Source organism: Triticum urartu, chromosome 1A, assembly GCF_056163025.1.
Source record: "Triticum urartu cultivar PI428250 chromosome 1A, HENAU_Tu73, whole genome shotgun sequence".
In the NCBI taxonomy this organism is placed as follows: domain Eukaryota; kingdom Viridiplantae; phylum Streptophyta; class Magnoliopsida; order Poales; family Poaceae; genus Triticum; species Triticum urartu.
In genome coordinates this window covers 592,917,391-592,978,338 of record NC_141873.1, presented here as the reverse complement: position 1 = coordinate 592,978,338, position 60,948 = coordinate 592,917,391, and the positions used below count along the sequence as shown (strand labels likewise).

The following is a 60,948-nucleotide window of genomic DNA, read 5'->3' as shown; positions in this document are numbered from 1 at the left end:
GTGTATTGAAGTCGATTTAATCAATGTCATGGTTGACACTAATTTTCTTGTTATTGGCCATGGATTGAAACAGAAATCGATCAATTATCCCTATGCATTGAAGTCGATTTAATCAAATGCATAGTTGACACTACTTTTAACTTGTTATTCACCATGGATTGAATGTGATAGTAATCAGATTATCTCTATGCACATAAGCATAGTTGGTGCTTGTCTCCCGTGGGATAGTAATCAGATTACCTCTATAAACAAGCAATAAATCAGAGCTCACGAGAGCAACAAAGCAACAAGAGAGTATACCTGTGTGGATGTGTCGTGTCTGCCGTGGAGGTAGAGCTGAATATCCTTCCGAACGGACAAACGAACGGCCGGAGCACTCCATCGCGAGCCGGAGGAGCTTCCAGCATCCAGGTCTGCCGCCTCCGGCTGACCTGCAGCACGCTCAAGGCAGCGGCTGCGCCACCCGGGATCCACCGCCTCCATGTACGGGTACGGGTTGCCACGCTCGAGCTAATTGAGGCAGCTGCGCCACCCAGGATCCACCTCCTCCCGGTCCCGGGCTGGAGCGCTCGAGCTGGTCAGGCGCGTCGCGGAGCTCAGCTCCCAGGATCCAGCTCCTCCATGTCCGGGACGGAGCGCTCGAGCTGGTGATCCACTGCGCGTCCGGCGAGACAAGGATGAGGCCACCGGCGGGGGGAATTGCCATCCGGTGAGAGGGAAAGGGGCGCAGCTGCAGGGGGAGGACATCCGACGGCTTCATCCTCTCCGTCCTCCATGCTTGTTCCATGTCTGAGTTCTCGAGGGGAAAGAAGGCAGTAGTACTACAGTAGCATTTTTTCTACGGGAAGTGAAAGAGGTGAGGAATACGACGGGGCAGCGGTGTACTAGTCGATGGGTATTTCGGGGTTTTTTTCTGCGGCTAAAAAGGGCCACGAGAGGGGGAGGCATGGATGGGTGACGCGTGTCAGCGGCGCACAGATGGGCGCACGCCGGGGCGCAGGCAAGCCCCGTCCCCACTCCACAATGCATGCATGCATGCATGCGTTTTGTAGATTGTAATGATCCGGCGGTCACCCTGCCGTGTGCTGTGCTGTGCAGTGCAGTGCAGGTCAGGTGTGTATGCAATGCATGCGTTTCGTGCGTGATGATCCGGCTGGCCGGCCGGTTGGGCGGCAGCATGAACATCGTCGTAGAGCTTTTTTTTTTTTGAGGGGAACATCGTCGTAGAGCTGCTGGGCTTGAGTTGCATGGACGACCACCGCGTGCGCGACATCGACCCGACACCACACGTACGCGTGCATGCATGCACATGTCTGGGCCAGCTGACGTCCCGTCTCCGTCACATCCATCCATCGCATTCCACAGACACATACGAACATATGTCTAACTGGGGTAGTACGTAGTACGTACATCTCTTGCCTCTTTCGGTCTTGTCTTTCTACGTAGTACGTCACGACGGCTCATCTGGTATATGATCTATTAGTTCATCAACACACTTTCTGTTGGAAATCTCCAAGTGTCTCACTGAATATATATATATATATATACATATATATATATATATATATATATATATATATATATATATATATAGATATGTGCATACATATATACGGAGATGGCGAGATGCAGATACAGATGGACAAAGTTTGCATCTACTCCCTCCGTTCCAAAATTGATGGAAAAGTAGCCATGCAAGCATCCGTACTGTAGGAGTCATGCATGTGTCCAACGACATCTAGTCTAATCTAACTGAGATTAATTTGGCATTCATGCATGGCTGTCGATCGTGAGAGCGCTCATCGACACCCACCCGACACGTACGTTCGATACAGGGTGCATACATGCAGATGGCCGGAGTTGGTCCAGGCCGACCGGCGAGGTGACGTCCCGTCTCCATCACAGCTCCTGCGCTGCGATTCATTCATTCATCGGCCTTCACATTCACTGTCCGATCCCCCTACCTACGGCAGCTGGACGACGTGGACATGAGCAGCAGCAGCAGCAGGAGGAGGAGGCGGCTTAGGCATGGCGCCGCGTGGAGAAGCGTGCAGGTGCAGGGATGGAGGCGGCAGCTTGGCCTGCTGGAGCATGTGGACGTACGACCTCGCGCATGGACATGGTGATGGTGGGCCGCCGCGCTCCACTCTCTGCTCCTGCACCAACAGCGCCTGCGCCGCCTCCCGCACCGGCACGTCGCTGCCCTGCCCGGCCGAGGATCCACCACCGCCTCCACTCCTCCTTGGTCGCCAGCGTCCACCCGTCACGCCGACGGCGAGTCTGGCTTGCATTAGCCCCGCCATCGCAGGACGTAGGGGGGCCAAACCCATCATTTTTAGAGGAAAAAGGGCTAAAACGCCCCGGTTCCATTGCAAATAACGAAACCACCGAAACCGTTTTGTTAGAGCATCTTCAACAGAAGCGTTATACGAGCGCCGTGCGATATAAAAGCTGCTTTTAGCGCGCGCGGACCTGGTTTGAAATCTCCAGAAGCCGCACAAAAAACGCGTGCACGCTATAACTAATGCAGCGCACGCATCAAAAAGGCATCGCGCGCAGCATATTTAGTGCGCCCGGTCGCGCGCGCTGCAAACTCTGTGCTGCTGCAGATGGGACCGCTTGATTGGGACCGTTGGACTCGCGCGCGCAGCATATTTTGCAGCGCTTGTTGGAGTAAACGTCTTCTAGCGCCCTAAAAAAATTTACTTGCGCGCTGTAAACCTGTTTTTTGGGCGCCGCGCATTGGGCGGCTGTTGGAGATGCTCTTAAGAGCTACAAAGCACGCCGGGGGGAAGGGGCAGCACAAAGGAAAAAACACCACACAGTCTACACTCCCTGAAGGAGCACACGGAAACACATAGCGGGAAAGACCCTCCTATTACAGGCTACAACCAGCATAGTTTTCCAGAGAAGAAGGATCACTCCCATGTCTTCAGAGCGAAAAGCCACCTCAGCAGCAAGGGGTTCTTTCACCGCATTGGTTCAGACCTAGCCAGGGTCTGACCAGAGGAGAAGAGGTGGTGCTCGCGCCAAATGCTCCATCTTTTGTACCAGGAGTCAAACTCTCCTCTTGACTGCATCCGCACACCTTATCTCCCACAAGGTTAAAAAGGAAGCTGTTTTTTGCCACAAAACCTGCATACCAAGCCATGGCACAGCATTAAAGCAAATATCGTTGCGACACCTCTAGAGAGCCCATAATGCAGCTGCATGAAGCATAATATCTGCAGATTTGTTGTCATTTCTCGCCCACCACTCAAGGAGCACATTCGAGTTAAGCTCAACGGTGCATCCCAAGGGGCTAAAAATCTCTCTCCAGATTTCTCTCGCAACAATACAATCAAAAAAAGATGATAAACTGATTCTGCTTCATTACAAAACAGGCAGGTAGGGTCATCCACACGTTGTCTCTTCAGAAGATTGTCTCTGGTGAGTAGTTTGTTTCTCACAACCAACCAGAGAAAGATCTGGATCCTCTGAGGAACATTAGCTTTCCAGATCAACATGATGTTGTCTTGAGCCACTCCTCTAAAATTCACAAAATTATAATAAGATTTAACAGTGTAAATGCCCTTAGGCTCCAAATCCCAAATAATAGTGTCCTCACTATCATTAAAGTTTAGATCCTTGACTACACCAAAAAGCTCATTCCATGCAGTAAGCATGTCTGGCGAGAAACATCTCCTAAAGTTAATTTTCAGAGACACACCATCCCACACTTCACTGATGGAGACATTGGTAGTATTGGCAATATTATACAACTTCCAATAGCTAGTAGCAAGTGTAGCATTGCCAGTCCACCTATCTTCCCAGAACCTAACACTCTTGCCATTACCCACCTTCCAGGAAAAGCCAATTTTTGAAGCTTTAATAGCCCAAAGAATGCCTTTCCAAAGGGGGGAAGCACCATTATCAGGGCAAGCAAAAATGTTAGGTTTGCAAGTTTTATATTTAGCGTCAATGATTTGTTTCCAAATTTTACCATCATCGTTGAAATATCTCTTAGCCCACAAAGCTAACAGGCTGAGGTTCATATCGGCTATATTAGGAATGCCCAAACCACCATACTGTTTTTTCAAGGCAATATTGCCCCAAGCAGCTAGGTGGTATTTATGATGGCCCTCATAATCATCCCAAAAGCAGTGAGCAAGTTGAGAGTTGATCATGTTAATAGCCCACTTAGGGAATTTAATAATTCCCATAAGATAGCGGGGGACACTAGAAAGACAAGACTGGACAAGGGTAAGACGTTTACCAGAAGAAAGTAATCTCCCTCTCCAGCCGGCTCCTTTCTTAATAATTTTATCTACAGTGGGTTGTAAATCCTCTTTTCTAAGCTTATTATAGTGAAGAGGGGCTCCTAAATATTTAATAGGAAAATCTCCAAGCTTGCAACCCAGGACCTGAGCAAATAAATTTGCTTCCTCACGGTCAATGTTAATGGGGACTAGGTCACACTTATGAAAGTTGATCCTCATCCCAGACAACTGTTCGAAACAACAAAGTAACCACTTAAGGTTTTTAGCAAAAGAAAGGTTTTTGCCCCAAAAAAGCAGAGTGTCGTCTGCATACTGCATACTAATGATGCCCGCGGGATTTGAAACAGGGAAAAGACCTTCAACTTTGTTATTGACAGAGGCCTTAATTAAAAACCTAGTAAATACATCAGCAACTAGGTTGAATAGGAGAGGGGGAAAGGGATCTCCCTGTCTGGCACCTTTGACAGGAACAAAGAACTCACTGTTGCTGTCATTTATCCTGATACCAACACAGCCTTTGAAGATAAGAGATTCTACTTTATCCAACCACTTCTTACTAAAACCCCTCCTCTTCATCATATCCATAAGGAATTCTCTATTTATCATGTCATAAGCTTTCTCATAGTCCAACTTAAAAACAAAGCCAGACTGCTTGCTAGAGTGCACAGAATGGATAATTTCATGTGCAGCAATAATACTTTCACCAATGAAACGCCCTTTAATAAAGGTTGTCTGGTTAGGAGCTATTAAATCATTGCAAATGGGGCCAAATTTTGTTGTGGCACATTTTGCAAAGATTTTAAAGCTACAATTAATCATGGCAAGAGGCCTGAATTTCTCCATTCTAACTGCCTCAGCCTCTTTAGGGACCAGGGTTAGGAGGGAGAAATTAAGTCTATACAGGTCTAAATCTCCCTTCTCCCAATCCTGGAATAAAGCAAATAGGTTACCTTTAATAAGGTCCCAGAATTGCTGATAAAATAAAAAAAGGGAACCCATCCGGGCCAGGTGCTCCTTCAGCATATGAGATGAAAACAGCAGCCTTAATTTCTTTCTTAGTAAAAGCAGCATCTAAGATATTGTTATGAGCTTCTGAAACTAATTCTCCCTCACTCCAAAAGTCATCTTTCAGAGTGATATCTATTTTATCTACAAAGCCAAATGACTTTTTATAGTAATTAACATCAGTATTCATAATGCCTTCTGGGTCAATGACAATACCTTCATCATTTTCCAGTAACAGGATCTATTTCTTCCTCCTTTTTGGCTTGCCGCAGCTTTAAAATAACCAGTGTTGAGATCACCTTCCAGGATCTCCCTCTCCCTGGACCTCTGTCTGGCTTTAATCTCTTCTTTTTTCCAGATATCATTCAGCTCACCTGCAATGTTTTTAATCCTCAGCTTAGAATTAGGTGATAGAGGTTGAGACTCAACAAGAATATCAAGGCAGTTATATTCAGCCACCAGGGCCTGTTTCTGCCTTTTTTGCTCTGCCTCATAATTAGCACACCAGCCTTTAATGGCTTTCCTGGTATTTCTAATATTAAACTGCCAAATATCAATAGCTTTAGTAAAGTAACATTTAGTGTTCCAGGCCTTATGAACTACCTCCCTAGAGCCATCTACTTCCAGGAACCATTTCTCAAATCTAAAAGCTTTCTCTTTAGGGGGGGAGAAAGCACAAGTGTTCAACACCAGAGGGGTGTGATCACTACCAACCCTAGGAAGAGCTTTGAGCTGAACGTCAGGGAAGGAAGTGGCCCAATTAGTGGACATGAAAACCCTATCTATAGTGGCCATAACCAAAGAGTCTTGGTTATTGCCCCATGTGTATTTCCTTCCATTAATCTTCAGCTCAAGAAGACCAAATCTATTGATCCAGTCATTAAACAAGTCTTCCAGTGTTAGTTGATCAGACCAGTGTTTTTCTCACTGGCCTCCCTAATCAAATTAAAATCCCCACCTACTAGAGTTTGACCAGTCCACCCAGTAAGCAAGTTGTGCAATTCATTAATAAAATCTAGTTTGTACTGGTCATAAGCAGGACCATAGATGGAGATCAGTCTCCAGGTAGACCCATCTTGCTTTTTTTTAGTAAGCAAGAAACACTATAAGTGTAAATATCACAGCAAAAAATGTCAAAGAGATCTTCCTAATTCCTATCAGGATGCCTCCAGCAGTGTTATTAGCAGGAAGCCAATTCCAAGTATAACAGGATCTAGTGTCAAAAGCTTCTAATTGAAGAGGACTAAAATCTTCTTTTTTTAGACTCAGAAATACTAATAAAATCAGGCTTATGAGCTATAATGAGCTCTTTCAGTTTATTGCATTTGATGGACCCATTCATGCCTCTAATGTTCCAAAATAGGCCAATCATTTAACTATAAAATCAAGTTTTCTCCTACTACTAGCATTTGAATAGTTGACCTCAATCCAGGGGAAATCTAGGTCTGTTTCCACATTCATATGTGGGTCAGCACCAGTTCCAGACCGGGTCTCTGAATTAGTGGAAAACAAATTATACTCTTCTCCAGAAACATCAATGTTTACTAGAAGAAAAACTTCAGGATTATCCTGGTTAAACTTATCAAGTCTCTTAAGCTCAATGTTCTTGATCACAACAATATTATCACTAATATTGCACCCACTCACTAGTAGAAAAAGGGTCAAACGTGAAGCACATTAGTGCCGGTTTGAATTAGAGCCGGCACTAATGTGTACATTAGTGCCGGTTCGTGGCGGCGATCAATAGTACCGGTTCATGCCACGAACCGGTACTAAAGAGGCTGTGTCAGCCTGCGGTCAGGCTATGGCCCCATCATCACCATTTAGTGCCGGTTCATACCACGAACCGGTACTAATGAGGTTATGTCAAGCTGTTTTTAGTCCCACCTCGCCAAGAGAGAGGCAGTATGAGCGGTTTATAAGCCGTGAGTGCACAGACAATGACGAAGAGTTGCAATGCTCACCTACATGTTGATTAGCTTCAAGCCTTGCGGAATAGCATAGATTGCACTGAGCTATGTACAGTGCAGTCTACACTATTCCGAATGGCTTGAAGCAAATTAACCAGCATTGCACCTCTTTTTTATTTTTAGTAACTTATTTAAACTCCGGATTTCTTTTGTGTTCAGTATGCAGCATTTAAAGCGACGTCATCAATTTCCAACATGTTCTGACATCATTTGTTATTTTTCGGTCATTTACCTAATTGTTTAGAGAGATAAATGACCGTGAAATTGAAAATCACTACAAAATGAATCCTGAAAATGTTGAAACTTGGCATGGTATCATCATATCACCCGCATAGCATGCGCGAAAGAGTAGAGAGGGTCACGGCAAAAACTGGACGTACTTCGTGTACAAACTGAACATACTCTTTCCGAGTATCAGGGTTTCGGACGAGAACTCATCTGCTACATGGCCACTTCAATGTTTTTTAAACTTATTTGAACTCCGGACTTTTTTGTGTTCAGTATCGAGCATTTAAAGCGATGTCATCAATTTCCAACATGTTCTGACATCATTTGTTGTTTTTCGGTCATTTACCTAATTGTTCAGTATGCAGCATTCAATTTCCAGAAGAAAATAAATAGAAGAAAATAAATAATACAGAAAATAAAAAAACTATACAAAAAAATTACTCAAAAATAAATGGAAGAAAATAAATAATGCAGAAAAGAAAAAACTATATAAAAAACTACTCAAAAATAAATAGAAGAAAATAAGTAATGCAGAAAAGAAAAAACTATATAAAAAATTTGTTGGCGCGCTGCCCAGTGGGCCTGCCAGACCTAGGGTGTGCAAATGCAGGCCCAGAAGGGCCAGCAGACTCACAGGGCAGCGCGCCCTAATTAATTAGGCCGAGAAGCCTGCTATATAGAGGAGTTCGAAGAGGTAGCCGCGGCTGGGTTTATAAACCAGTGCGGCTGCCCTTCGCCGGGCCCTGTGGGCCTGCCGGGCGAGGTGGGACTAAACTTTGGGGTGGCAGCGGAAGGCCTTTAGTACCGGTTGGTGGCTCCAACCGGTACTAAAGGCCCCCCCTTTAGTACCGGTTGGTGGCTCCAACCGGTACTAAAAGCCTTCGTTTCCCGCCGCTTGGCCTGGCGAAAATAGGCCTTTAGTACCGGTTGGAGCCACGAACCGGTACTAAAGGCCCATCCTATATATATAGCACTTACGAAAATTTCAGTTTCATCTCCCCACTTCGTCTCCAACCTCTCGCGAGACATCGCCGCGCGCCGCTCGATCCCGTCGTCACCGCCCGTCGCCCGTCGTCCGTCGTCATCGTCGCTGTCCCCGCCGCCGCCCGTCGTCGTCGTCGTCTCGCGCTGCCGCCCCGAACGCCGCCGTCGTCCGTCGTCATCGCCGCGGCCGTACGTCTCTCTCGCACCCGCGCCGCGCGCACCGGCCCGTACGTACGCCGCCGCCCCCGCCCCGTACGCCGGCGTCCCCGCTCGTAAGTACGGGGCGGCACTGGAGTATACACACACACATACACACACATACACACACATACATACACACACATACACACACACACACACACATTTTTTTACATATTTTCTGTTTTCTGTTTTTTAGAAAAGTTAATTAGATGATCGAATATTAGATTAATGTCGAATGTTAGATGAATTAGATAGAAAAGTTAAATATATATTAATGTCAATTGTTAGAGATGAATATAGCTAGATATTAATTAGGTATATGAGATTTGAACTAGTTGAATAATTAATATAACTAGTTTATTTTTAGTAAGAAAATTGTCGAACTAGTTTATTTAGGTATATGAGATTTGAAATAGTTGAATAATTAATATAACTAGTTTATTTTTAGTAAGAAAATTTAGGTATCTGAGATTTGATGATCTAATTAAAATATTATTTGTTAATGAGTTTTTCTGTTTATTTAATTTTTTATATATTTTTAGTTTATATAAATGTTACATTAATGTCGAATGTTAGATGAATTCGATAGAAAAGTTAAATATATAGTAATGTCAATTGTTAGAGATGAATATAGTTAGATATATTAATGTCAAATGTTAGATGAATATATATTTGGCTAGATATAGGTGTTTAATGTTTCACCTATATGAACATAGGAAATGTCATCTGACAACGAAAAAGATTTCATTATGTGCGAACACTGTGAAGACCAGCGCGGCCTATGCGACCAAAATTTCCTTGTTGATGGTAGGCGCTTCAGCATCAAGCTGGATGAGACATTCGAAGTTGATACAGTAAGTCACTTTGTCAATTATTATTTGAATGCAAAACTTATGCTTCATTTGCTTCAACTTATAATTTTAAATTTTCACTATTCTACTAGCGCATCCCCTGCCATGCAAGAATTTTTGTCTTGGATAAGATAGGTTTTAGTGCTATAGATGATATGGAGGTAAAGAGAGTTTACTTGAAGACGGAGCATGGGTATACTTTCAACGTCAAATTATATAATGGAGACACATACACCCATTTTGAATGCAAAACTTGGCAAGTACTATGCAAGGCTTATGCATTTGAGCCTGATATGGTTATCACCTTTGATATTCGTCCGGAAGATGATATTGAAAGTAATATAGACATCTGGGTCGATATGCAAACGCCTCCAGTTCTACCATTTGGTGAGTTTTTCTCAACCATGCATGCATATGTTTATGTCTTTGATACAGTTTATTCAAAAATAGTTGACAACTAATTTGTATTGTCAGCTTATTTCGGTTCAAGCAAACATGTCCGGCGCTTGGTAGACAGGACCTACTACTGCCCCGGGGCTCAACTAAACTGCGAGGAGATAAGTCATTATGTTTCATGGCTTGAGGATCTTAATACTGTCAAGACAATTTTTTTTCCTGAACTTAGAAATGTTAGTACTCAAAACGTGCGACCAATGGTGATCGTATTGAACTACGGTCACATCTATAATCGAAAGATGGTAAGATTTTAAATATTTGTCCTTAATTAGTGCATCTTTTGCATACATTATTTTTGAAGCTAAACTTTCATTGCTTAGTATATTAATTACTATACGATGTTCTTCAACAGGGACTTCCGATGACAGTTGTGCCTCAGTGGATCGAGACAAAAGGTCGCATGTCAATGGTTAGCTTACGACCAAGATTTCCTACATTGCACATGAGTGCATTCAGGATTTCTGAAAGCGAAGAATGCTTAATAGTGAAAGATTGGAGCAAAATTGTTAACGATCGCAGAGAAGTACTAGGGTGGCAGCAAGGAGAAGCGCAACCCAAGATTAGGAGACAGATTCATCTGCATGCTCCAGTATGATGAATCAGGAGAGCTATACATGTTCTATGCTATTCTACCTGAGAGGGAGCAGCAGGATCAGTAGCTACTAGTTCATGCTCTTAATTAGTACTTGTCTCATGTCCGTGTCCTGAACTTCGATGTTGGTGATGATTATGTTGAACTTGATGATATCTTTGCTTCTGTTACAAAGTGAATGTTTCCTCTTGAAGCTAGCCAGCGTTGATGATGATTAGATAGCTAGCGGTAATGACTATGATGATTAAATAGTGGTAATTAGACGACTATGATGATTTTTAGCTAGCTAGAGTTTATTTATTTATTAATATGCGATGATGATGATGATGATGATGATGATGACTACAACTCATTATAACGTAAAACAATCCTAAATTAAATTGATAACACAAATTTAATTGAAAAATACAAAATAAAACAAAAACCCACAACCATTTAGTACCGGTTGGTGTTACCAACCGGTACTAAAGGGCTCCCGGCCCCGGAGCTGGCTCGTGCCACGTGGTTTCCCTTTAGCACCGGTTCGTGCTGAACCGGTACTAAAGGGGGGGGCTTTAGTGCCGAAACGTTAGTGCCGGTTCCTAAACCGGCACTAAAGGGCCTTACGAACTGGTGCTATTGCCCGGTTCTGCACTAGTGACTAGAGCTCAAATTAATACCTGAGCATTCAGCAGTGGAGATAAGAACATCATCATCTAGACAAGCAAAAGAGTTATGAAAGCTTTTTTACCTTTGTTAGGCACCTCCAGATTTCTGATCCGTTTCAGGTCCTGAGCTTTTTGCATAGTAGGCCTCCCATCATTTCTGTTACGAGTGCTGGCTCTAGTAGCAACCACAGGACCCCACTGCTTGTTTTTGTCAACAATGTTCTGAGGAAGAATGTGAGCTTGAGTGAAAGCAGCATCAAACTTCTCCAGAAGGGCACCTCCCAAATTTTCAATCTGCTTTTTTTTACAACCTCCAGATAACTCTTGGTCATGGGGGCCCCTTGAACTTTGGAGAAGACAGTATCTTCAACATTGTTCTCAGGGACAGGGGTGCAGTATTGTTTTGCAACTCTTGAACCAGAAGCACCTTTTGAGCCAGCAGCAAACTTAGGGATGTTGTTGCTAGTACCAGTGTCCATCTCCTCCCCCCAGAAGGTCATCATTACTAGAGTCAAAATCCTCTTCTGTCTGCTTCTTATTGTTTGGATCTTCAGAATTATCATCAGGTCCAGATGGCTTGTCAGAAGTGTTTCCAGCATCAGCATCCCTCTCCACAGAAAATTTCAGCAGATATAGCTCATGATTGATTTCTACAACCCTACTCTGGGGATCTTGACTGGGTCTCTGACAGCAACCAGGATCCTGACTTTCTCATAAAAACTTCTGAAAATAGTGTGCCAGTCAATATTAACAAGCACTCCAAGTGTTGTGCCCACTTGAGAAATAGATGACCAAGATAGCCATTTAGGTGGAAAACCCTCAATAGAAATCCAAGTTTTAGTCAGGCTGTCATAGACAGGGTGTTCTCCATTCCAATCAGCAAAAGATATAGTAACTCCTTCCTTCTTTAGATTAACTGAGGGAATTTCCACCAGGTCCTTGATCTTTTTGTTGGGAGGAAATCTAACAATATACTTGTTTTTGTCGTGAGGTCTAATCTGCCAGGGACAGTTGGTCTTCCACATCTCAGAGAAGTGCTGACCTAGCTCTGTTCTAGAAATCTCACCCTTTTTAACAATAACAAGACCTACATTGGCAAAATTAAGTCACTCACAGTCTTCAGACCCATTAGTTTCAATGTGAAAAAACCCCAGTCCAGGACTATCACTTCCCCAATAGGTGGCTGCAGGATAAGCTTTGTACCAAGAAGGGCAAGCATCCATATGGTGTCCAGGGATCTTGCACATGAAACACACTTTAGGGACTACGCACATGCCAACAAAATGTCCAGGCAGCCCGCAGTTATAGCAGATGGCACCAATAAACTTCGGGTCTACAGTGAAAGGGAGATCATCTTCTCGCATAGCACTCTGAGTCTGACTAGTGGTACCCTGATTCTTGTTCTTTTTTTTCTTGCTCTTGTTGTGACCATCTTGAGATTGATCACCACCACTCACCGAAGAACTCCCACCACTGAATTGAACTGACTGAACTGGTTGCATATTCTGATTGGCTGGATTGAATTGCTGTTGAAATCCTGCTGCAGGTGGCATATACTGAAACTGGAAGTTGGGTTGTTGAGGCCACTGCGGAATCTGCTGCATATGGGGATTCCACCCCCCTGATATCCGAACATGGGGTTAGTCTGCATCATAGGAGGAGCTGCTCCCACCGGAAACAGCGGGGGTTTTGCAAAAATGGACATGGGAGGGGGCTGAGCTTGAGTAGCTTGCGGAGCTTGAGAGATCTGGGGCGGGGGCACAGCAGTAGCCGCTTGAAGGCCATCAGTAGTGGGGGCAGGGGGACGACCAGAGTTACGCCCCCTCCCACCATCGTATCTCCCCCACCTCTGTTACCTGCATCTCTGCCGCCGCCAGCCATGGATTTGGCCACTGCAACAAAGGGGATCTGACCCGACCTCCTCGACCAGTAATCTCTAGAAAAACTGAAAGACTTTGGAACAGGGAGGTGCTTGGAATCATGATCTACGACTGGGAAACAATCTGCAGCAGAGAAATCCCCCGAAACAAACTTATCCTTCCTTATCCAGACTAGGTTGGAACTAGATCTCAGGCGAACCCTAGCAGGGTCTCTCCCCGGAGCCCCAGCCCACAGGACAGATGGAGCACTGGAAGGCAGGTTTTGGGAAACCGCCACCACTTTATCATAGCAGCTATCCACCTCTCTCCCTGCGTGCCGCCCAGCTGGCTGATTTTCTGCTTTTCTGACATAGCCACTGACCTGTGGGACAATCCACCTCGTCTTCTCCCTTGGACCTGAGTCGACGCAACTATGCAAACCGAAGATCCCCGGCGGCGGCGAAATCAACCTTCTCGAACTCGACCTGCTACTCGAGCGCGTCGAAAAATTCGAGGAGAATCTATCACCTGAGATGGAAGAACAAGGGGAGATCACGTAGTCCCTCCTTAATCTCGATTGGCCGCCGCAATTCAGGCTGAGAGCTGCATAGGGGCACCGGATGGAATCACTCCCAGCAGGCACTTCCACCTCAGAGCTCTTCGTGGATCTCCAGATTTTGCCTCCGTCCTCGCCCACAGAACGAATTCGGCCAGTGGCGAGTGGGGGAAAGCAGGCATCCTCACCCTTTCCTCCAGAGTGGCCTCCTCGAAGATCCGACGCGCCAGAGTCCGCTGCTCCAGCCCGGCACGCCTCTGACAGCTCTCTGCATGCTTCATAGCCACTTCTCTGGTGCTCAGATCTCTCGCTGCCGCCACCGCCATGTTTGCCGCCTTCCAATCTCGCACAGCCCGAATCCACACCGCAGCAGCGTCGCGGATCCTAGTCGCTCTCTTCGTCCAGCCCCGCGCCCCAATCTCCAGGAGCACTCCCTGCGGGATTGGTGAGATTATCCTCACCATCTCCGAGAAGGCCTCGAGGATGTGCGGAGGCAAACGGGAAGGTGAAGGGGGAGCAGGCCGGTGCGGGCGTGCCAGACGACGCCCGCAGCCCTCGTCGGCGAGGTGGCATGCCTAGCAGCTGGGGCGACTAGATCTACGGCGGCGATGGTGGATGCGGCTTGCGGGAGGCGTGGGGTCGCCGTGGTTTGGAGCGGGGGAGGAGCGGGGGGAGCGGGACGTATATTTGTCGTCGTGGCCAAACCCATCATCCATCGAGGATTTCCTTTTTGACCTCCAACTCGAGGTCATGGCGTGTGAATACTTCTGTACGTACTTATGTCCGTAGCAGGGGCAGAGTAGAGGTGCAATGGGGAAGGCGGATCGTCGGAGGAGGAGCATATGCGGAGGAGTTGTGCCATGGATAAGCAGCTGAGATGAGGGTCCAACTCTATCTCTGGCCACCTTAGGGTATCTCTAGCCGATCCTCTAATAACGGTTAGAAGAGTAAAATTTCCGGTTTACTTCTATAACCTCTACCTAGCAGAAGTCCTAAAACCGGTAGGGATGTAATATTTTTACTCCTAGGTCGTGCGGACGCCTAAAAATACTTGACCTCCGGGCAGCTCGAATAAAAGTCGCTGCCACTTTTCGACCCCCACCCCACCCCCCTTCCCACTACTCCATCGCTAGCGCAACTGTCAATGACTACCCACTGCCTCCACCGCTACCTCGCCGACTCCATAGGCCCTCTCTGCCCTTCACCCGTAGTCTGAGCCGGTCGCCGACTGTCGCCATTGCCGGAGTCGAGCTGAAACGTCGCTGACATTGCCACATCGACGATTCGACGGAAACCGCCTCGAATCTTCTTCCTCCTTGGCTAACCGGCATCTCACCGTGCTTATGCACCTTTGCGGGTCATCTCCATGCCTCGTTGCCCGCAAGTTTCAGCTCAACACGTTGTCGGCCGACCGTTAAACCTCCACGTCCTTGCAAGTGTTTGACGGTTTGCTTAGGTAAGCTTTTTTGTTTCATTTTGTTTGGGCCAATTGAGTTCGACCGAATTGTTTCTTAAAGATGAAAAGACGAAGAGAGATGATCTTCGAGGACTCATCATCATCCAAGGAGGAGGAAGAAGATGATGACCTAGAAATTGTGGTTGGCATGATTTTCAACGATGATATTTGGCGGCCGAGGAGGAGATCGCAGTTTGTCCGCTGTATACAACTCAACCGTGATAGAGCGGAGGGCCATGCTAAGATTATGAGAGATTATTTTGACCCCAATCCGTCCTATCCGAAGAAGTATTTTTGACGCCGCTTTTGGATGCACACAAGTCTCTTTCTCACCATTGCAAAATTTGTGGAAAAGCACGATGATTGGTTCAATCTTAGAAGGGATGCATGCAGAGAGATAACTTCGAGCCCTTTGATTAAGTGTATTGCGGTTGTTTGAGTTGTGGCATATGGATGCTTGGGCGATGCAATTGACGACTATGTCCGCATTGAGAAGGTACAATCTTGGAGACTGTTCGAAGGTTCACAAAAGCCATGATTGATACCTTTGGGCCGGAGTACTTGAGGGCACCCAACAAGGAAGACACCGAGAGGCTTATGGCAGCGAATGAAGAAAGAGGATGGTCGATGCTTAGATTAGTTGACTACATGCACTGGACCTGGAAGAACTGTCCTGCAAGGTGTAAAGTTCAGTACAAAGGCCACTGCATCGATCCAACAATCATTCTTGAGGCTGTTGCATCAGAGGATCTATGGATCCGACATTCACTCTTTGGATTGCCTGGCTCTCACAATTACCTAAATGTGTTGTCGAGATCACCATTGTTTGCTAGGCTTGTCGAGATCACCATTGTTTGCTAGGCTTGTTGCTAGAGATGTTCCTCCTTGCAACTATATTGTCAATGGTTGTGAGTACATGATGGGTTACTACCTTGTGAATGACATCTATCCTTCATGGGCCACATTTGTCAAAAAAATCGCGTCCAAAAGGTAAGAAAAGATCTCAGTTTGCAACATGTCAAGAGCCAACTAGGAAGGATGTTTTTCAACAAAGGGTGGATTTTATTTGCTCAAAAAACGAGCACACATCTGTTCTTTGCATATCTAAGATGCACACAACTAAAACCAGCTCACGCACACGCTAAAACACGCCGGCAATTAGCCAAGTCATATAAGATCAAAAATATGCGTAGACGAGAAAAGACTAGGAAGGATGTGGAGAGAGCTTTCATTGTGCTTTAGAAGCGCTTTGCTATTATTTGTGGCCTTGCCGAGTATTGGAACTCCAAGGATCTATGGGAAATCATAACTTGTTTCATCATCTTGCGTAACATGATCATTGAAGATGAGAGAGACATGCCTGAGAACTTTTGATACATCACCAATGGGAATCTTGTTGAGCCAGAGCACGATGCAAATAGGATCCAAAGATTCCTCGAAGCGCATCACAAAAGATCGAGCACCAAGAAGTTCATACCCAACTCCAAGATGATCTTGTTGAGGGTCAGTGGCATCTCCATAGCACTTCGTAGTTGTGCTTTTATCATTCTGTTTACTTAATTTGAACCCTGCGATGTGTTTGAATTTGAATAATTTGGTTTGTAAACTATAAGTTTGTAATATTCGTGAATTGTGTGAACCTTAATTATTATCTCTGATTTTTATATGTGTGCTAATATTTGCAATGTAACTAGAATTGGAACAATTTGGCAAAACCAAAAAAATTATATGTGTCGGCTAGAAATGACCGAAACTTAGAGGAATAAAAATACTTTACTAAGGTTTACTCAGCCGTTTACTCCTCTAAGGTCTTTGGCGGTATTGCGGTCGTAAATTTCGGCGACCCATGTGCCACACTTGCACTGCCGCATAAGATGTATTTCACACAATTGCAATTTTCTCTGGATGGGTACATATAAAAGTGTTCTACATGTCTATAAATAATCTTAGGCTCCGGCTCTATGTAGCTTGGAATTGTGTACCGCTGGCCCGCAGCTATAGTACTAGGAGAAGCTAGGATAGGCTGGTGACCTGTCGGGCCAGAAGCAAAGCGTGGCGCTGCATGCATGCGGCTGTTTTCGTTGGTCGACTTGTCGCTCTACTTGCCAAAACTGACAAAACTATATGTTCATACTGTATGTAAAAGAACAAGCTTTACTATTTGGATTTTTTGTTTGACCGGTACCATGCCACTTCGCTAGTCATCCTGCCCGCTGCCATGCACAACATCAACAAAATTGAGCAGAGTTCTTTGGTCCCGAATAGATAAAAGTGCAAGCGCAGAATGTAAAATTATTTGGAAGGCCATGTGCCGCCCAACAAACAAACAACCTCAACCTTGGGGGATTATGTGTGCTTCACCTTCACAAGTTTGTTCGGGCTCCTCAATTGCATTAGCCGTGTTATGAATGTAAGACGTTATTCAAAATGTGGGTTGGGATGGAAAACCCATGCGACGGTGAGGACGCGGTTTTTTTTTCTATGCATCAACCATCATCACTATCAGTAACGGGGCTCTTGCCCCTTTTAGGAATTCTCGTGGTTGTGGCTGCAAAGGAGATAACCCCAGAACATTTCCCCTCTTATTTTTTGATGCCTCCAAAAGAAATACTCCCTCCATAAAGAAATATAAGAGCGTTTAAACGCAAACGCTCTTATATTTCTTTACGGAGGGAGTATTTCACAATGTGGGTAGCCTGACCCTTTTCCCCAATATCATCCACCTCCAGTGTTTCCCACAAACAATGGGTGGATTGCTCCTTCCCAACAACAACATCCAATGCAGAATCAGTAGGGGTGCAAGGGAAGTTCTGGGATTTGTATTTTTTTAGTAAATGAGAAGAATAAAACTGCCTCTGATCTATGGGATGGAGAACAAATTATGTGTACTTTTAGGAGGAGTTTTTCTCCTGACCTTATGGAATAATGGTATGATCTGGAGTCGCAAAACAAAAAGCTAACTCTAGTGTTAAAGATCAAGAAGATTATTTGATTTGGCAATTTGAGTATATATTCTTCTAAATATTTATTTGCTATAGTGAATTTTAGGGGAGTTCAACCCATTTTTTGAGGGATAGGGGTGTTGGGAGAGAGAGAGAGAGGAAGAAAACCGACCTTACATGTGGGTCCTATGTCCACCTCAGCGCAGCATATGCAGACGAATTGCCAACTGAACAAAGATGGATAGCCCCCACCTATTTGAAATGTGCTCAAAACGCTCAAATCCGCCCATTAGTATTTTATGTCAAAAGTTTACAATAGATGCGGTGTTTTGCCAAAAAAAACCATAGAACCCGTTTTCTGATGACTATGCCTTTAATGTGGTGGTTTTATTCATTTAACTCCCACAATTTATGTATGAAACATAGGTATCAACACACACTATTGTTAATACATCAGAGGTGTGGCCAGAATTTGGTTCATTTAGGGCATCTCCAATGCAGGGGCACCTGCATGGACGCTCAGACTATTTTTTTGAGAGAGAGAATGCTGCATTATATTAATTAGTATACATCAGTATAAAGAGTTTGCCTGATACATTCTGGAGTAGAATAGTACACAACTTTTGAACTAGCAAACTCACAGGCCCTAGCTAGTATGTGAGCAGCAGCATTCAACGACCTCTTGACATGGCAGAAGGAAACAGAAGAAAAACAAGCAACCAAACGCTTAATATCTGACACTACTACACCCACTTCAGACCTGTCTATGGATGAAGAGTTCACTCGTTGTACTAAGGAGAGGCAATCAGAAGCGAAAATGACAGAGGTCAGTCCCTCATCACGGGCGAGAATCACAGCTTGACGGAGCGCCCAGCTTTCAGCAAGTTTTGGTTGTACCATCCCTTTAAGTGGCTCGGTGCAGGCGACCAAGCATTCACCTTTGTGGTTCCGAATCAGGATGCCAATTCCCAGTTTGTGCAGGTTTGAGAAGATAGCTGCGTCGACGTTAATAAGGACTGATCCGGGCGGCGGCGGAGACCATTTAACCGATGAACTTGATGGTGTCTCATGACTGTGCCCCGCAACAGTCTTAAAGAGATGCAGCAGAACCAAATCAACATAAGCATGGATCTTTGAGGCAACACGGTGTGGATGGATATTACCTTCACCATTCCTTACCGCATTCCTCGCTTCCCAAATATGCCATACAGTGATTGCGAAAACAGTGGACTGCTCCGGTGATGCTCTGTCAATGAAATCGAATAGCCACTGTTTTGTTGAGTGGAAGTTCTTGCGACATAGGTGGATGTCGAACCGTTTTTTGACCTTGTTCCAAACCTCGGAAGCAAACTGACAGAACAACAAACAATGCTCAATACTCTCGTCTCTCCCACAATGCACACAAGCAGGATTTGTGGGGATATTCCGATGGCGTAACTGAAGTCCAGATGGGAGACAGTTGTGTGCGAACCTCCAGAGCACTATGTTCATTTTGTTTGGGGCCTTGATTGCCCAGATTGCCTTCCAATATTTCTCCTCAACTTCCTTACTTGACGAGAGTCCGCGGCCATTCTTACTGTGCGATAAAAAGAAATCCGAAGATCGAGCAAGATTGTATGCTGAACGGACAATATATAGTCCAAAGCGAGTATGAGGCCAATACACAAAATCCTCTCCTCCATGGCTGCTAATCTGTGTTTGTAATATGAGTTCAACAGTTTCCTCCGGGAAGAAAGCTCTGACATTTTCTTCGTTCCAATGACCATGTCCATCCATGAGAGAACACACTTTAGCATATTCTGGAATTGGAAATAGAGTTTGCAACATATGCAGTGGTCGTCCGGGAATCCAGTGATCTGTCATGATTTTAACCTTTTGGCCATTAGCAATTCCCCAACGAACACCAGCCTTAACAAGCTCTCGGCCATAGAGAATACTTCTCCAAGTATAGGATGACGATCTAGGCTTGGGCGCATCCCAAAAATCACAGGAAGGAAAATAGCATCCTTTGAGAACCCGAGCACAAAGAGAATCTGGGTCAGTAAGAAGCCTCCAACATTGTCTACCAAGCTATTGGTTGAAGAGCGGAAAATCACAGAAACCTAGTCCACCAAGCTTTTTTGGTGTGGATAACCAATCCCATGAACGCCAGTGAAGTTTCCTCTTACCATCTTCTCTACCCCACCAATAATCAGCAACAACTTGTCTCATCCCTTCACATATAGAAATGGGTATTAGGAAATAGCTCATAATATATGTCGGAATAGCTTGAACCACGGATTTCAGCAAAACTTCTTTTCCTGCTCGAGAAGGGGGTCGATCTGACAAACTAATGATGCGCTGCCAAACTTTGTCATTTAGGAACTTGAATGTCTTGGCTGGCGACCTTCCCACATGAGTAGGCATTCCAAGATATGTATCGTGGAATGGTTCATTTGTGACCCCCAAAATTCTCATTACCTTTTGCTTAGTATCGTCGGAGCAATGAGTACCAAAGAAGATTGATGATTTTTGAAGGTTAACTTTCTGGCCTGAACCATCACAATATAAATGCAAAGCCTCCTTCAGGGAGAGGACACTACGCTGATCACTTCTAGCAAAGAAGATGCTATCGTCGGCAAAAAGGAGGGCGAGATAGGAGGCCTTGATGACCATTTCGAATACCTTGTAGCTCACCACGCGACTCCTTGTGCAAAAGCACACTGGACAAGCCTTCGATGCATAGAAGGAACAGGTAAGGGCTGATTGGGTCTCCTTGTCGAATGCCCCTTGTAGGAATCACAGCATTAGTGAGTTCTTCGTTAACTCGGACAGCATAACGAACAGAGGTTACACATCTCATCACCGTGCCAATCCACTCCGGCGCAAAACCCAATCTGCTAAGGCATCCCTGTAAATAGGACCACTCCACGCGATCATACGCTTTAGTCATGTCGATCTTGAGGGCAAAGTATGGTCTCTTCGATCTTTGTTGTCGAATTGTATGAAGACATTCAAAGGCAATCAGGGCGTTGTCAGTGATTAGCCTTACCGGAACAAAAGCACTTTGATGCTCAGAGATGATTGCTGGCAAGATAATCTTGAGCCTATTAGCCAATACTTTTGAAGCTATCTTGTAGAGGACATTGCATAGGCTTATTGGTCTGAAGTTGTTTAGGTGTTTTGGCCTTGCAACTTTTGGAATTAGGACAATCACAGAGTCTGAAAAACCATCAGGAATTGGCATTCCATTCAAAAAGCATCTGACAGCATGACAAATATCTTCCCTTAAGAAATCCCAGTGAGTTTGGTAGAAAAGTGCAGGAAAACCATCAGGTCCTGGTGCCTTTGTTGGCCCCATTTGAAACAAGGCAAATTTTATTTCGTCGTTCGTATAAGGCTTGCAAAGCTCAGCATTCATGGAGTCATCCACTTTGCACGGAATAGACTGAAGAACTGCATCCAGCGAAGCAGACTATTCAGTAGTAAAAAGATTATCATAAAAACTGTGCACCATACCTTTTATCTCCTCCTGGTCCTCAGTAATTGAGCCATCAGTATGAGTGAGAGAATTAATTCTATTCGTACGTCGACGTGCCGATGCCCGAGCATGAAAAAATGCAGTATTCCGGTCACCTTCCTGGAGCCAGTCCACCCGAGAACGTTGCCTAGCCATGATTTCTTCTCGCTCAAAAAATATCTCTCCAATATCTCTCCAATGAGCGTTCCTCCATAATCGATGCATCAGAGACAGGGGTCGACCTTAGACATTTAAGACGCCTTTCCAACTTCCGGATATTGGATCTCACAGAGCCAAAAGATTCTCTATCCCATTGTTTAAGGGAAGCTGCCACTCGATTCAGATTGGACCAGGTTGATTGCAGTGATAAAGGCAGATTACCCCTACCTTCTGCCCAAGCCTTCTTTAAGACCTCCCGGTAGTCAGGAGCTCTCAGCCACATAGCTTCGAATTTGAAACCTTGCTGCACAGGACAATGATCATTAGAAGTCTTTCCCCTGTCATAAGGAATCTTCCCCTTATTAAGAGCAATATGGACAGCATGGTGATCCGAGGTAGTAGTGATGACATTCTCAACCAAAAAATCCTCAAAAATATTAGAGAACTCAATGTTAGCTACAGCTCTGTCTAGTCGGGCTTTGACATGGCGGTGAGAGTCCTGGCGATTAGACCAAGTATATTTAGGACCGGAATAACCCAAGTCGATGAGGCCACAATCAGCTAAGCACTGTTGGAAGTCATTGATTTGCCTATCTGTTCTATCTCGAAGGCCTTGATGTTCGTCGTGGCTTAACACCTCGTTGAAATCCCCACAGCAGATCCATGGACCATCCCACTGCGCTCGCATAAAACGGATAAAATCCCAAAATTGGCATCTATTTTCTCTTCTTGATTCTCCATACACAAAAGTCGCCCTCCAGACTGGTCCCTGGTCAGGCTTGACATGAACATCTATGCATCTATTGTTAAACGCCTTCAAAGAAACATCGACTGATGATAGCCAAAACAAACATAAGCCTCCACTTTGGCCCTCACTACTTACTACATAAGAATTTGAAAATCCCAGTGACCACATGAAGTTTCTCACCCTTTTCTCTGCCATCTTTGTCTCACACAAGAAAAGGAGAGATGGGCGATAGGTCTGCACCAACCAGCGCAGCTCGCCAACTGTGGAATCTGTTCCCAATCCTCGACAATTCCAACACAAAATCACAAAACCTGCCATAGTCTGAAGGAGGTGCCGTTCCATATTGCTAATCTCGCCCTCCTATCACCAGATTGTTGGCACCAACTTGATATGAGGAGTATACCACAGGAGACAAACCGGGAGGACCTCCGATGATCCCAGCAGGATAAGGTTGGCGAGAGGGACTTGGGGCGGCAAGGAGTAGGAAGGTAAAGGGCGACTTCTTGGCTGTCGCAACAGATCCACAAAATGGGGATGGGTAGCCCTGACCAGAACTGAAAGTGATGGTAGATGGAGTATGATGCAGCAGAGGATGAAGAATGTGGTGTCGATTTGATGGTAGCGAGGCAAGATCGCCGCCGGCGGCGGTAAAGCGGTAGAGAAAATGACTTGCGTATCTGATTTGACCTCAGGCTTCCAGGAGTTTCTGAACCTAAAAATGGGGATTTTTCGTGGAGAAGAATCAGGGAAGAAGGGATCTGGCGAAACTAGAGCAGTCAAGGCGGAGTGAGAAGGAATCGGGCGAGGTCAGAACGGCATCACGCCAGTCACCGGCAAATCGCCAAAGTCGCCATATTCTCAGACTATTTAAATTAATAATTACACAATTAGCATTGGTGGAAGAGTCGCTAGCTACAGCGCGGGGCGCCTGTATGAGCGCTCACTAAAAAAAGATACGCCTAGCGCTCGTTCTGTCCAAGGCAGCCAACCCAATCGCGACGCTAAAAATCAGCTAAATTCGTTGAGTTCATGGGATTTGTTGGGCATCTGCTAGCGCCCGCTGCCAAAAAAAAAGGCTCGTGAAAAAAGAAGCACCGAAGCGCTCGACGACTCGATTGGCATCGATGCCAGCCTAAATCCTGGGGTCGGGCTCCGTCTAGATGAATAAGTCATTTGCGTAGTTCTAGGTTGACGATTTAACTATCTAAATATGTATTATATGTGACAAAAAATATGTATTTAGAAACTATATCATTATAGAAATCTAGTGATATACTTTTCATGATATATAACACATTATTATAGAAACTACGCGAATGACTTATTCACCAGAGGTAGTACCAGGAATGGAATCCTAGCGCCTGTTTTAAGCGTATGCATTGTAGATGCCCTTAGGACCGAGTTTAGATTTGCTTTTGTGTGTATCAATGGCAGAACTGCTAAAACTATGCGCAAAACCTTATGGACTCAATACTGCGGACTTGAAAATTAATTGTTTGCTCTGATGACATCGAACCAACTTACACCATACCACATGGTAATCACAAATCCATTATAAGAAATCCGTAGGTGTAGCATTACTGGTATACTAGAGATAACCCGTGCGTTGCGGCGGTAATTGGACGTAGTTATTTCTGTACTCCCTCCGGTTCTTTTTAGTTCGAATATAAGATTTCTCTCAAGTCAAACCTCGTGAAGTTTGACCAATTTTATAGAAAAAATTAGAAACATTCACAATGTGAAATCATTATCATTAGATGCGCCGTGACTTAAATTTTTATATTGTATAACTTTAACATTGTAGACGTTGATATTTTTTAATATAAATATGGTCAAACTTTACAAAGTTTGACTTCAGATAACTCTTATATGCAGAGTAAAAAGGACTGGAGGGAGTAAGTTTTAGCAGCATGAAACTTTAGTATTTGGATTAGCAATATGGGAACAAAAACTAAAATACATATAATTTATTATACTTGACTATTATATAGTTGAAGAATATTTTATTGAATATGAGTAGCATGCATGGTGCATCTTAAGGTGGATTTTTTCCGTGCATGATTGCATGGTGAGTTGTCATAGTTGGGTGTTGGGTGAATTTGAAATTAATGGAGCACGCCTGGTGGCATGGTGACTTGGCATAATTGCATGTTAATAACTTAATATAATTGGGTTAGTGATGATGAACTATTTAGAAACACGATGGAGCTACGGACAACAAGTTGGGCGGACTAGATTGGCTAAGCTAGTGGAGGCCGAAAATGTTACCTTCTTGGGCTAAATTTACCGTCATTCCTAGTGTTTTTGTCATGGCCTGGACATGTCATTTTTCTTTTGCATGGTAATATATGCCTTATTTATATCATAAGGATCATAGTACAATTCACGTACAGACGATCTGGCAAAACTGAAAAGATAGCAAAATGCTAGCCTTCGCATAAAGAAAGACCAGCCAAGAAGTAAAATTACAAATAATACTGAAAAATCCTCTGAGCTTGACACTGATGCCCATCACCTGTCTCTCGCACCACCACAACAGCCACCAAAGAAAAAAAATGACATATCACCTTAACACCTGAGCTCGACGCAGCTCCATCGCTGATATGCAGCTTTACGGACCTCCAAGGTGGCTCGTCAAAGATGAAACCATTACTGTTGAAGAATCATACTTGAGCAACACCCCGGACACATCATCGAACTCCAGATCTGCCACCCCCACACAACTAAGACGTCAAAGGAGAAAGCCTTACCTGCCATCCATGAACCACGAACGCAGCACACAATCCACCATATTCTAGTTGCCGCCGATGCAGAGCACAATTTGCATCCGCTCCCGGACTACCTCCCAATCTCCGTGTCGGCGCTGGAGCAAACATCGTCGCAATGGCGAAGCTCGAGTACATAGGTCCACCATGAGCATGCCGCCGTCACGCCAACATTGTTTGAACAGACTGGTTTCCAAATCTATGCCTGGCCATAGGACCGGTCGCCTCATCGGAGTAGAATCTGGAGAATCTTTATTCAGCGCAGCCATTGCCGCCGCCGAAGCCACGATGATGCAACCTATAAACCTAAACTACAAGAGTCTAAAAATGATCCACATGCGTGGATCCGACGACCCCCCTCAGTATCGACGACCGAGGTCGCCGCCGAAGGGCAGCGGTGGCGAGTTGCACTTTCTTTCTTCGAAGGAAAGAAAAAAGTGAACCCCGTGTTTTCATTGCTAGCACAGTTTTGTTTGCGCATAGCTCCGCCATGATTCAGGTATATAAGATATGGAGAGTATTCGTTAAATAAAAATTAGAGGGAAAATAATGAACTACGTTTTAGAAAAGTCGTAAGCATTCCCTAGAAAAGATGTAAGATCTGGTGAGAAAAAGGGATCACATATCCCACATTTGTTAGCTTTTTTGCTCCTTAAAGTTGTGCCAATTTTTTGGGGCGCTGGAATTTCATCCAAGGACCATGTTGACGTGACTAATCGCTTGCCAAAGTATATGTGTTTCAACCATGTTTACAAAAGAAATTATATATTTTTATAAAGAAAGAAGGAGTAGAAAACACTCGTAAAAAGCACATCCATCTTTTGTCAAAAAAAAGAAGAAAAGGTATGGCTAGGTCAAAGTCGACTGAGATTTAACCAAGTCTCAATCAAATGACATAACATGGTAGAGAGAAAAAGAAAAATTAAAAAGAAAATTTTACACAGATCTCAACATAAGATCTTACGGATATAGTATCGGCTTACACTTAACAGTTAAGTCTACCAAGACTTAGCAAAGGCTGAAAAAGAAAATTCGTTGTTGATTTTTGAGCAACTAACTAATTCTTGTAGCACGAAATCCAGTGCTGCTGCTGCTGCTGCTGACCAAGACTGAGCTGAAACATTCCCAGAGCAGAGAGTGAGGGGGTGAGGACAGAGCACTCGATGGCTTTCGGTTGCTTTTGCTTTCGCCTCCAAAAGAAGAGAAAGCAACGTTGCACTGCATGAAAGCCCAAAGCCCAAACCCCATCGCCATTGCCATTTCCACAGCCACAGGGAAAGCAAAAGCATCCATCCATCCATCCATCCATGGAGGCCTGAGCTGCCACCCAGTCGTCTTCATCATTACGCACACAACCTCCCGCTCCCTCCCAAGAGCAGAGCAGAGCAACCATCATTCCATCCATCCATCCATCCATCGCATGGCGGCATCCGTCCTCCCACTGCTGCCACTAGTGCTTGTCTTGCTCTGCCGCCTCGATCACCTCGCCGTCGCCACGGCCTCCACCCCCAACCCCGACCCCGACTCCGACTGGACGCAGCAGCAGGCCGCCGCCCTGGTCGCCATCAAGGGCTCCTTCACCTCCTCGCCGCCGGCGCTGCACGCCTCCTGGACGCTCGCCAACCACGCCGCCCTGTGCCGCTCCTGGCCGGCCGTCGCCTGCGACGCCCGCGGCACCACCGTCGTCTCGCTCGACCTCTCCGCGCACAACCTCTCCGGCGCGCTCTCCCCGGCCGTCGCCAACCTCACCGGCCTCCGCTTCCTCTCCCTCTCCAACAACGCGCTCGCCGGCGACCTGCCCCCCGCCCTCGCCGCGCTAACGGACCTCCGCCATCTCAACCTCTCCAACAACCAGTTCAACGGCACCCTGCAGCGCCTCGACCTCTCCGCGATGCCCGCGCTCCAGGTGCTCGACCTCTACGACAACGACCTCGCCGGCCCGCTCCCGGACGCCAGTAAGCTGCCGGCCAGGGCGCTCGTGCACCTCGACCTCGGCGGCAACTTCTTCTCCGCCACCATCCCGCGCAGCTTCGGATCGCTGGAGGCCGTCCAGTTCCTCTCTGTAGCCGGCAACAGCCTCACCGGCGCCATCCCTCCCGAGCTCGGCAACCTCACCGCGCTCCGCCAGCTCTTCCTCGGCTACTTCAACCAGTTCGACGGCGGCATCCCCGCCGAGCTCGGCCGGCTATCCAGCCTCGTCCACCTCGACCTCGCCAGCTGCGGCCTGCAGGGCGCCATCCCGCCGTCGCTCGGCGCGCTCACCAGGCTCGACACGCTCTACCTCCAGACCAACCAGCTCAACGGCACCATCCCGCCGGAGCTCGGCAACCTCACCGCCCTCCGCTTCCTCGACGTCTCCAACAACGCGCTCACGGGCGAGGTCCCGCCGCAGCTCGCCGCGCTCCGGGAGCTCAGGCTCGTCAACATGTTCATCAACCGTTTCCGCGGCGGCGTCCCGGAGTTCCTCGGCGACCTGGAGCACCTCCAGGTGCTCAAGCTGTGGCAGAACAACTTCACGGGCTCCATCCCGGCGGCGCTCGGCCGCGCGGCGCCGCTCCAGGAGGTGGACCTGTCGACGAACCGGCTGACCGGGGAGGTGCCGCGGTGGCTGTGCGCGCGCGGCCAGCTCCAGATCCTCATCCTCCTCAACAACTTCCTCTTCGGCCCGGTGCCGGAGGGGCTCGGCGACTGCCCGACGCTCACGCGGGTGCGCATCAGCAACAACTACCTCACCGGCGAGCTCCCGCGCGGCTTCCTCTACCTGCCGGCGCTCACCACAGTCGAGCTGCAGAGCAACTACCTCACCGGCCATCTTCCAGAGGACGACGGCATCCCGGCCAAGGAGAGGAAGATGCTGTCGCTGCTGAACCTGTCGAGCAACAGGTTCAACGGCTCGCTGCCGTCGTCCATCGGCAGCTTCTCGTCGCTGCAGACGCTTCTCCTCAGCGGCAACCAGCTCGCCGGCGGGATCCCGCCGGAGGTCGGTCGGCTGAAGCGGCTGCTGAAGCTGGACCTGAGCGGCAACAACCTGACCGGCGAGGTGCCCGGCGAGATCGGCGAGTGCACGTCGCTGACGTTCCTGGACCTGAGCGTGAACCAGCTGACGGGCGCGATCCCGGGGGCGCGGCTGGCGGAGATCAAGGTGCTCAACTACCTGAACGTGTCGTGGAACAAGCTGGACGGCGGCGTCCCGGCGGAGATGGGCGGGATGAAGAGCCTGACCGCGGCCGACTTGTCCCACAACGACCTGTCGGGCGTGGTGCCGCAGAGCGGGCAGTTCGCCTACTTGAACGCGACGTCGTTCGCCGGCAACCCGCGGCTGTGCGGGACGACGATCGCGTCGTCCAACCCGTGCAACCTGACGTCCATGTCCGGGCCGCGGGTCTGGCCGGACGGCGGGGGCGACAAGCAGCCCGCGTCGACGTCGTCGGTGGGGCGGCTGAAGCTGGCGGCGGCGCTGGGGCTGCTGGCGTGCTCGGTGGCGTTCGCAGCAGCGGCGGTGGCGACGACACGGTCGGCGATGCAGCGGAGGCGGCGGCAGCGGGGCAGCGGCGGGTGGCGGATGACGGCGTTCCAGCAGAAGGTGTCGTTCGGGTGGTCGGACGTGGTGCAGTGCGTGAAGGAGAACCACGTGGTGGGGCGGGGCGGGGCCGGCACGGTGTACCGCGGCACGATGCCCGGCGGGGAGGCGGTGGCGGTGAAGCGCATCGCGGCGGCTGGTGGGCCCGGGGACGACGGCGGGTTCTCGGCGGAGGTGCGGACGCTGGGGCGGATCCGGCACCGGCACATCGTGCGGCTGCTGGCCATCTGCTCGTCGGGCGACGGGAGGAGCAACCTGCTGGTGTACGAGTACATGGCTGAGGGGAGCCTGGGGGACGTGCTGCATGGGGAAGGTGGCGACGGGAACGTGATGGCGTGGGCGACGCGGCTGCGGGTGGCGACGGAGGCGGCGATGGGGCTGTGCTACCTGCACCACGACTGCTCGCCGGCGATCCTGCACCGGGACGTCAAGTCCAACAACATCCTGCTGGATGAAGGGATGGAGGCCCACGTGGCGGACTTCGGGCTGGCCAAGTACCTCCGGCATGGGCATGGCGCCGCGTCCGAGTGCATGTCCGCCATCGCCGGATCCTACGGCTACATCGCGCCAGGTACGTGCCACACGTTCTACTGCTACCACTGTTTGAATTTGAATGCTCACTTGTCGATCAAATTCGCATGGTGAAGGTGCCTCGATTCTACTCTAGTCTAGTCCTACGTTCGGTACGCGTCGTGTCCATGGGTGCTGCATGTTGGTCGAGTCCGTTGGGCATGCGTGCAACACAAGCTGGTGACGTGACGGTCACATAGATAGATTCATAGATAGATGCTGCAACCTGGAGGCCAATCATTCTTTTTCTTTCTTTGTCTGCTGTGGCTCGGCTCTGTTGAGTTGGTCGAAATTCTTTTGATGCATCGCTTCATGGACCATGGACCATGGATGGATGTTGGAGAGCGAGTGATGAAAGAAAGAAAGGAAGAAAGAAAGAGACAAGGAAAGAAAGATCTGATGATGACTAGACGTACCCCTTGCTGCCTCAAACGAAGAGCTCCTGCATCACAACCCACATGCATGCTTGCCAGTAGAATACTCTAGACTTATTAGCGAGCGAGGCGAGGGATTCCCTCTCTCTTTGACCACTCTAATCATGAGTACAACAAACACGTGCATGTGCATTACTACTTTACAAAGTTTATATCGCGTCTACTTATGCATGGTCGGCCAACGCAGCAAGGGTCAAGACAAGCATCATGCATGCGGGTCGATCCTCATCTGACAATGACATGCATGCATGCATATCTCTCTCTAGTATCTCTCTATCTACAGCAGCTACTAGGAAATTACCAGCCAGCTCCGGCATCGATCATCCGGCCGGGTCTAGCTGCTTTACTCTTTTTTCTGTCATGCGTAGTTTACTTTAGACTTCAGTTAGGCTTTAGCTAGTTACACTACGTAGTAGCACTTTTGATTTGCTTTGCTCTGCTTTGTACTGCAAAGACTGATCGAACCTAGTAACAGTAGTAAAGTAAAGTACGTGGCATGACCGGCCCTCCCTTTGCTTTCCTTTATATCGAATCGACGACCAAGCTTTCCGTTGTTCAATTGCTTTCGAGGATCGAAACAATCCTAGAGAGATCCAGAGAGAAGAGAATGCACATGTATCCATGATCTTCATCATCTAGTTTTTGTCCTTCCTCCGTGATCTTCCTTTGTCGATACGAATATACCACTCTACTGTGTATGTACACTGACACTGAGACTGACAATGCAACTCGTATGGCATGGCATTTGCAGAGTACGCCTACACCCTCAAGGTGGACGAGAAGAGCGACGTGTACAGCTTCGGCGTGGTCTTGCTGGAGCTCATCACGGGGCACCGCCCGGTGGGCCCGCACCTGGGCGAGGACGGCAGCCTGGACCTGGTGCAGTGGGTGCGCGCCCGGGTCGACCAAGGTGGCGGTGTGGAGGCGGTGCTGGACCCGCGGCTGGGCGGCGACGTGCCGGCGTGGGAGGCGGCGCAGGCGCTGTTCGTGGGGATGTTGTGCGTGCAGGAGCAGAGCGTGGAGCGCCCCACCATGCGGGAGGTCGTCCACATGCTCCAGCAGGCCAAGCTGCCGCCAACTCCGTCCCTGCACGACCTCCGAGGAGGCGCCATGCCTATGCATCCTTCTGCTGCTGCTGCTCGTGTCCGCGTCGTCCACCACGACGAGGAGGCTGCTGCCGGAGGAGGATCGGACAGTGAATGCGAAGGCCGATGAATGAACGAATGAATGTCGCAGGAGCTGTGATGGAGACGGGACGTCACCTCGCCGGTCGGCCTGGACCAGGACCAGCTCCGGCTCCGGCCATATGTACGTAACGTATTCATGCATGCACCTGTACCGTACGATGAGGATGCATGCATGCCTACGTGTCGGGTCGGTGTCGCCCGGCCCGGTCCTCGGTCAGGGCGCATGCATGGCCCTCCTGTGTCGGCGCATGCATGGCTGCGGCCTGCCGGCTGTGCATGGTCTGACCCTCGATAGATCCATAGGAAATGCAATCGTCTGACCTGCGCAACACGTCAGTGAGTGAGAGATTGTCTCCTGCATGTATATGTAAGATACTCGTATTAATATTGTTCCCTCCAGTCACTGATTTGTCTCGTGCACGCCTGCTGCTAGCTACAGTGCTCGACTGCCTCCATCGACGGATCGTTCGTTTGTTCGTCATTGGATGCATCTAATGCCGCCGCTGTGAATTGCTTCCTCCATTCCACAGTATAGAAGCGTCTTTAAAACTAGTGTAATGTCAAAAAATGCTTTTATATTGTATTATAGGAGCGAGGGAGTAAACTAGAAACAAATCCACGACCACTTGTATCACGTACACGTAGAAAAGGGCAACCAAGACGAGAGCGAGGAGGATTGAAAGGTGATGATGATCGATGTGATGGAGACGGGACATCACCTTGGCTCATAGCCGGCCATATGCATGCCTACGTGTCGTGTCGGTGGTCGCCCTTCTTGCCTAGTTGCATATATATTCCTTGCTCTCACTCGCGGCCATGAAATTAGGCTAAGGGGTGTTTTGTTTCCAGGGACTTTTTTTATGTAGGGGCTAGAAAAAGTTTTTTTTAGAGATTTTTTTACTAAACGGGAGGAACTTTTTAGGTACTAAATTAGGCATTTGGGACTAAACGAAGAAGACTCGCAAGGAGTCTTTTTTGAGATTTTTTGGGATTTTTTCAACAATGCCCCTCCATGCATTCAATGGCCCGCTACCTCATGGTGTTATTTGATTGTTATTTTTCTATATACTAAGGGCAACATGGTCATTTAATAACCTCTAGGAAGGGTCTAGGAACTTTTTAGTCTCTAGAAACAAATAGAGAATGACTTTTTAAGGACTAGAGACTTTTTAGTTGAGACTATAATGAATATGCACAGCATGGATGCTGGTGCTGCCGGCCGGAGTGCATGCGTGCATGGACACCCGACCAGCTGCACAGCAACAAACAACACAGAGCAGGGGCGACCGCCGGCCGGCCTACTGGGATCATTACAAAATGTATGCATGCATGGCATAGGGCATGTACGTACACCCCTGGCCTCCAATGCTCAGAGGCACTGTTGTATCCCTTAAGCCTTGTTCCCTTCCATCATTTGTACGTCTAGTGCGACCACGCGGCGCCTGCTGCTACACAGTACACTGTTTGATCGACGTACGTACAAGGTACAATTATGCTATGCTATGCATGGAGTACGTGCATTTATGTGTATGTTCATCTCGGTGCATTCTCCTTGCATCTCACGTCCAGCTTGTACGTGCTCATCAGCCGAGCCACTTAATTTTCGAGGTCCCAATACAAATTTAAAATGTGCCACAAATCATACATATGAACCTAACTAGGTGGCATGTACAGAAAATGCAAGGCATACGATCATCGGTATTGTCCACGGAGAAGGTGAGCGTTCGCCAGAATTTAGTTCGACATTTGAACTAACTCTGTGTACGTAGAATATCTTAATATGCAATTACATATGCGTACCGTCGATATGATTACATATGCGTACAGTTTATGAATATTTTTTGACATTCACTAACAAAAGATTCGTGATTACTTTTTCAAATTCATAAATGTTTTCTTCAAAATTGCAAAGGTTTTTTCAACACAAACATGAAGGTTTTTTCAAATTCATGAACATTTTTTAATTTACAAACAATTTTAAATCCACAAAAGCTTTGCAAAATTCGTGAATACTTTTGAAAATTCATGAATATATTTAACATTTATAAACAGTTTTTAAATTTACAAACGTTATTTAATTTTTCAAATGCTTTTACATTCTGTGCATATGTTTATAAATTTTCCAATAAATAAAAATTCATCATTTAAATTTTTAAAAATAAAAGTCATTATAACAGGAAAAAAACAAAATACAAAGTGGTGTAAAAACCGAGTGGAATTTTTTTCCCAACGCAATACACACATAGCTCTACATGGCCGGTACCCTTTGCGTTTGTTCGCAATCCTAAGTATTTTGAAAAAAAAACTTAGAAAATATTTTAATAAAAACCGACCCAAAAAAGTCGCCAGCGCAATACGCTAGCCCTACATTTTTTTGAAAAGGAGGATGACCCCCAGCCTCTACATCGGGGAGATGCATGCAGTCATTTTATTAATTATTCGTAAAGACCTTACAAAGTAGTACATCAATATGTCTGAATCTGCCATCTTGGTAACAGTCTAGTGCGTGTTTGCTTGCTAGCCTGCATGCATGTTACACACATGACATGAGCTCTCAAACTTAGTTATTATGATCGGTTGATTCAATTATGGTTTTATCTGTGTTATGGGGCCAGGGTGGTGCATGGGGGCGGTGGGTGGCGCCGCGGTGGCGTTCGGGGGACGGTGCGGCGTCGGGGCGGAGGGGCGCCGGGGCCACGAGGCACCAGGGTGGTCGGGCGGCGGGCCGGGGCGATGGGGCATGGGGGCGGAGGGGCGCCGGGGTGGGCGGGCTGCGGGGCGGTGCGGTGGTGCATGGGGGCGGTGGGTGGCGCCGCAGTGGCGTTCGGGGGACGGTGCGGCGTCGGGGCGGAGGGGCGTCGGGGCCACGAGGCACCAGGGTGGTCGGGTGGCGGGCCGGGGCGGTGCGGCATGGGGACGAAGGGGCGCCGGGGTGGGCGGGCTGCGGGGCGGGGCGGTGGGGCATGGGGCGGAGGGGCGCCGACGCCGCGGGGCGTCGGGGTGGGCGGGCGGCGGGCCGAGGCAGTGGGGCGTGGGGATGGCGGCGGTGCGGAGTCGGGTGCGGTGGGAGAGAGAGAGAGAGAGAGAGAGAGAGAGAGAGAGAAAGAGAGAGAGAGAGGAAGGATTTGGGGGTGCCCGTTAGAGCCGTTAGGGTCAAACCTCTTTGTCGTCTGCTTTTCAGCTCTTTGTCGTCTGCTAGCAGATCCCACCCACCTCTTTGCCGTCTGCTAGCGGATGACAAAGATCCTTTGTCGTCCGCTAGCTGACGACAAAAAATAGGCTGGCGGCAAATTGCGTCTTTGCCATCAACCAGTTCTTTGCCGCCTGCAAGCTGATGGCAAAGAACTGACAGACAACAATACCTCTGATTCCAGTAGTGCTCATCTCCTCTTCTCCCGCTCCTCCACACTGAAGCCATTGTGGGTCGCCCCTTCTCCCCACTCCTCCACCATTCATGTGCTCCCTTTCTCAGACGAGTAGATCATATGGCAACAGGGGCAGAGTTTACCTAGGTTCGGGCCCTCGGTGGACGAGGAAATACCCTATTCCTGCATGTGTCTATTGATTGCATAGTGGTGTACAAGGTCCAGGGATTGAGCAAAGCTCTAGGTCTTTTTGATATCTCTATTCAACTAGCATGACCCAAGTTTATATAGATATTGGGGTCTATGGTTACATGATCTAAGTTTGTTAGCAGGAGTCCCTCCAGACACCGGTAGTCTTGTCTTGACAACAAAGTGGTTCGCAGTTCCCATCATCTTGGCATGCCATTTGAAGTTCTGGTAGTCACCGGTCCCATCAAAATGGTCCAATGATTATATGTTTGGTAGTCATCGGTCCCAACAAAAGGGTGTTGGAAATATGCCCTAGAGGCAATAATAAAAGGTTTATTATTGTATTTCCTTGTTCATGATAATTGTCTTTTATTCATGCTATAATTGTGTTATCCGGAAATCATAATACATGTGTGAATACATATACACCAACATGTCCCTAGTAAGCCTCTAGTTGACTAGCTCGTTGATCAACAGATAGTCATGGTTTCCTAACTATGGACATTGGATGTCATTGATAACGAGATCACATCATTAGGAGAATGATGTGATGGACAAGACCCAATCCTAAACTTAGCACAAGATCGTATAGTTCGTTTGCTAGAGTTTTTCCAATGTCAAGTATCTTTTCCTTAGACCATGAGATCGTGTAACTCCCGGATGCCGTAGGAGTGCTCTGGGTGTACCAAACGTCACAACGTAACTGGGTGACTATAAAGGTATACTACGGGTATCTCCGAAAGTGTCTGTTGGGTTGACACGGATCAAGACTGGGATTTGTCACTCCGTATAACGGAGAGGTATCTCTGGGCCCACCCGGTAATGCATCATCATAATGAGCTCAAAGTGACCAAGTGTCTGGTCACGGGATCATGCATTACGGTACGAGTAAAGTGACTTGCCGGTAACGAGATTGAACGAGGTATTGGGATACGGACGATCGAATCTCGGGCAAGTAACGTACCGATTGACAAAGGGAATTGTATACGGGGTTGCTTGAATCCTCGACATCATGGTTCATCCGATGAGATCATCGAGGAGCATGTGGGAGCCAACATGGGTATCCAGATCCCGCTGTTGGTTATTGACCAGAGAGCCGTCTCGGTCATGTCTACATGTCTCCCGAACCCGTAGGGTCTACACACTTAAGGTTCGATGACGCTAGGGTTGTAGAGATATGAATATGCAGTAACCCGAAAGTTGTTCAGAGTCCCGGATGAGATCCCGGACGTCACGAGGAGTTCCAGAATGGTCCGGAGGTGAAGAATTATATATAGGAAGTGCAGTTTTGGCCATCGGGAGAGTTTCGGGGGTCACCAGTATTGTACCGGGACCACCGGAAGGGTCCCGGGGGTCCATCGGGTGGGGCCACCCATCCTGGAGGGCCCCATGGGCTAAAGTGGGGAGGGGAACCAGCCCATAGTGGGCTGGTGCGCCCCCCTTGGCCCACCCCATGCGCCTAGGGTTGGGAACCCTAAGGTGGGGGGGTGCCCCACCTAGGGGGCCTATATAAAAGGGGGGAGGAAGGGGCAGCCGCACCCTTGAGTCTTGGCGCCTCCCTCTCCCCTGCTACACCTCTCCCTCTCGTAGTAGAATGGCGAAGCCCTGCTGCGGTGACCCCTGCATCCACCACCACGCCGTCGTGCTGCTGGATCTTCATCAACCTCTCCTCCTCCCTTGCTGGATCAAGAAGGAGGAGACGTCACGCAGACCGTACGTGTGTTGAACACGGAGGTGCCATCCGTTCGGCGCTAGGATCTCCGGTGATTTGGATCACGTCGAGTACGACTTCCTCATCCCCATTCTTTGAACGCTTCCGCGCGTGATCTACAAAGGTATGTAGATGCAATCCGATCACTCGTTGCTAGATGAACTCATAGATGGATCTTGGTGAAACCGTAGGAAAATTTTTGTTTTCTGCAATGTTCCCCAACAGTGGTATCAGAGCTAGGTCTATGCGTAGTTCTCTTTGCACGATTAGAACACAATTTGTTGTGGGCGTAGATGTTGTCAACTTTCTTGCCGCTACTAGTCTTATTTTGCTTCAGCAGTATTGTGGGATGAAGCGGCCCGGACCAACCTTACACGTACGCTTACGTGAGACCGGTTCCACCGACTGACATGCACTAGTTGCATAAGGTGGCTGGCGGGTGTCTGTCTCTCCCACTTTAGTTGGAGCGGATTCGATGAAAAGGGTCCTGATGAAGGGTAAATAGAAGTTGACAAATCACGTTGTGGCTTTCACGTAGGTAAGAAAACGTTCTTGCTAGAACCCTATTGCAGCCACGTAAAACTTGCAACAACAATTAGAGGACGTCTAACTTGTTTTTGCATCAAGTGTTTCGTGATGTGATATGGCCAAAGTTGTGATGAATGATGAATGATATATATGTGATGTATGAGATGTTCATGCTATTGTAATAGGAATCATGACTTGCATGTCCATGAGGATGACAACCGGCAGGAGCCATAGGAGTTGTCTTTATTTTTTGTATGACCTACGTGTCATTGAGAAACGCCATGTACATTACTTTACTTTATTGCTAAACTGTTAGCCATAGTAGTAGAAGTAATAGTTGGCGAGCAACTTCATGGAGACACGATGATGGAGATCATGATGATGGATATCATGGTGTCATGCCGGTGACAAGATGATCATGGAGCCCCAAGATGGAGATCAAAGGAGCTATGTGATATTGGCCATATCATGTCACTATTATTATTTGATTGCAAGTGATGTTTATCATTTTTTTGCATCTTGTTTACTTAGAACAACGGTAGTAAATAAGATGATCCCTCATAATAATTTCAAGAAAGTGTTCCCCCTAACTGTGCACCGTTGCTACAGTTTGTTGTTTCGAAGCACCACGTGATGATCGGGTGTGATAGATTCCAACGTTCATATACAACGGGTGTAAGACAGATTTACACATGCAAACACTTAGGTTGACTTGACGAGCCTAGCATGTACAGACATGGCCTCGGAACACAGAAGACCGAAAGGTCGAGCATGAGTCGTATAGAAGATACGATCAAGATGAAGATGTTCACCGATGTTGACTAGTCTGTCTCACGTGATGATCGGACACGGCCTAGTTAACTCGGATCATGTTATACTTAGATGACTGGAGGGATGTCTATCTAAGTGTGAGTTCATTGAATAATTTGATTTAGATGAACTTAATTATCATGAACTTAGTCTAAAATCTTTACAACATGTATTGTAGATCAAATGGCCAACGTTGTCCTCAACTTCAACGCGTTCCTAGAGAAAACCAAGCTGAAAGACGATGGCAGCAACTATACGGACTGGGTCCGGAACCTAAGGATCATCCTCATAGCTGCCAAGAAAGATTATGTCCTACAAGCACCGCTAGGTGAAGCACCTGTTCTCCCTGCAGAACAAGACGTTATGAACGCTTGGCAGACACGTACCGATGATTACTCCCTCGTTCAGTGCGGCATGCTTTACAGCTTAGAGCCGGGGCTCCAAAAGCGTTCTGAGAGACACGGAGCATATGAGATGTTCGAAGAGCTGAAAATGGTTTTTCAAGCTCATGCCCGGGTCGAGAGATATGAAGTCTCCGACAAGTTCTTCAGCTGTAAGATGGAGGAAAACAGTTCTGTCAGTGAGCACATACTCACTATGTCTGGGTTACATAATCGCTTGACTCAGCTGGGAGTTAATCTCCCGGATGACGCGGTCATTGACAGAATCCTTCAGTCGCTTCCACCGAGCTACAAGAGCTTTGTGATGAACTTCAATATGCAGGGGATGGAAAAGACCATTCCTGAAGTATTTGCAATGCTGAAATCAGCAGAGGTAGAAGTCAAAAAGGAACATCAAGTGTTGATGGTGAATAAAACCACTAAGTTCAAGAAAGGCAAGGGTAAGAAAAACTTCAAGAAGGACGGCAAGGGAGTTGCCGCGCCCGGCAAGCAAGCTGCCGGGAAGAAGCCAAAGAATGGACCCAAGCCCGAGACTGAGTGCTTTTATTGCAAGGAAAGTGGTCACTGGAAGCGGAACTGCCCCAAATACTTAACGTACAAGAAGGCCGGCAAAACGAAAGGTATATGTGATATACATGTAATTGATGTGTACCTTACCAGTACTCGTAGTAGCTCCTGGGTATTTGATACCGGTGCGGTTGCTCACATTTGTAACTCAAAGCAGGAGCTGCGGAATGAGCGGAGACTGGCGAAGGACGAGGTGACGATGCGCGTCGGGAATGGTTCCAAGGTCGATGTGATCACCGTCGGCACACTACCTCTACATTTACCTACGGGATTAGTTTTGAACCTCAATAATTGTTATTTAGTGCCAAGTTTGAGCATGAACATTGTATCAGGATCTCGTTTAATACGAGATGGCTACTCATTTAAATCCGAGAATAATGGTTGTTCTATTTATATGAGAGATATGTTTTATGGTCATGCTCCGATGGTGAATGGTTTATTCTTAATGAATCTCGAGCGTAATGCTACACATATTCATAGTGTGAGTACCAAAAGATGTAAGGTTGATAATGATAGTCCCACATACTTGTGGCACTGCCGCCTTGGTCACATAGGTGTCAAACGCATGAAGAAGCTCCATGGAGATGGACTTTTAGAGTCTCTTGATTACGAATCATTTGACACATGCGAACCATGCCTCATGGGTAAAATGACCAAGACTCCGTTCTCAGGAACAATGGAGCGAGCAACCAACTTATTGGAAATCATACATACTGATGTGTGCGGTCCAATGAGTGTTGAGGCTCGCGGTGGTTATCGTTATGTTCTCACCCTCACTGATGACTTGAGTAGATATGGGTATGTCTACTTAATGAAACACAAGTCTGAGACCTTTGAAAGGTTCAAGGAATTTCAGAGTGAGGTTGAGAATCAACGTGACAGGAAAATCAAGTTCCTGCGATCAGATCATGGAGGAGAATACTTGAGTCACGAATTTGGCACACACTTCAGAAAATGTGGAATAGTTTCACAACTCACGCCGCCTGGAACACCTCAGCATAATGGTGTGTCCGAACGTCGTAATCGCACTCTATTAGATATGGTGCGATCTATGATGTCTCTTACCGATTTACCGCTATCTTTTGGGGGCTATGCTTTAGAGACTGCCGCATTCACGTTAAATAGGACTCCGTCAAAATCCGTTGAGACGACACCGTATGAATTATGGTTTGGGAAGAAACCTAAGCTGTCGTTTCTAAAAGTTTGGGGATGCGATGCTTATGTCAAGAAACTTCAACCTGAAAAGCTCGAAACCAAGTCGGAAAAATGCATCTTCATAGGATACCCTCAAGAAACTATTGGGTATACCTTCTACCTCAGATCCGAAGGCAAGATCTTTGTTGCCAAGAATGGATCCTTTCTAGAGAAGGAGTTTCTCTCGAAAGAAGTAAGTGGGAGGAAAGTAGAACTTGATGAAGTATTACCTCTTGAACCGGAAAGTGGCGCAACTTAGGAAAATGTTCCTATGGTGCCTACACCAATTAGAGAGGAAGTTAATGATGATGATCAAGATACTTCTGATCAAGCTCCTACTGAAATTTGAAGGTCCACAAGGACACGTTCCGCACCAGAATGGTACGGCAACCCTGTCTTGGAAATCATGTTGTTAGACAACAGTGAACCTTCGAACTATGAAGAAGTGATGGCGGGCCCGGATTCCGACAAATGGCTGGAAGCCATGAAATCCGAGATAGGATCCATGTATGAAAAGGAAGTATGGACTTTGACTGACTTGCCCGTTGAGTGGCGAGCCATGGAAAATAAATGGATCTTTAAGAAGAAGACAGACGCGGATGGTAATGTGACCATCTATAAAGCTCGGCTTGTCGCTAAGGGTTATCGACAAGTTCAAGGGGTTGACTACGATGAGACTTTCTCACCGGTAGCGAAGCTGAAGTCCGTCCGAATCATGTTAGCAATTGCCGCATTCTATGATTATGAGATATGGCAAATGGACGTCAAAACGGCATTCCTTAATGGTTTCCTTAAGGAAGAATTGTATATGATGCAGCCGGAAGGTTTTATCGATCCTAAGAATGCTGACAAGGTGTGCAAGCTCCAACGCTCGATTTATGGGCTGGTGCAAGCATCTCGGAGTTGGAACATTCGCTTTGATGAGATGATCAAAGCGTTTGGGTTTATGCAGACTTATGGAGAAGCCTGCATTTACAAGAAAGTGAGTGGGAGCTCTGTAGCTTTTCTCGTATTATATGTAGATGACATACTTTTGATGGGAAATGATATAGAGCTTTTGGACAGCATTAAGGCCTACTTGAATAAGAGTTTTTCAATGAAGGACCTTGGAGAAGCTGCTTATATATTAGGCATCAAGATCTATAGAGATAGATCAAGACGCCTCATAGGTCTTTCACAAAGCACATACCTTGATAAGATATTGAAGAAGTTCAATATGGATCAGTCAAAGAAGGGGTTCTTACCTGTGTTGCAAGGTGTGAAATTGAGCTCAGCTCAATGTCCGACCATGGCAGAAGATATAGAAGAGATGAGTGTCATCCCCTATGCCTCAGCCATAGGTTCTATTATGTATGCCATGCTGTGTACCAGACCTGATGTAAACCTTGCCGTAAGTTTGGTAGGTAGGTACCAAAGTAATCCTGGCAAGGAACACTGGACAGCGGTCAAGAATATCCTGAAGTACCTGAAAAGGACTAAGGAAATGTTTCTCGTTTATGGAGGTGACGAAGAGCTCGTCGTAAAGGGTTACGTCGACGCTAGCTTCGACACAGATCTGGATGACTCTAAGTCACAAACCGGATACGTGTATATTTTGAATGGTGGGGCAGTAAGCTGGTGCAGTTGCAAGCAGAGCGTCGTGGCGGGATCTACATGTGAAGCGGAGTACATGGCAGCCTCAGAGGCAGCACATGAAGCAATTTGGGTGAAGGAGTTCATCACCGACCTAGGAGTCATACCCAATGCGTCGGGGCTGATCAAACTCTTCTGTGACAACACTGGAGCTATTGCACTTGCCAAGGAGCCCAGGTTTCACAAGAAGACAAGGCACATCAAGCGTCGCTTCAACTCCATTCATGAAAATGTTCAAGATGGAGACATAGATATTTGTAAAGTACATACGGACCTGAATGTAGCAGATCCGTTGACTAAACCTCTCCCTAGAGCAAAACATGATCAACACCAGAATTCCATGGGTGTTCGATTCATCACAATGTAACTAGATTATTGACTCTAGTGCAAGTGGGAGACTGTTGGAAATATGCCCTAGAGGCAATAATAAAAGTTTATTATTGTATTTCCTTGTTCATGATAATTGTCTTTTATTCATGCTATAATTGTGTTATCCGGAAATCGTAATACATGTGTGAATACATAGACACCAACATGTCCCTAGTAAGCCTCTAGTTGACTAGCTCGTTGATCAACAGATAGTCATGGTTTCCTGACTATGGACATTGGATGTCATTGATAACGAGATCACATCATTAGGAGAATGATGTGATGGACAAGACCCAATCCTAAACTTAGCACAAGATCGTATAGTTCTTTTGCTAGAGTTTTTCCAATGTCAAGTATCTTTTCCTTAGACCATGAGATCGTGTAACTCCCGGATGCCGTAGGAGTGCTTTGGGTGTACCAAACGTCACAACGTAACTGGGTGACTATAAAGGTATACTACGGGTATCTCCGAAAGTGTCTGTTGGGTTGACACGGATCAAGACTAGGATTTGTCACTCCGTATAACGGAGAGGTATCTCTGGGCCCACTCGGTAATGCATCATCATAATGAGCTCAAAGTGACCAAGTGTCTGGTCACGGGATCATGCATTATGGTACGAGTAAAGTGACTTGCCGGTAACGAGATTGAACGAGGTATTGGGATACCGACGATCGAATCTCGGGCAAGTAACGTACTGATTGACAAAGGGAATTGTATACGGGGTTGCTTGAATCCTCGACATCGTGGTTCATCCGATGAGATCATCGAGGAGCATGTGGGAGCCAACATGGGTATCCAGATCCCGCTGTTGGTTATTGACCGGAGAGCCGTCTCGGTCATGTCTACATGTTTCCCGAACCCGTAGGGTCTACACACTTAAGGTTCGGTGACGCTAGGGTTGTAGAGATATGAATATGCAGTAACCCGAAAGTTGTTCGGAGTCTCAGATGAGATCCCGGACGTCACGAGGAGTTCCGGAATGGTCCGGAGGTGAAGAATTATATATAGGAAGTGCAGTTTCGGCCATCGGGGGAGTTTCGGGGGTCACCGGTATTGTACCGGGACCACCGGAAGGGTCCCGGGGGTCCACCGGGTGGGGCCACCCATCCCGGAGGGCCCCATGGGCTAAAGTGGGGAGGGGAACCAGCCCATAGTGGGCTGGTGCGCCCCCCTTAGCCCACCCCATGCGCCTAGGGTTGGGAACCCTAGGGTGGGGGGCGCCCCACCTGGCTTGGGGGCACTCCCCCCCTTGGCCGCCGCCCCCTCCTAGGAGATCCCATCTCCTAGGGCCGGCGCACCCCCTAGGGGGCCTATATAAAAGGGGGGAGGGAGGGGCAGCCGCACCCTTGAGTCTTGGCGCCTCCCTCTCCCCTGCTACACCTCTCCCTCTCGTAGTAGAACGGTGAAGCCCTGCTGCGGTGACCCCTGCATCCACCACCATGCCGTCGTGCTGCTGGATCTTGATCAACCTCTCCTCCCCCCTTGCTGGATCAAGAAGGAGGAGACGTCACGCAGACCGTACATGTGTTGAACACGGAGGTGCCGTCCGTTCGGCGCTAGGATCTCCGGTGATTTGGATCACGTCGAGTACGACTTCCTCATCCCCATTCTTTGAACGCTTCCGCGCGTGATCTACAAAGGTATGTAGATGCAATCCGATCACTCGTTTCTAGATGAACTCATAGATGGATCTTGGTGAAACCGTAGGAAAATTTTTGTTTTCTGCAACGTTCCCCAACAAAGGGGTGGTTATTCCCAGCACCATGGCATGCGGAGTGCAGCTTCGATCGTTGCCCTTCCCAGAAAAACGGGTTTGCCGGTTGTAGATCTGGCAGTCGTCATTCCTAGCAATATGTCTCGTTGGTCACAGCGCTTGCAACACATCATCGCCTACCCCTCGGCAACACAGCTGCCACCACCGGTGGGCATTGTTCGCGGCACAACATTGCCTACCCCTCAACATCAGTCCCTGCCTATTGCAGGCACCTGTGGTCGTTGCTCCATATCGCTGGAACTCATCGAAGGAAGGGTTACAACCCCAGTTGGTGTCTTCACTCCACCGGTGCACCATGCCTTCTCCTTCACCGACCCAGTGTCGTCTTGTATCAGCCCTCTCCTCTATGTTTACCCTTCACATGTTTGAGTAGTTGCACTAGTTCTTGAGTATTTGAATGAACCCTTCCATGATTAGCACTTAATGTTTATAAGCGATCCGATCATGTTCTTTATATGTGTTGTGTTGATGTCCTCATGGTGTTCTGAAGAGGCCTCACTCAACATTAGCCCCTTTTGGACTTGAGGGAGTTACTATTGGTGTGATGGTGGGAAGTGGAGGTTGGTAGTGATGGTGCTTATCTCTCACCTTTGTTGATCGTTGCAATAGGGAGTAACGAAGAACCATAGAGCTTTATGTCGTGTTCATGGGGAAACTGTTAATCACCATTGTGGAAACCGGAGTGGGGATATAATGTTGTTGTTGACGCGTGTGAACTAGATTATAATACAAACCTAGAGCCAAGCTTTCACATGTGTTGTTAGCATCATACTTGTGGTGATGACGCCATATGATAGGTGGGAACCTGATGAACAAGTTGACGCCCGAAGGTGACCCGATCTTCACGTCGTAGGATCGAATCAGGAGGATAACTAGCTGCAAGCTGTCGGGATAACTAGATTTATACCTTTCAAGGTTGGATGAAACCCATACGTTGGGGATGGTTGACCCGAGCTACAAGAACTCCAACCTGTTGTCCAAAAAATCCCAGAACCACAAGCTAGGACTAACCCACACAAAACGACCGGAACCGTAGAGCACGAATTAGGCGGAACCAGAGGATCCTTCTCGCGAATCCAGATGAACTCGCAAGAGGTAGTAAGGATCTCTCGGATCTCTCTTGCAGTCTTGCTGCATAAGCTTGTAGCTGAAAGGTTTGACAAAAGGTTTTTAAAAGGATGGGGGAGATGTGGTTTTATAGCAGGGACAACCCCCCTTAGCTAGGTGTGAAAAGGATTCAAAGGTAAGCAGATTTGCATGGCTTCCTTGGGGGAATAAGCAGTCAACTTTGGGAGTTGTTGGTGAGCTAGCTCCTCCGAAATTCGCGAAGTCCTGACTGTCTGGACACCTTTCACGACAATGACTAGAACTTTTGACTCACAACTCCAAAAGATATGATGTTTTCTGCATTGGAAAGTAAATTTGATGTACCTTCTGGTGATGACCCATATGGCCTCGTCTCTCCTCCGAACAGGTGTGGCACAATGAAACATCAGAGGTAAAAACTAACAGCATCAACTTCAGTTGGAACTTGTTTTGGCAAAACTTATCTCTTCAAATTTGTTTCTTCATGAGCTGAGATATTATTTGCTTCCTTCGGTATTGCACCTGAAATAACCAACAACAAGGAGATGAAAGTGAAGCCACGTGTTCAAGATTGTAGTATGAACTTAAGTTAGCATTCACCTTGTGATGTGTTTGTTTGACGCAAATTATTATGATTTCTCCTTTGATGTCAAGGGGTGTATCAATGGTTGCCATGTCCATATCATCCTCCTCCTTTTGAAAAGGAGTCATCCTCGACTCTAAGGGTTCAATGATTTTCTTGTCCTCATCACCATATCCCTCGAAAACGCTTTAGTACTCAAGCACCGCTCCGCCTAGTTTTGTCCTTCTTATTTTCCTACTTTTATCTTTCCATTTGTACATCAGTAAAACCACCCTTTTTATTCGTCCTCCAACCAATCGACTAAAGTAGAGTATTTTCAAACTTTGGTTTGGGTGCATACGGAACTATGTAAGCGACGACGTAGTTGTGGGGTCTGTAGGGCCTTCCTATTCGCTCCTTGTGGGATCGACAAACCTTACTGGGCTCGAAATTGTACAAAGTCCCGTGCACTTCTAGGACATCAGTAGCTATCCGTAAAGTACGATTTCAAAGTATGCCATGGCAACCGGCACCACGAACTTGCATTTGTAAACACTCATGACACTTTACGTGATATATGTGCTTTGTTGAAGTTATGTTCATGAACAAAATGTTTGTGCATTGCACACCACTTAGGCCCACCAAAAAAAATATGTGAAGAACATACTACTAAATGAACACATTATAAAAAAAGTAGAACCAAACAAATGTCATATGTAGATATTTTTTTAACAACACATATGTCCAATATATTATACCATGCAAAACTTAAGCTTTTTCCATGCCTTATGAACGTGTTTTATTTTTTTTTCATATGAAAAATGGCTATAAATTAAGAGACAGCCTTAAAACTCCCTAATGAGATCTACACGATGATTTTTTAAAATCCTCTTCACCATGTGGTATACATCGTGATTACAAGGTATGAAGTGTGTTCTGATTCATAGTCTTGCAAATCCTTCACATGGTTAAAGTTTTCCTTGAAGCATTCACAAAAAGTTAAGATTTTTTTTTACTTAAAGCTCAATTTTTTTGTTGCCCCCCACTTAGCGTTCCCTCAAAAATTTTGTTCTCTCCACTCAATTTGAACACCTTGCTCTATTAACCTCAACCCTCCCTAAATACCACCTCACATTTCAACACCAACTACATCCCCTTAAAAGAAATGAGCCATCCCTTCCTCTATCTTTTCACACCCTTCTTTACCTATAGAAGGGTGGCGCAAATGGACTTACCCACTTTGCTTGTGAACGATTTCCTATTTTTTTTTTCCATTTGGGATTTTCATTGATTTTTTCACAAAAAAATGGCTTTAGAAGCTACAGATTATAAAAATCTATTAAAAATAGAAATATATTTTCGAAAATTGTGAATAAATATTGAATATTTAACATTTTTTTGAATTGTGAACAATTTTTAAATATGAACAAAATTTTAAAAACGTTATATTTAAAATACATAAAGCAATGTTTATAAAAATGTTAACATTGTTCCGAATTGTGAACAAATTTCGAATTATTATTTCTGAACTGTGAATATTTTTGTAAAAGGTGAACAATGTTTGAAAACACAGTTTTTGTACCGTGAACATGAAATAATCCAAACATTTTTAGAAATTGCGAGCAAATTTGAAATCCCAAACATTTTTTCATTCATGAACAATCTTTGAAAACATGAAGAAAATTTTGCAAAATGTGAAAAGTTTAGGGAATTGCAAATCAAATTTGGAAACAATTAACAATTTTCCAAATCATTTAGAACAATTTTTAAAATTTATTTTTATGTAATTATTAATTTGTTTTCAAAATTTGGAATGTATGGTAAACAAAAAAAAGAAAAGAAAAAATATGCATAAAAGATTAATAAACAAATAAATCAAAAACAATGAAGAAAACCGAAAATACCAATAAAAAATAAAACATAAACCCGATTACCGGTTACTCCTCGAAGTGGGCCGGCCCGTGTTCACCGGCCACTCGTTTTTGTTTGCCGCACACGAGCGACAAATAGGAATCACAGGAGCTATTCACTAGATGGTTTTTTGGGACATATTTCCAACATCCAGATCATCATTGGACGCCCGTGTTGATCTTCCAAACGATTCTCCCTGGGGATTTTTTTGTTTCCATCATCATCTTATACGCTGACCTAATAGAGGAGCAACCATTCAGGTCCGCACGGCATGCCCAAAAGTCATCAATTCTCCAAGTACACAGAGAGATTTTTAGAATAGATTTCGCATCAAAGGGAACAAAAACCTCCCTCGCGAGCTCTTGTTTCCCAATCGTAGACGAGGCATCAATCAACCGATGAACTCTCAGAGGGGGAGTCATGACCCAAGGTGTCAGAGGGCGCAACAACCTATCACGAGGAATCCATTTGTCGATCCAGATATTTGTTGTCTCACCATCACCCATCCTTCTCACAATTCCTGGTTTGAGAATGTCCTTCCCATCAATGATTGCTCTCCACATCTGCAATGGTTGGGAGTCGAGCTCGGCATCCAAAAAACACGTATTTAGCCTTCAAAATTCTCGCACTTAATGAATAGGCCTCCTGTAGAACCCGCCATGCCTGGTGAGATAAGAGAGCCAAGTTAAAACCCTTTGAATCTCGGAAGCCCAAACCTCCAAGATTCTTTGGACTCATTAAAATATCCCATGATACCCAACGAGGTGTCTGTTTGCCCTGCTTGCTGCCCCATCAGAACTGTCGGATGATTGATGCCACATTTTCGCATAGCCCTCTACGAAGTTCGAAACAAGCCATGGAAAAACGGGTATCACTCGAACCACCGATTTTGTTAGCACTTTCTTCCTAGCAGCCAATTTGTTTCTCTGTTCATCCTCTGATTTTCTTCCATACTCTGTCTGTGAGGTATTTGATCTTTGAGTGGCATAGATCTGTAGGTAATCCCAAGTACCTTTCACTCAGGTACTCGTTCTGCACATTAAGAGAGTTCATGACATCTTGTCTCAAAGCTTGGGGGCATCCTTTGCGAAAAAGATAGACATTTTCTCACGATTCACTCTTTGGCCAGAAGCCTCATAGTACTTTTTCTCTTAATTACAAGTTTTGAATACTTTTTTGGATACATGGTCAAATTTTCCAAATACACTATGAATATTTTTTAAATGTGAATAAACATTTTTTTCACACATAATGTACATTTTTTGTATGCACATCAGGAATATTTTTATATACATGTTTAACATTTCTTAAGTATAGAATTAACTTGTTTTAATATATGTTTTTTATGCCTTCTTTATTCAATGTATGTATTAATTCGTATACATCAGGATTTTTTTATACACGTTGATTTTTTTAAAATACATTATCAACATTTGTTTATACATAGAGTAAATGTTTTGTATACATTGGTCATATACACGAGAAACATTTTTTTTGCACAGATTTAACATTTTTCAAATGCTTGATTATCATTTTAAAAATATGATCAATATTGTTTTTCATACATATTGTAGTTTGTTTGTTTACAATTTTCATATACATGAGAGGAATTTTTTGTATACAGATTTACTATTTTCCAAATTCTGGATTAATATTTTTCAAGTACTTGATTAACATTTTTCAAATGTTCGATTAATATTTTCTGAATACATGATCAACTTTTTTCATTAATATTGTATTCATTTTTCGTATATGTGAGAAACCTTTTTTCATTACACATTTAACAGTTTTCAAAGGTTTGATTTTTTTAAATGTTTTAGGTAACATGTTTTTGTAATATACATATTCAAAATTGTGGGAAATTTTTAAGAAAGGTAGGAGTAGAAAAGAAAGAAAAACACGAAAACCATAAAATATGAAAAAAAAACAAGGCTGTGGCCTGTGGCCTCGCGCTCTAGGCCGACCTAGTTTGAAATTTCATGGTCAATAGCGACCCCGAGGCACGAGCAGCTCTCGACTGGACTAGCTCATGATACTGTAGTTGTTTTATTCTCAGAAAGCTATTGTAGTTGTTGGCAATGTAGCGGGTTTTTCATTCATTTTTAAAATATCTATGAACATTTTTTAAAAGTAAAATACTATTTTTAGGATGTGAAAACATTTTTCTTAAAAAATGATCTTTTTCAAAAACTGAATATTGCTTGAAATATGATTGTTTTTGGATATTTTCACCATTTTTATAACTCACTTTTATTTTTAAATGAACATTTTTAAAACACGTAAATTTTTTGAATTTTTCATACTTCTAATAAAAAGTGAACATTTTTGAAACACCGGTATGCTTTTAAATTTGGAACATTTTTCGAAATTCCAATATTTTTGATTTTTGAACAGTTTTTAATGTCAAAACGTTTAATGTCTTTGATGAATTTTGTAACCTGGAGCTGCAGCAGGTTGGGTCCTAAATGGGTCGCCGTCTCCCTGTGCGTTTCGACAGCAATTCAATGACGAGTGCGTCAAATAGGAAGGAAATTGCGAAGATTTCCTAGTAAGCGCTTGCGTAGGTAGGTGGGTCGCGGCCCATTAGCTAGGTGTATTCGCTTCCTCGCTCGCCTGAGGAGCTCACACGCCGCCAACATTTTGACCATTGATTTTTAAAGCAGACTTTAACAAATAATTCCTAGCTTTGCAATAAAATCCACTGATTTGAAAAAGTTCACAAAGTCAAAAAAAGGTTTGTGAACTTCAACAAAGTTCGTGATTTGCATTTTCCCCTAATTTTTAGAAATTTCATGAATTTTGAAAATGTCCACAGGATTGAATAAAAATTAAGATTTTGAAAATATTAAGAGTTTTAAAAAATGTCATGAAAGCATAAAAAGTAATTGAATTCAGAAAATAACGAATTTGAAAGAAAACAACAAAATTGAATAGGTTTGCAAATTAAAAAGAAAAGAAACAACAGAAAATAAAAGTTCAAATAGAAACCCGAGAAAAACAAAGAAAACACAGGAAATGGAAAAACCAAAACAATCGAGCGGTGAAAGTTTCCGGAATGTTCCCAAAACTGGAAGAACCACACTGCTGCATTCCGCTCAAAAAATATGCAGCTATCTTAGTGCTAAACAGGATCTTCGTCATCCCAGGCTCTCATTATCAGCAAAAGATTTAATTCCAAGGTACAATAATTCAATACAAGTTGCATAGTTTTAGTAAGAATACAACTTTAGAACGTTGAAATTACAATACAAAGAATGTACATCTTGTTTGTACGAAAATTCTAACCTAGATAAATAATATCAATTTGGATTATAATCAATGTCAACACTCACATCTTTCTAAATGTGCGTAGGAACTAGTAAAAAGCACAAGACATTAAACAGAAAAAATTACTCAAAGCCATACAATTTTTTATATGAAATTACATCCAACTCTAGGTTCGTAAGAGGCGCGATTTCGGTGACCCACTCTCCCCTGCAAAGTAAAGGATGGAATTTACGAACAATGAAAAAAACATAGAAGAATAATCTTCCAAAGCCTAGAATGTTTCGTGCACACCATGTCTCAACGGGAAGAGTCAAGACAACCACGAAAATCTGTTTGGATCCCCACATTAATGATACTAATATTGCTCTAATCCCAAAGAAGTTAGTTCCTCAGGTTCCTATGGATTATCGTCCCATTAGCCTTTAATGTTGTCTATAAAATCATTGCAAAATCGCTAGCTAATAGGATTAAGCCTCATTTTCCGGACTATATTGATCCTACTCAGCAAGCCTTTATTGAGGGTAGAAGAATTAGCGACAACATTATTATTGCTCAAGAGATTACTCACTCTTTCTCTCTTGCTTCGTGGAATCATCATGCTTTCATGCTAAAAATATATCTGGCTAAAGCTTTTGATCATATAGAGTGGAACTTCATTGTGTCTGCTCTTGCACGTAAAGGGCTGCATCGTCATTTCATTAATTTGGTTCATGCATGCATTTCTTCTCCTACTTTCTCTATGCTTGTTAATGGGCAGCCTTCGCATAAATTTAGAAGTTTTAGTGGTATTTGTCAAGGCTGTCCCATGTCGCCTTATTTATTTGTTATTGCTATCAATGAATTGTCTATTGCTCTCAGTGAAGCTCTTGCTGCTCAAAATCTTCAAGGAATTTTGCTTGGACCAAATTGCCCTTCTATTCATTCTCTGTTGTTTGCAGATGATTTGTTGGTTTGTGGTCAAGCCACTATTTAGGAAGCCAATGCTATGGCTCAGCTCATTCACCAGTTTTGTTCTATTTCAGGTCAAACTCTAAACTGGGCCAAATCTGCCATTCTTTTTAGTTCTTGAGTTAGCCAACCTATAATGCAAGAGATTAAGCAAGTTTTTCCTGTTTCCTCCTTGGATAGCAATTTCACCCATCTTGGTCATTCGCTTATTCTTCCTGCTAAAAATAGAACTGCCGCCTATAACTTTGTTCTTGATAAATTTATGAATAAATTGCCTGCTTACAAAGCCAATATGCTTTCTCATGCTACGAGGCTTGAATTGATTCGCTCTGTTTTCTCTGCTATTCCTGTTTATTATATGGCTAACATCTTGTTCACAAAGAAGTTTATTGCAAAGCTCACTGCTGTCATTAGAAATTTCTGGTGGACAGGTGTTAGGGAGAATGATTCTACAAGGAGTCTTTGTCTTCATGCATGGAAAGACATATGCAATTCTAAAGAAGAAGGTGGACTGGGCATTAGAAATTTGAAGGCTATAAATGAGAGTCTTGTTCTTGCAGTTGCTTGGAGAATTGCTAAATCCCCTTTTTCTTAGCTGTACTGAGTTCTTAAGGCTAAATATTTTCATGACTCCTCCATCTGGGTTGCTCATTCTTCTACTCCTAAATCTTCTTTTTGGGCTTCGGCACTAAAAATGATTCCTAAATTGAAAGCTCATTCTTTTTACCAATTAACTCAAGGTAATATCTCTATTTGGAGCACACCTTGGTGCGTCCTTCGGGCCTCCATTCATGATCATCTCAATATTTAGGAACTGGGCTTTAGATATCCTTCTTTAGTTAAGGATCTTTGGCTCCTTGGACAAAAAATTGGAATATTGAGCTTGTTCATTTACTTTTCCAGCAACCTATGGCCTCAATTATTCTCTAAACTGATATTATCAATGATGATGGTCCAGATTTGCTTTGTTGGGATCTCACTCCGAATGGCATTTCTTCTTCAAATCTGCTTATAAGCTTTGTTTGTAGGACATTCATGCAGTTCCCAGGAATGCTCCTTCTGTACTTTCTTTGGAATTGAAGAATCTTCTCAAGATGGTTTGGAAACAAAAACAGTTTTGCCTAGGGTACAAAATTTTGCGTGGAGGCTTCTTAGAAGGGCTTTGCCTACAGGTTTGCGAGCTAGTCAATTCTCTATTCGTATATCTAAAAACTGTTGTAGGTGTGGCCATTAGGAGGATGAATCCCATTTACTTTTTCTTTGTCCCTTTGCTCGTGCGGCTTGGTTTGACTATCCTTGGTTTATTAGGTCTGATGTTTTAATCCAAGGTCATACTTCCATGCATTTTATCCTTATTGCCTTGCTTCAAATGGGACATCCTAATGGTTCTATCTCTAACATTCTTAATTTCTTGTGGTGTCTTTGGAAGGCTAGAAATGATTTTATTTTTGACAGGAAAAGGGCTCTTCCTCATCATGTGCACATTTCTACTATGGCCTTGACCTCTGATTCTTATAATGACTTGCCTCATTTTTCTAAGATGCGGGTGATGCCACAAGTTCTACCTCCTCCTAATCATCTTACGCAGGGTCAAACTCTTAAGTCGGATTTGCTCATTACGGGGCCCAAAATACTTTCTGACGCCGCTTTCAGAAGTTCAAAAGTTCTTGGTCTATTACAGGGAGCAGTTGCTAATGGAGTAGGGGTATATCTTGCTTTGTCTCGAGATCGTTTTGAGATCAAGGTGCAAATTCAAGCATCAGCTCCTCCCACTACTTCTCCTCTACATGCAGAAGCTCTAGCTCTTTCTTTTGTAGCTCAAGTGGCTAGTAAGCTCAATATTCTTCAGCCAACCTTTCTCATGGATGCCTCTCTTTATCTTTGGTGGCTGCTACCAGCAAGATTGTTGAATCTACCACCCCTTGGAGCATCAGGAAGCCTTTGGCTAATTTCTTCAAGCATGCTAACAGTTTGCAACCTCGAGTGTTTCACATTCCTAGGGAAATCAATGGCATAGCACAAAATGTAGCTCATTAGGTTCTTCATTCTAGGGTTGAACCTCAAGTTTGTTGCTTCGCTTCAGCTCATAGACATAGTTCCTGTCCCGTGGTGTCTCTTCTCTCAAATTTCCAGGTTCAGGAGTTTGTAATTCACATTATACATTGTTTCTGAGCTGAAATGATTTTGGCGCTTCGAGTGCCTTTTGTTGTTCAGAAAAAAACGGCGGAGCTTAGGGCATTGCTGGGGGCTGTGCTCCCCCACCCCCCTAAGATATGATCCACAAAAATTGTGGAATCGGTGACTCATAGGGTGACCCCTCCTACTCCATAAAATGCATCATCTAATTTTTTTCCTCGTCCAATCTCTACGCACCTAAATTATGCTGTCCATTCTTAGATGCCCTATGCACATGGACGGAGGGAGTACGTAGTATTAGAAGAGAAAAGCACCTCCATGACAGAGAGCTTGTAGGGGGGATTAATTAACTCAGTTGACCTAGTAGTAGGAGCACCTAGTTCTGCGCGTTAACACATAAAGAAATAATTAGTGAATGGTGAAATAGTAGGAGCACCATTCTTTTGGCAGAACGATCTGGTTCTCACGCATCTTGCAACTTGCATCATGCTCGTCTTGGATTAGAACTTGGCGCGGTACCTACTACATACGCACGCGCATCGGCACGTGGACTTACTTGGTGGAATCCTAGCCATACATATGTAGCTTGCGTGTGGGACTATCAACAGGGATAGATGCATGCATGCATGCATGCATGGGATGAAGAATAAATAAAGAAATACAGTACTTGCGTACGTGCCAGGTCGACGCTGGCTGCAGGGAGGTTGCATGCATGCTAATACGGATCGATCGGTGGGCCGGCGTGTCGTTGCGTTGCCCTACTGCCTTTTAAGGCTCCTTTGATTCAAAGAAATTTTATAGCTGAAGGATTGAAATTTTTGAGATTTTTTTCTATGTTGGTCCTTTGCTTCATAGGATTATGAAATTTTTTGGACTACATTTCATAAAAAATCTAACATCCACACCAACCTTTTTTCACATTTTCTGTGGCATCAAACACTCATTTCTAATCCTATAGGATTCAAGTGGGCATGCCACTCTAACCCTATGCTTTTTCTATTTCTGTATTTTTAAAATCCTACGAATCAAAGAGGCCCTTACTTAATTGCTCGTGAATGCTCTCAACAAGATATGTAGATGGTGTAAAGATATGTGATGTGAGGCGGTCGATACAAGCGAAAGAGGCAATCCAGAAATGGGAACCGATACGGACTGCAAACCACCCAGGGAAGGGAACCACGTGGCTACATGCCATGCATGCATGCATGAGAGCCTCGTAGGAGTAGGAGTGTACTCTCTCCATTTCTAAATATAAACCGACATATTTTGAAGCATAGATTTATTTATTTTGCTCCGTATGTAGTTATTTGTTGAAATCTTTAAAAAGACTTGTATTTGGGAACGGAGGGATTGCAATGGTAGAGTACGTAGCAACTGGCAAGCACGACTGTTCCTAAAACGGGCAGTGCTACGTGTTGAGCGGGAGACGGTTGGGTGTTGTTGGTTGCCATCCTGTGATGTACGTGCGCCATTGTACCGTCACGTCCAACACTTCCAGCCGGGCCGAGCTTGGCTAGTTCTGGCCAGTACTGCCTACCTCCTGCGTGGACGCCCCACTACGTTTACGTAGGAGTACCCGAGAGATTGAGATTCCTTCCTTCGTTGGTCCTCCATATGTACTACTACTACTACTTGTCTTGCAATGCATAGGCGTCAAATGCGAGTGCTGATAAGCATAGCACGATTAGATACATCAATGGTGCTATGACTGTCACAATCGCTGGACCCCAACACGTCATTACAGTTACAAATTGGTGCTGCTCGGTTCGCTTCCCTTAGTTTGCTACTCCCTCCGTCCCATCCCATAGTATAAGAGCACTTTTGACACTCGTATCAAAAACGCTCTTATATTATGGAACAAAGGAAATAAATGATAACTTCTGTTAATACGAAGTTAAGTCATTTATTTTAGAACAAGAGAAATAGCTAGCTAATAGTAGCTGCAACCAGACAAAAACTCAGGAGGAAGAGTAAGTACGACTGGCGATCAGTGGACCAATCGATCAATCAATTGCCGATCCTTATCGGCGGTCTCCATCTCCTGGTTTTGTTGTCACATTGGTTGTTTGTTGGATGTTCACATAGCGTGTATTTGGTTGCCTGCATATGGCTCAGCCTGGTCTGTGCTGGAAGAAATTGGCCCGCTTGGTTGCCTGTATATGACCCAGGCTGACCCGCACGGGAAGAAATTGGCTCGTTTGGTTGCCTGTGTTTACTATGCGGTCCGCATGGCATGAAACTTAAAGCACCTCCATGTCAGGCCCAGGAGAAACGCCTGAATCGGCAGTAGCTCGCGAGCCTGGCTCGGGCGACGCAAGGGAGAGCGACGTGCTTCTCTCCTCGTGCGACCAAGGAGATGGCGCGAGCTCGTCCGCGTCGCCGAAAAACCGGCAGGAGGATTTCGGCTCACCTCCCGCCAAGTCCGCCCCTATTTAGCCCCCACCCCCCCATCGCCCCAACTCCCTCCACCATTTTCCCTTCCTTCAAGCTTTCCAGCCGACGCGCATCGGCATCGACGAGTAGGTAAGCGACGCATCTTCATCAGCCGGCGGTCCACGGCATCGGCGATCCTTCTCCGGCCGGCGGTGATCTTCTACGACCGTTCCACCCTCGTCCTCGAGCTGTAGCCATGGCCTCTGTGAGTTCAATCCCCCTTTCTCTCTGTTCCTTATAGGACATGACCACACAGACGCAAGATATTAGTCCGGCATGCTCCTGCTTTCATGGATTGTCCGGTATGTTGTGTGCTATGCTTACTATCAATGTGTGCTACCATTGTAGGACACGACCACGCATACGCAAGATCTTAGTATGGCCCTTGTCATGTCCGGTAGCCAGTTTGCTCCATCGTTTTGTCGAGGACTCGCAGCCTATGTCCGAGATGGCACCTGATTCAGAGGTGTTCGTGTCTGATTCTGTCTATGTGCCAGTAGTGCTCGTTGAGCAAACTCCTCCTGCTGCTGCTGTCGCTGCACTCAAGGTAGAAACAACAAAGGCAAAGAAGGATGGTAGGTCGAACAACATGAAGTGGCAGCCGTTCATGTCCACGTTCGTGCTGAACAAGATGTGTGAGCTCATCTCTAGTGGAGTTAAGACTGACAAGGGCTTCAAGGAGGTACACTTGAACACCATTGCGAAGCAGGTGTTCGAGTTTTGTGGGCAGGAGGTGTCCACCACCCAGGTGTACAACCACCTGAGGAAGTGGAGAGGTCGATGGATCCAAGTGTCCAAGCTGAGAGACCTTAGCGGCGCCTCATGGGATGAGAACACTTGCTCCATAGTTCTAGAGGCAGAGCACTACGCCGGCCATGTCGCGGTTATCTCACAACCCTCTTCCTTTTCATACTGTCCACCATTGCCTACACCTAATCGCAACTAATAACACTTGTGTTTCATTCTTAGGACCACCCAAGGGACGCTGAGTTCCTCAATACACTGATACGTCTCCGTCGTATCTACTTTTCCAAACACTTTTGCCCTTTTTTGGATTCTAACTTGCATGATTTGAACGGAACTAACCCAGACTGACGCTGTTTTCAGCAGAATTGCCATGGTGTTATTTTTGTGTAGAAATAAAAGTTCTCGGAATGACCTGAAAATCAACGGAGATTATTTTTGGAATATATAAAAAATACTGGAAGAAGAATCCACGTCAGGGGGCCCAGACCCTGTCCAAGAGGGTGGGGGCGCGCCCCCTGCCTCGTGGCCCCCCTGATGCTCCACCGACCTCAACTCCAACTCCATATATTTGTGTTCGGGGAGAAAAACATCAGGAAGAAGGATTCATCACGTTTTACGATACGGAGCCGCCGCCAAGCCCTAAACACTCACGGGAGGGCTGATCTGGAGTCCATTCGGGGCTCAGGAGAGGGGAATTTGTCGCCATCGTCATCATCAACCTTCCTCCATCACCAATTTCATGATGCTCACCGCCGTGCATGAGTAATTCCATCGTAGGCCTGCTGGACGGTGATGGGTTGGATGAGATTTATCATGTAATCGAGTTAGTTTTGTTAGGGTTTGATCCCTAGTATCCACTATGTTCTGAGATTGATGTTGCTATGACTTTGCTATGCTTAATGCTTGTCACTGGGGCCCGAGTGCCATGATCTCAGATCTAAACCTATTATGTTTTCATCAATATATGAGAGTTCTTGATCCTATCTTGCAAGTCTATAGTCACCTATTATGTGTTATGATCCGTTAACTCCGAAGTGACAATAATCGGGATCATTACCGGTGATGACCGTAGTTTGAGGAGTTCATGTATTCACTATGTGTTAATGCTTTGGTCCGGTACTCTATTAAAAGGAGGCCTTAATATCCCTTAGTTTCCAATAGGACCCCGCTGCCATGGGAGGGTAGGACAAAAGATGTCATGCAAGTTATTTTCCATAAGCACGTATGACTATATTCGGAATACATGCCTACATTATATTGATTAACTGGAGCTAGTTCTGTGTCACCCTATGTTATGACTGTTACATGATCGATCGCATCCAACATAATTCTCCATCACCGATCCAATGCCTACGAGCTTTCCATATATTGTTCTTCGCTTATTTACTTTTCCGTTGCTACTGTTACAATCACTATAAAACCCAAAATATTACTTTTGCTATCGTCCACTACTATCATATTACTTTGCTACTAAACACTTTGCTGCAGATATTAAGTTATCCAGGTGTGGTTGAATTGACAACTCAGCTGCAAATACTTGAGAATATTTATTGGCTTCCCTTGTGTCGAATCAATAAATTTGGGTTGCATACTCTACCCTCGAAAACTATTGCGATCCCTATACTTGTGGGTTATCAAGACTATTTTCTGGCGTCGTTGCCGGGGAGCATAGCTCTGTTCTTTAAGTCACTTGGGATTTATATTTGCTGGTCACTATGAAGAACTTGGAAGATCAAAGAACCAAGATATATCCCTCAACTACGAGGGGAGGGAAAGAACTGTTGATCAAGCTGAATGGCTATTGAATAATATATTGACTAATGAAAATAATTGGACACTTCGTGAACCAACTCCTAAGCCAACTCCGAAGAAAAGGGGTATTCTATTTCTCAGTCCTGAAGATATGCAAGAGGCAAAGAAATCTATGAAAGAAAAAGGTATTAAAGCTGAGGATGTTAAGAATTTAGCACCTGTTGAAGAAATACATGGTCTTAATTTACCACCTATTGAAGAAATACATGGTCCTGATAACCCGACACAGGTGGTAAAGACCCTTTTTGAATACTGCGGGGGCTGTTATTGATGGCACCAAAGGCAATGTCACCTTTCATGTTAATGGTAATGAGCATAGGGTACACTTTCCGAGGAAACAACCTCAAGTCCACAGTATCAATTCTATCGGAAAAATTTCAACAATCACTATTGGAGGTTTTGAATTTCCTCTTCCTACTCTCAATAAGAAATATGATATTCTTATTGTTGGGGACATGCATATCCCCGTTGAGGTAACCTAGTGTTATTCGAAATTTCTCTGGTTTCATGTTACTCGAAATGAGTTTGTTAACAAGACCTGATCAACCTTGTTAGTAGATTCCTTTTGATGATCATGAGATGGATGAATTTAGAAAACACAACTCTCTGTTCCCTCCTTTTATTTTCTGTTATTTATATTAAATAAAGCAAAAATAGTATTTTCTGTCAGTTTTCTGAATTATCCATGCAATAAAAAATACCCCAAAAATAAAAGTTCTCCAAATGCCCTGAAATTTGAATATGATTTTTTCTAGAATATTTGAGAATATCTGGCACTGAGAACACATCAGGGGAGCTAGCACCTAGTCACGAGGGTCCAGGGCGCGCCCTACCCCCCTGGGCGCGCCCCCTACCTCGTGGGCCCCTGGTGGTCCCCCTTCACTTATTCCAGCCACCACACACTCCTTATTCCTCCCAAAAAAATAATCAACCAGCTCAAGCACGAGTTCTAGCTCATCTTGCTGCCATTTTTGATCTCCTAGCTCAAAGCTCCATTCACAAAACTGCTTTGGGGGATCGTTCTTTTGTATGTGACTCCTCCAATGGTCCAATTAGCTTTCGTTCTAGTGCTTTATTTATTGAAAATTTTTGCTGCTTAGGTGACCCTGTTCTTGAGCTTGCATGTCAAATTTTTGTGGTCAAAAATAGTTTTAATGCATGATATAGCCTCTAGGCACTTGTAGGAGTAGTTGCTATCAATTTTGTTGAGTTTGGTTCTCTTTTATTTTAAGTTACTAAAAATTTCAGAAATTTTTCAAAGGAAGAAATATGTTTAGGAAAATGTACCAAGTTGGTTCCTCAAGGAAGCAAGGACCCAGGCCCGCAATACGCGAGCCGGACAATGAACCACCAAGGAATGCTCAAGTGCGGCCTTGTGAATGGCCGTCAGAGGACTTCATGGTTCGAGCAGGAATCAAGGAGGAATTTGAAGCATATGTGCGTAATGCCGATCTTGAGAGCTTCATGGCAGATAAGTGCCGTCAGTGCCACTACCTCACTGATTCCTTTGTGAGAAGGTTTGAATTCTCATCATCACGCAATTCTCAAACTGTCATGTTTGATCTTTATGATAAATCTTATACCATGGACTTAGAAGATTTTAACACTGCTTGTAAACTCCCACAGTGGGGTAATGTTAGTGAACCTCGCAAATCTGAATATAGAGACTTTCTTGCTAGTATAACTGTGGGGGAATCTAGGGAAATCATGCAAGCTACCATAAGGAGCATTCATTTTCCTGCTATACATTATTTTGCTCTCTTTATAGGTAGATGCATAAATGGTAAGGATGAGGCATGTCACATGTGTGTGCCAGATCTTAGTGTTCTCAAGAGTGCTGTATTAGGAGATAGACAATATAACTTGGGGGCCATTGTTGCACGCAGGTTGCATAATAACAAAATTAATGGAGACTTCTTTGGTGGAATTTACGCAACCTGTTTAGCCGATTTTCTCGAGATACCCATACGTGGAGATGATATTGAGTTGCCCCTTGCTTATCTAGATTATAATGCCATGGTTCGTCATCAGTTTGTTGAGAGGAACAATCAGTTCCTCCAGTACCGACTAATCTTTGACATACGACACACCTATCACGTCGCTCTCCCTGCTCCTGCCTTCTTTAACTTTCAGGCAAAAGGGAGATATGTTATAACCAGGGAGGAGGTGACCGAGTACGAGAGGAGGACGGAGGCAACTCGCGTCCAAGCTGCAGCTCGCTAGGCAATAGCTGATGCATCTCAGTACGACCCCAGCTTCAAATTCGGATATCCACCAGGCCATCCTTGGGCATAGACCAACTTAGGCTAAAATCCTAAGCTTGGGGGAGTACGTATTTCTCACCGACATTACATTCATGTTCACACACTCATGCTAGCTGTCGGTGCTCATACTTTTTCATTGTATCATCCATGATAGTCATTTCCTTGTTAGCTTTCTTCTTGTGTGCCTTAATAAACCTTAAGAAAAAACAAAAAAAAATTAGTTGTAGGTTTTAGTTAGTTTACTTTCCATGCCTGTAGTAGTAGTAATTAAAAAGAAAACCCAAAAAGATTTC

At 45.4% G+C, this 60,948-nt stretch overlaps 2 protein-coding genes across 2 annotated transcripts; one reads left to right on the top strand and one right to left on the bottom strand.

The window, feature by feature from the left end:
- Positions 1–18,567: 18,567 nt before the first annotated feature.
- LOC147993250 (uncharacterized) lies at positions 18,568–22,607 on the bottom strand. The gene is made up of 5 exons (XM_087539265.1): positions 21,893–22,607; positions 20,671–21,441; positions 20,467–20,537; positions 19,216–19,356; positions 18,568–19,095 (listed from the first exon to the last, which is right to left on the bottom strand). Exons 1-5 carry the CDS (start codon positions 22,605–22,607, stop codon positions 18,568–18,570), a joined length of 2,226 nt encoding a protein of 741 aa, XP_087395391.1.
- A 3,990-nt stretch (positions 22,608–26,597) lies between these two features.
- Positions 26,598–31,357, top strand: LOC125532300 (uncharacterized). The gene is made up of 2 exons (XM_087533932.1): positions 26,598–29,328; positions 30,513–31,357. The coding sequence occupies exons 1-2, from the start codon at positions 26,598–26,600 to the stop codon at positions 30,974–30,976; spliced, it is 3,195 nt and encodes a 1,064-aa protein (XP_087390058.1). The 3' UTR covers positions 30,977–31,357.
- The last annotated feature ends 29,591 nt before the right edge of the window (positions 31,358–60,948 follow it).

Coding starts and splice junctions, on each gene's coding strand:
- LOC125532300 (XM_087533932.1), top strand. CDS start 26,598: ATGGCGGCATCCGTCCTCCCACTGCTGCCACTAGTGCTTGTCTTGCTC. Junction 29,329..30,512: donor CTACGGCTACATCGCGCCAG/GTACGTGCCACA, acceptor TGGCATTTGCAG/AGTACGCCTACACCCTCAAG.
- LOC147993250 (XM_087539265.1), bottom strand. CDS start 22,607: ATGGCAGAGAAAAGGGTGAGAAACTTCATGTGGTCACTGGGATTTTCA. Junction 19,357..20,466: donor CCGACGATACTAAGCAAAAG/GTAATGAGAATT, acceptor TTGTTCTGTCAG/TTTGCTTCCGAGGTTTGGAA. Junction 19,096..19,215: donor CCACTGTTTTCGCAATCACT/GTATGGCATATT, acceptor CATCTCTTTAAG/ACTGTTGCGGGGCACAGTCA.